Raw genomic sequence first — 65,767 nt, forward strand, 5'->3', positions numbered from 1 at the left:
CCAGCATGCTATTTCCCCAGACGTCCTCATGACTCCTCCTTCCTCTCCTCACATCTGTGCTTACACATCACCTTCCGGTGAGGCTTTTCCTGACCTTCCTCTTTAAAATTGCTGTGCCACCCGACACACTCCCTGCCCCCTCCCTCCTTTCCCCATAGCACTGCTCCTCTGACAGACGACAGTTTCACTTAGGCGTGTTGCTGGCCTGGCGTGCAACAGCAGCACCTCCAAGGGCAAGGTGTGGTGTGGCCCCACCGCCGTGCCCTCAGCGCCAGGTGCACAGAGCGCTCCAGACGCAGCTGTTGAATGAGTGAACGAGTGGACGACCTTTCCCAGCCCTGGGTTCAGACCTGTTCGCATTCTCGTCCTGTCACCCCAGGTCCCGCCCACCTCAGCTCAGACTCACATCCTGCCTTTGGCCACACCCCTTTCTACTCTGTGCCTCAATTTCCCTGAGTGTACAGAGGCACGTTTGGGACTTTTCTCCTAGGAGTCAGGCTAAGAGGCAGCCTGCTGTGACCGCGTTGAACGCCCCTCCGGTCCTGGGTGGTGGCAGCGGCCCCCAGCTTCGCTGTGCCACTCAGAGGCAGCAGATGTCGCTGCAACCAGCTAGGAAGAGAAACAAGCTCCCGGGAGGCCCGCCTGCAGCACTGCAGCTCTGGACCCGTCTGGCCGCTCGGCCTCTTTCGCACCTCCAACACTTTCCAGGAGACTTCGCTTGCTTCCCTGCCTGACCACGCCCGTGGTCCCTAAAGGCCCAGACTCAAAGTCACCTCCTCCGAGGAGCCTTCCCTGAGCTGGCCCAGGTGGAGTCCGGCACCTTCCCGGGACTCTTGCTCATGCGTCTATTTATAGCAGCGCACATGGCTGTCTGTCAGGCTCCCTCCTCAACGGGACGGCCCTGTCTGAGTCAGAGGGGCGCCTGGGAGGCTGGCATGGAACTAGAGTCACTCTGTCGATGTCTGTGGCATGCTTTCCATCCTCCCTTTGTTCATTCCTCAAGTATTTACCAGGCACCTCCTATGTGCCAGGTCTGGGCTGGCATCAGGGACGCAGCAGAGAAGGAGTGGGCCGGATTCCTGCCCCGAGGGGCCGCCGGTGTGGAGGGAGAGCTGGGGTAAAAGCAGAGTCCACAGGAAAGGCATTGGCGGATTTGGGGTATGACCGGGAGGGCCTCTTAGGGGAGTTCACTGAAGAGGAGGCCTGAGGATGGAAGGGAACCAGTCCCAGAAAGCACAGTGGTGGCAGGGGAAGGTGTTCCTGTCAGAGGGAACAGCAAGGGCAAAGGCCCTGAGGCAGGACCGGTTTGGTGAGTTCAACGGGCAGCACTAAGACCCTTGACTTGAACATGGCGAGGAGCACAGAGGGCAAGGGGGAGCGTGGGAGGAGCAGAAGTCCCAGAGGTTGGCAGGGGCCTGAACCCAGAAAACCCGCCCGACCAGGTTTACAGCCCTGGTAGGGAGGCAGCTACTGCGGGGTGCTCATTTTATACACAGATAGGCAGCAGGTCCCGAGGTGAAATGACTGGCCTAAGGTCACATGGCCCACTGGGGACAGAGTGCTCTGGGCGACTCCAGACACCCAGGATGGTAAGGCTGGGAGGGCTTCCTGTAGGAGGTGGCCGACAGTGTGTTTACAAACATTTCCTGGGCATCTAGTGAGCGCCAGGCCCTGAGCCAGCCACTTCCAACCCTGGGCTCATGAAGCAATTTCAGAGAGGCCTCATTGTCCCCATGGGCCGGGGGAGTGAAGCCAGGCAGGGAGGTGCTCAGTGACCTCTAGGAAGCGGCAGAGGTGGCACTGTAACCCATGCCCAGTCCACAGCTCACGACTTTTGGCCCACAGCCTGGAAAGGGGGAGCAGGGGCCTTGGGAAGAGAATAATGCTAATGACGGGTTTCCCCATCCCCTGCGGCCCTCCCTCACCGCTGGGCCCGGCGCGGTCACCCGTTTCACACCCGGCCCCCAGAGGCGGGCCCCTGCTCCGAGGGGTCTGCCGGTGGTGGACGACGCAGACCCCCGCCTGCACCCGCACCCTCGCCAGGAGCTTCCCGTCCTCACCAGCCCCTGGCTTTCCACCCGGGGCCCCCCGTCCCAGCGGCTCCTGACACCCCTCGAGGCTCCACGTGGGAGCGGAAGGGAGGCCTGGCCCGTCCGGCCGCCGTGTGGAAGAGGGGACTTCAGCCCCAGGCGGACAGGAGGAGAGAACCCAGGCCCGGGAGAGGCCAGGAGGAGGCCTCGGCCAAGGCTTGCCGAGCGGAGTCAAAGGCACTGAAACGCCATCTTAATCCCGCGGAGACTCAGTTTCCCCATGTGTAGAACGGAGGGCAGTGACGACACAACCACTAGAGCTCCATTTACTGACTTCTCAGCGGGTCCCCCAAGTTCACCACTGTACCCCACCCGCCGGCACGGCGCCGACACAGGCTGGGCGCCCGGCGGACGCTCGCTGAAGCCGGGGGCTGCGTTAAGCCCTTTAAGATATTCGGTCAACAAACGTTTACTGAGTGTCCGCGACAGAGGGTCCCCTTCTCACCGGCGGCGCCAGCGCCGTCGCGGTCAGTCTCACAGATGCGGAAGGAGGCTCAGGGGTCCCTGACTCGCGACGCTCTTGTAGCCTCTCTGGGCTGCGGCCCGGCTTCCCGGACGGCGCCCGGCGGGCGGGCAGGCGGCCCGGGCTTCGCGGGCGGCGGGGGGCGGGGTCTGGGCGCGTGGGGCGGGGCTCGCCCTTGACAGGCAGGCCATGGCGGCGTCTGATAGGCAGAGGCTCCGGGCGGCGGGCCAATCGGCGGCAGGGGCGGGGCCTGCGTCGGCGCCGTCCGGCGGCCCGCGGCGCTGCCCAGTCGCCCGGCGCCGCCCGTGGAGCGCGTCCCCGCCGCCTTCGCCGCCCGCGGCCATGAGCTCGCTCCGCCCGGGCCGAGCCCGCCGCCCTGTCGACTAGTGCCCGCCGCCCCGGACCCGCCTGCGCCATGGAGCCGCCCGCCTCGAGCCAGCCCGCCGGCCTGCCCTCGGCCAAAGGTAGGCGCGCCTTCCGGCCCGCGCCGCGGCCCCCGGCCCCCGCGGTCCCACCCCAGCCGTCCCGGACCCGGCGGCGGCTTCCGACTCGGGACTGCATCCCGGCCCGGAGCCAGGGGAAGGGCTAGGTCTGATCGCCCCGCTCCGGGTCGGCAGCCTCCCTCCGACCTGCTCCTTTAGGCAGTAGTTGCACCCTGGACAGGAGCTCTCCCAATCTGGGCCCCTCAGCTGGATCCAGGTGGGCTTCACGCCGATCCTGCCCCCGGCCCCCTTCACTTCTGGGTCGCAGGGCTGTGTCCGGGCTGAACTTCGCTGACTCCCCATCTGGGCTCCAGCGATGCTCCCTTGCTGGGGATCTCACTGGATCCTCCCCGGGCCCCCCCATGTGGTGCCCTGGCCACACTCCAGCTCAGAAATCCCTGTTCTTCCCCAGCTCTCTCCATCCTTGTAAGCCCCACATCGCCCCAATCCTGGCCGGCCTGCACCCCGTCTTGCAGCCCCCAGCAACCTCTTTTGGCTTCCCACCGTGCCCTAATGCACGGCCTCTCTCTGTCAGCTCTTTGTCTCCACTTGCAGGCTTCTCTGTGCACTTGGGGACCTCACCCTCTCCTGCGCCCCGATGTCTCCAGGGTTGACGGCTACCTGGCCTGTCTCTGCTATGGGTGGGTCCTGGGCGAGCTGCTAGGCCAGGGTGCTGGGCGTGCAATTTGGCTTGCTCTTGTCTCCTCCAAGCAGCCAGCTAGCTCCCTGACGTTTCTGTGAGGTGGTGGCTGTGGCAGCAGGATTTGTCGTGCTGGGGGGGACGGGGCTTGAGGGCCGAAGGGGGTTTTTGCAGGAGGCGGAAAGGACGTTTTTGGCTTGTCGGAGTCTCAGCAGGCTGGGTCATGGGAGAGACTTCCTAATTGGACGTAGCTGTAATGAGGGGGCTGCCTCCTGGCTCTCTAGACCTGCTCCTGCCTCCCACCAGCGACAGAGGTGCCTGAGGGCCTCGGTTTCCGTGTCTGTGAAGTGGGAGTGGACCCCCGGAGTATGACCTAAGGTAGTGAGTGCTAAGTTTGAAGCGAGCGAGGGCAGCGAGCTGAAGAGCTCAGCCTGGGCAGGGCGCGTGGTGGGTGCTGAGGCAGGGACGGCTGCTGTGCGTCTTGTTCCTGTTACCGTTTTTCTTACTGGAAGGGCCTCAGCCATGCAAGGTCAAGGCCTTGCCTCTGTTTGGGGTGCAGCTGCAGAGTGAGGGGGAGAAGGGTAACAGCTGGCACTTAGTGGGCCTCTAATCAGGGCTTGTCTCTACCTCTCTTTCCCTGGAGGGGCCCAGGTAGTGGGAGGGCATGTGGGGTCCTGGGGAGGCTGTGGGTTCTTCGCTGCCCCTGCTGCGGGCTGTGGGCCAGAGCCCAGCCGGCCGGCGGGTGGGCGGGATAATTACGTCTTACGTAAGTGGGAGGTCCGGGAGGCTGGATCCCTGACCATTGCCCAACGGCTGTGAGTAACGCGGGAGGCACTCGGGAGTGGGGAGGGAGGTGTCTGGGGAGGGACTTGTACTGTGCAGACCTCGTGGAGCCTGGGAACCGGGAAGTCAGAGGCTTCCCCCCGTGCAGAACCGCGAAATCAGACACTTCTCCTCTTCTCCAGCTCAGGGTCTAGGCCTGGCTTGGTCGGTGCTGTGGGACTTAGGGCAGGGCCGTCAGCCTCTCTGGGCCACAGTGTTTTCATGGGTAGAAGGAAGAGGTTGGAAGCAGTGTTTGTTTTTGAAGCCTCTTTCAGCTCTTCCAGACAGGGAATGTCTCATCAAAATAAGAGTTCAAGTTGCAGGGTTGTGAAGGGAGAGGAGGGATTATGGATGTGAAGGGAAAAAGCACTTTGGGGAGATACTGCTCAATCCCCATATGCTGTGTGACTTGAGTCCTGGGATTGCCCTCTCTGAGCCTCTGCAGAGAGAAGGCCAGGATGAATTTCCAGTTTGTGGCTTGAGGTAACAGATAATGTTGGGAGGGCTGGATGGAGGGTTAGGGGCCTCCATAAGACCTAGGAACCCTGTCAGCCTCTTTGGGGTCTGTGGAAAGAGGTGTGGGGAACCACAATGCCCCCCTCACCAAAAATCCCAAGAGCTCCCACTTATCAAGGTTTTTCCGTGTGCAACGTGCTCTCCCATTTATTCCTCACAGCCCTGTTTACAGAGGAGGAAACTGAGGCTCAGAGGCATTCAGTGCCTTGCCTGAGGTCACATGGCTGTGACAGATGGAGCTAGGGTTCCATCCAGGGCTGTGTGTCTCCACAGGTCCCCCCAGTGCTCCTCTGCGTCCCACTCCTGGGCTGGCCACTTGAGCTGAACTGGCGGGACATCTCCACCCCCCATCGCACCTCCGTCTAGGAGGCCGTCCTGGGCCGGAGGACGGACTGAGCCAGAGGTGATGCCTCTTGCGTGCACAGCCCTTCACACTTGGCACATTTCATGCTGCTTTAGTCTGACCCATTTGACAGATGTCAAGACTGAGGTCAGACAGAGGGAGTGGTGGGACGGAGTCTGCAGTGCTGAGGGCCCCTGTGCCCTCCCCATCCGGGCCCGGGCCCCAGCCTCATGCTCTTCTCCACCTTCTCAGAGGAATTTGGACAAGCAGGGCGTGGTCGGTGCTTGGCCTTGAGGAAGCTGTGCCTTTGCACCTCCTGCCTGCGCCGGGTGCCTGCCCGTCCGTCCTCCAGGCCTCAGGCCGGTGCAGTTTTCTGGGAGTGTGCAAGGCCCCAGGCCCTAGAACCCTGCTGGTTTTCCCTGGCCTCCTTGCCCACCTGCCATCTTTGGCTGGGGTCAGAGGCCAAGGGTAGCTGGCGCTGGGCCAGTGGGCAGGGGCACATTTGGTAGGCGCGTGTTTGGGTCTGCTGCCTTGAGCCCCGTCTGTCCTCAGGGGCGCCGTCCACGTGCTGTCACTGCCCCCGCAGGCTCTTCCTGGTTGGTCTTCATGTGGCTCCCGGCTGCCCAACAGGGACACTGAGGCTGCAGGGGGCAAGCACTGTCTGCATCCTGACCTTGCCTCCTGTGGCTGCTGCCCCCGCCCCCAGGTCCTGTCCCAAGCCGGCTGTCGGAAAGCCTGGAGGGTGGCACCTTGGGGACTTCCCCCACCCCTGGCGTGACGCACAGGAAACTATCAGCCAGCCTGTGGCGCAGGGCCTGAAGGGAGCAGAGTGCTCAGCGGCCCGTGTTGGGAGAGGGCCGGGCAGCGGGGGCTTCCGGCGGGTGAGTCAGCGGGCACTGGGTGCTGACTCACCTCCTGGGCATGCTGGCCGACTGGCTGCTACCTCGAGGGGCAAAGCCACAGCTGCTGGGTAGGCCTGGGCTGTGAGCCTTGGCCTTGCAGGTTGGCCTCTGGCCCTGAGCTGGACATGGGAGGCGACCCACTTCCTGGACCTGGGACTGGGCTGGGACCCCCGGCGGGCCTCCTGGGCCTGTGCCCGCCCCGCCCAGGAACTTCCTCTGTTAGGCAAGGGCCCTGCTTCCTGTCGCACTGGAGCAGGAGCAGGTGGCGGCGGCCGTTCACCCCCGGCCCGGCGCTCCTCAGGCTCGCATGCACTGCGGGCGCTCTGGGAGGCTGAGAGCAGGACTGGTGCGGGGTCAGCGTGAGCTCCCGGAGGACAGGCCTGGAGAGTGATGACCACGGGCCCAGCCCAGCCCAGCCCCTTCTGTGTGTGCTGTCGGACAGGCCTGGTCTGTCCAGGCGTCGCCCTCCGTAAACAACGGCAGAGCCCTGAGCACGGCCCACTCCAGGGGAGAGGCCCGGTCTGCTCCCCTGCGAGTGGGAGTGGGGCCCTGCCTGACTGTCCCGCTGGCAGCTACGAGGATGGATGGAGACTGCCTCATTCTGCTCTTGCTAAGTGTCAGGCCCTGGGCACAGCAAGACTGTCCTCTGTCCACAAAGGACCTTGACAAGACAGGAAGTGGGAGCAGAGCCTGGGCTTGCGGGCTGGTTGGGCCTGCGTTGGAATTCTGACTCGCTCCACTGCTTCCTGACTTCCTCATGTGCCCTCTCTGATCCTTGGTCTCCTCTTCTGTAAAGTGGGAGTAAACACCTCTTCCTTGCTTTGTGGTGGTGAAGACTGGAGATGGAGTTTGTCAAACATTTGGCGTCAGGGATTATTTTCTTGCTTTGGTCATGGCAGTTGTGCACTGGTGGATGGGGAGGCCGGTGATGGACTTACAAGCTCTCTGACATGAGGACGCTCTGGCTGCAGGTCCTGTAATGCCAGCCAGAATGGACCAGGCTCTTTCCCCACTGGTCCCCAGGCGGGAGCTGGGGGCTCCCTTGCCATTTGGGCCTTTTTGGGGAGGCCCGTGGGGCACAGAGAGGCCTGAGTGCCTGCCTCTTTCTGCAGGTGTTCCTCCCCCAACGTGTGGCCAGGGACTCAGGAGGATGCGCCTTCCTCGGCCAGCCCTCAGTGGGTGGAACTTCCTGGTGCCGGGCGCAGTGCTGGCTGTGGGGCCGGGGGAGCCAGGAGTGCCCCGACTGTCGAGGAGCTCTGCCTGGGGAGCAGAAGGGGGCCTTGGGAGCAGTGGTTCTGAGAGTCCAGATTGAAGGTCAGGTGTGTCGGTGGACAGTAGGGCCAAGCTGGGGGAGCAGCGGGGATGCAGGGCCTGGCTGGGAGCAGGCGGCCGTGGGGAGCGTTCTCAGTGTCTCAGGAGAGGTGCAGTGTGTCACTGTTGGGCCTCAGAGGAAGAATGCTGGGAGCAGCATGGAGGACACTGCACCAAGAGCCCCATGCCAGCTGGATGGGGCTGTGAGCAGGGCTGCCCTGAGCTCAGCTCCCACTGACGTTGGTGTTCGCAGCCCCAGCAATGGTCCATGCCTCCACCTCAGCTGGGCCTCTTGGCGTTGCCACGTGGTCAGGCCTGCCCAGCTGCTTCTGTGGGTGCCTCTCCCAGCAGTGACCATGGGACCCTGGAAAGCTTCGTGGAAAGGGCATGCAGAGCAGATGGGCTGGGCAGTGGGGTGGCAGCGTGGTGGGCCCCTCTGCAACTCCCAGACAGCAAGTCTGGGCCTGCGTGCGACCCCGAGAGGGCCACCAGGCTCCGCCCAGGGCTCCCCCCATCACAGGTCCCTGTCACCCTCCCCTGCCCTGAGGGTCCTCTCTGGGGTGTCATGGCTGAGCTGGCATTCCAGGGCCCACCTGGCTTCTCTGGGGAGGCCATGTGCAGCTGCCCCTCCCAGCTGGCGCCCTTTCCCCAGTGGCTCTGCACTGACCCTCCTGCCATGCCTGGGCCGGGCTGCGCCCTGCAGTGCTGACACCTCCTGGCCAGGCCCCAGCCGGCAGGTGTGGCCTTCTGTTCCTTTTTAAGTTTTTAATTGTGAATATATCATAGACATCAAAAGCATATGTAGAATGTACCTCTGTATTTTAAAAAATAAAAATAAAATGACTTCTGTGTACCCAATACCCAGATAAAAAAATTGAGGATTGCCGTGCCCTCAGTCCCCTCGGAATGGCATCTCCCTAACAGCTGTCCTGACTTTTGTATTAATCGTTTGTTTATTATTTTTTAATTGAGCTCTAACGCACATGTGGTGTATTTAAGCTCAGTGTCCTGCAGAATCCACTGTCGTCCGTGGGGCCAGCACTGCTGTGTGATGGTGGGGAGAGGCTTGAGCTGCTGCCAGGCTCAGGCCTGTCTCAGCTTCACTCACGAGCTGCGTGGCCTCCATTTCTTCATTGGCATCGTGGGGTTGATACTAGAAACTAAGTGGCAGGGTTGTTAGGAGGATTCAGTGTGTTGACAAGTGGAAGTGTGAGTGTGGGGGCTGGCTCAGAGTTAGTGTATATGAGTGTGTGCAGCTGCTGTTCTTGTTGCTTTAAGTGCATCTTAAATTCCTGGGCGCAAATTGTGCAGTGCCCGGCCTGTGCAGCTGTACTGACAGCCCTGATTTTTCTCATACGCATCACTGTGCTAACACTGTGCTACCAACTTGGAAGGTTTGTCTTAAGGATTGCCTGAGCCAGTGGGTGTGAAGTGACACATGAAGGGCCTTGGATGTCAGCAGAGGTGTTTGGGCACCATTGGGAGTAAATAGGGAGCTGAGGAGCATTGCTCTGCACCCAGTAAGTAAGCATTTTGTCAGTGGCTGCTGCGGTGTGGGCAGGAGGCCTGGGTGGGGGCTGGAGAATGTCCCTTACCTTCTTTGTCCTTCTGTGAGTCTGCGCCTTGGCCTTCTGGGCTACCCTGTGCCCTCTTGCTACTGGCACCGTTTGCCCCATCCCGGGTTGCCTGGGGCAGACGCAGGAAGGGGCAGTGAGAGCCTCCTGGGCCAGCCTGTAGGGACGGCCAGGTGGGAGGGGCTGGGTCTTGCCTGGCTCTTCCTGGACTCCCTTTGTGCCCCCACCCCCGTGCCTCCCTGTTCCCAGCCCCACAGAGAGAATGAGACTCCACCCCTCAGGCCCGCCAGGAGACTGTTGAGTCCACGGGCATTCTAGGTGCCCAGGCCATGCTGAATTTGCACCTGAGCTACGTGTTGGCGTTTCTACCTCCAAGAATGTCTTTTTAGCTATTTCTCCCTGTCGACCCCATGTTTATAAGATGTTGTTTGATACTAATGGTGATAAAGGCACGAACAGCGTTTGTTAAGGAAAGGTGCTTTTCCTGTCTTCACGAGCTGGAGCCGGGCTGTCCATGCTCCCGGTGGCCCGAGGGGAGCCTGTGGGAGCCTCGCCCCCGAGGCTCTGGGCAGGCCGACGACGTCGCTCAGGGAACACGCCTCCACTTGCAGCCTCTCGAAGCCTAGGGCTTGGGCTTTACAGTCTCGGGGCCCACACTGTGGTCTGGGGACCCACCTTGATGACTGGAGGCCTTTGGGCCAGGGCCAGGGCTGCCGCCAATCCGACCCGTTTTGTGCCCGCTCTCTTCTCGCCCCACGGGTCCCCAGCACTGTGGTGTGTTGTCACCACTCACGGCAGGGTACGTGGCCTAGAGTGGTGTTCCTTGCCTGAGGTCACATAGGTCTGTCCTGGGAGCTTAGCTTGTCAACTCTCTTGGAGGTCAAGGCCTTCGCACTCTGAATGTCAAGAGAGGAAACTGAGGCTCAGAGAGGAGGTGTGGCTTGCCTACAGTCACACAGCAGCTCAGGTCTCTTGATGCCATAGCTCCTCCTTCCCCACTCACTCAGTCTCTGTTGGCCTCTGCCAGCGTGGCTGGGGGCAGGCCGTCGTGGCCATGGCTGAGGTGTGGGGAGGCAGGATCTGGTGGCCCCAGGGAGAAGCACAGGCCCGGGAGCTCAAGTCCTGGCTCTGCTGCTGCCCTGGTGTGTGACCCTGGGTGAGTCCGTGGGCCTCTGGCCTTGCCTGTGCTGGACAGCCTCCTGGACACCGTCCAGTGCCAAGCGGGCCTGCTGCCGGGAGCCCAGCCGCCCCCTTTAGACGGAGGAGGACGCGAGGCCCAGGGCCACAGCAGCCTGGATGCGGCTTCGAGGAGGTTTCTTCCTTCCTGCTCTGTTCTGATAAATTCCTCACATTTGGTGGCTGGAACTGCCTGTCAGGAGGGTCTCAGAGGTACGGAAAGGTGGTTTCTTGCTTCCGCTTGGAGCCTCCCTTCCTCTCGGAGCCAGCGTTCCTCCCTCCGACCCCGCCGTGCGGCCTTGGCTTTCCCCGCCGTGGCCTCCGCGTCCTCCTCTGTGCAGCGGGTCCTGCTCGTCCCTGCCTCTGGGGTGCCAAGCCGCTCGAAGGAGCAGGGGGGCGCCTAGCACAGGCCCGGCTCGCCCATGTTGCCTCCCGCTCTTCTTTTCCTTCTGGGAGCTGGGTCTCAGGGCTGAGCTCCATGAGTGGACTTCTGGTCAGCTGGGCACGTGGACAGGGCCGAGTCACCCTCCAGGGCGCTGGCCCCGTGAGCTGCTCCCTGTGCCCCGCCGCTCGGCCTCCCTGCCTCGCTCCCTCGGCCCACGTCCTGTGCCTGCACCGGCCTGGCTCTCGCGGCTCCCGGCCGCCTCAGCAATGCCCCTCCCCAGCCTCCTCCTGCAGAGTGCTGAGCATGCGGGGACGCGTTGCAAGTCGCCTGCACTGGCTCCCATGGGTGCTCCCTTGCTCCTTTGTGGTCTTGTCTTTCCCCGTAGCCTGAGTCCAGCCCTGCACTGTGGCCGGTTTTAGCTGGGTCATTCTGGGTTGTGGGGCAGCGTCTCTGGACTCTACCCACTAGAGGCCAGTAGCACCCCCCAAGTTGTGACAGAATGTTTTCAGACATTGCCACAAGTCTGTGACCAGAGCGTCATTTCGGGAGGGCGGAGCCCTGTCTGCTCGCTGGGGAAGGGATGATGTTGAGTCCTTCCCGTGTGCTCTGCAGATGAGAAAGGCCCTGAGAGGCAGAGGGGCCAGGTGGCCACCCCGTGGCTGGGAGGAGAGAGGCCAGGCAGTGGGGTGGAGTGGCCTGCACGGCCCCGTCTGTTGCTTGCCTGTGGACTGGGGTCCAGACGGGACCGCAGCAGGGGCCAGGCTTGGCACGCAGAGGTGTTCAGTAAAAGAGAGAGCCCTCCCCTCGTCTGGGACCTGGGGAGAGGGCCCTGCCACACTGGGGGCCCAGCTGGCCCCTGCTTGCAGAGCCATGTCTGTCCCTGCTCCCTGCCTGTGCTTGGTTGTGGTGGCCCCTGAAAGCTCCTCAGAGAGACCGTGGGGAGGAGGATGCAGCCTCCGGCAGACATGGCTCTGAGGCCTGTCTTGGCTGTTCCTGCTTCATGCCTCTGCGCCTCAGTGCCCGTCCGTGAGCTGGGCGCTCTGAGTGCCCCCGCCGTGGAGCAGCAACGCTGCGCTGGTGTGACGACCTCAGCAAGCACGGATGCTGAGTGTCAGCTGCGGGGCACAGGCCTGGGCTTGTCAAGGCCACAGACAGCAGCTGTCAGGCAAATCTGCTGCCTGTCCCCTTCTCGGGGCCTCAGTTTACCACCTGTGTAGTGGGGGTGGGTTGGCCTCGATATCTCTCCAGGGGACCCCCCACAGGAAAGAGGTGATCAGCTGAGTGGGGCAGGTCTGGGAGGGGCCTGGGTGGCCTTGGGACATCTGGTCTCCTGTGTCTCTGCAGTGGCACATAGTCCCTCATCTCAGGGGCACGGACACTCAGGGCCCAGGACTTCTCTGGTGGGATTGGAAATCGCGAGAAGCTCCTGAAATACCCAAAAGTAGGGGGTGGGAATAATACATTGGGAAGCTGTGGGGTGTGGCTGAGTGTGTGGGGTGTGGAGTGGTCTGCCCCACACTGAGCAAGGCCGGCAGGGTCCCTGCTGAGGGCTGCTCGCCCCTGCCTCCCCATCCCTGGGGACGGGCCCCAAGAAGGAGGGCGTAGTCCAGTCTGGGTAGAACCTCCCTGGGCCTGGGGGTGGCGGCAGGGGAGGGCCTCTCTCAGGCCCTGTTGGTCATGAGGCCAGACAGACCTGTGTCACGCCCCCCACAGACTCCTCTGTGAGCGCAGGCAAGCCCCTCTCCTCTCTGACCACCTTGGCACAATGGACCCACAATCACACTGCCCTCTGGGGCTGCTGGGACTATTTGCAGTGGTTTCTGGGGCTGGGGGCCTGGCGCTATCTTGGGTACTGCACGTTTCCAGATGGCTCAGTCTAATCTTCCTTGGTCAGATACTGCTAAGGCATGCCACGGATAACCTCGCTGGACATGCCTGATGACCTGGGAGGTTGGTCTGTTATCCCCATTTCACAGTTGAAGCCATGATGCCCAGAGAGGTTAAGTCATTTCCCTGAGGGCACACAGCCAGGAAGTGGTAGAGTTGCAGTTTGCACTCAGTCTGCCTGGCTCCAGAGTCAGTGCTCATGAGCATTTTGCTAGCTCCCTCTGAGCAGTAACTACAGAATGGCGACTTGTGAGAAGTGACAGAGAGAAGCCAGCTGGGCACAGGGAGAGCCAGTGACGGGGGCTTAGCTGGATAATCAGGAAAGCCTCTCTGAAGAGGCGAAAGGTGAGGGTCATCAGCCGGGATGAGGCACAGGGAAGAGCATTCTGGGCAGAGAGAACAGAGTGTGTGAAGCCGTGAGGCGGGAAAGCAGGTGGTTTACTCCAGGAATGGCGAGGGCTGGTGAGGTGGCGGGGGGTGGGCTGCACTGTCTGTGTCCCTCGGGGCAGTGGCTGGACTCATGTTCCCTGCCTGTGGTGCTGCTGGGAGAAGGGGCCCACTGAGGACACGCCGATGCTGGTGTGGTGCCCGTCTGGGGCCCTGCAGGCTGAGGCTGGCGGGCTTGCTGTGGTTTGCCGGTGGTGGCCCGCGATCCTCCATTTGTTGTGGGGATGGGTGCCTCCATGGGCCTGCACCTCGTCAGCCCTAGGCTGCCTGGCCATCTGGGCCCCGCGCTGACGTCTTCAGTGGACGGTGGCAGCAGCTGGTGGCCTGCGGCCTGTTTCTGGGCCATCTCCATGGTGACCTCAAGCACGGCCTCTGACAGCTGGCCTGGTTGCCCCGTGGAGTCCGTGTCACTCCAGACGCAGGTCTGGTGACCCTGATGGGCAGGTGGGCAAGAAGGCTGGACCGCACTCCCTAGCCCGCCCAGCCCCCGTGCTCACCGCAGCCTCTGGCCCTCCCCAGGCCTGGCAGAGGGGTGGCTGGGAGCCCACCTCTACTGTGAGCCGCGCTCCTCCTCACGTGGTCCTCACCCGCCTGGCACGGAAAGTCCCTTGGCAGATGGGGAAACTAAGGCTTGGTGAGGGGGAGCACGTCTTACGACGTTCCCAAATTCCCAGGCGGGAGCTGGGTATGAGGCCCGAGCCAGAGGACGGTGCACCTGGGCTGAGCGTAGGGAGCCCGAGCAGGTGCTGACCTCTCACAGAAGGTGTTTTCCTTTCTGCTTACAAAAGCATCGAGTCAAGAGTAAAAGCTGCCCGTCACCCCCGCTACCTAGGATGGACCCTCTTACTGCTGCGGAGAGGCAACAGTGACCCTGGCGGCCGTTCATGGGCCAGGATAGGGCCGCCTACCGTGTGCCGCAGCCCGCGCCTCGTGCCGGCAGAGGAGACTCCTGCCCGGCGGGCGGGCCTTTCTCCGTGCCCCACGTCACAGATGTGGGACCTGAGGGGCGGAGAGGAGCGTCCGCCGGGCCTCAGCGTGGGCAGAACTGGTGCTCTGTGGCCAGCGGCCTGCACCAGTCTCGGCCGTCAGAGGTTGGCGGTGGCTCCTCAGCCAGGGAGAGCCCAGAAGTGGCCTCGCTTTTCTCAGTGTCCCTCCTTCTGGGGGACATGCTGGCCCCGAGAGCCAGGGAGCGGGGTTCTGTGCCGCCCGAGGCGCCCAGCGTGGCCCGTCGGGGAGAGCACAGGCCTGGCTGGTCTGCGGGTGCTGCTGGCCACTGGCTCTCTGAGTCTGCAGGTCCAGGAGGGACCCAGCTGGCCCCTGGCTCCCTGTGCTGCGACTTCCCCTCGGAGCCTCAGTCTCCCCAGGCAGGGAGAGGCTGAGAGCTCTGCCGCTGCGTCGGAGTGTGTCGCTTTGGTGGGTGAAGGAGCTTCTGGGGAGCCCCGGCCCTGAGGCCTGGCCGCAGGCGTCCCTGTGAAGTGGGCGGAGGCGCAGCGGCGGGGCGTCGTCAGGCAGCTGGGACTCTCCCTGGGCGGGATCGCTGGGCGGCCTGTGCTGCAGCTGCTGCTGTCGTCTGTCTGTGGAAAGTCGTTCCCTGAGGCCTCCAGGTCGGCTGGCGCTGTGCTCCTGCTTTCACAAGGGCTCCACTGCGGGTGCTCTTTCCAGCCCCATTGTAGAGAGGAGGGTACTGAGGCTCAGAAAGGCGTCCAGACTTGCCCAAAGTCACCCAGCCTGTAAGGGGCAAAGGTGGGATTTGAACATGGGGAGAGAGAGCCCATGCTTTTGCCTGTAGAGTTGTACCAAGAGGCTGGTGTGGAGACAGTGGACCCCCCTGGCTCTGGGTTGTGGAATGTGCCATTGGGCACTGACTTGGTATCGGGCATGGGGGCCGCCTGGGTCAGGGCTACTGGCTGCTAGAGCACAAATGAATGCACCTTGGGGCCTGGCATCTGGCGGTCCCTGGAGTGCCTTCTGTGCGAGGCTGCAGGTGTGTGCCTGCAGCACCCCTGCGCTCTGCCCCACCCCAGCGCAGGCGCGGGGACCCATCCCTGCCACGGTCGTTCCGTTTCCTGGCTGTTCGTGCAGTTCCAAGCATAGCTGGGCCTGGGCCTCATCTTCCCAGCAGCAATGACAGCCTCTTCCCTCACTCCACAGCGGTGCCGGCCTGCGTGTGTGGGCCGTGCCAGGCTCACAGTGCGGCACTGAGGCCGCTCAGCAGGGCCAGGCAGCCACTGACCGGTTCCGAGCCGGTTCAGAGGTGGCTGCAGGGCCTGTGGCCTCCCAGTGCTTGGTGCACGCCACTGCGAGCGGAGCAGGGGGTGGGCTGGCCGGGAGGTGGGAGGGACGCCCAGCAGGAGCAGGTGTGTGGGCGGCACCTTTCTGACGGGGTGGTTCCAGGGAGCCATGGTCTGGTCCCAGCTTGGCCACCCGCATGCTTGGTGACTGGGCAAGTCCCTTTCTTCCTCTGGAAAATGGAGCCCCTTGCCAGGTGCCTGGGAGTGGGGGCTCCAGACTCAGCCCGCCCTGCTCCTCGCCACCAGGCTTCATGGTGCCTCCGAACCGTGCACCGTCCAGCACCTGTGCGCTGACCCCCTTCAGCCAGCTGCATGCAGGCGCCTGGCCACGCTCTCAGCCAGCCCAAGAGTGTGCACAGTGTGGCTTGGGGAGGTGATCCCCCTGGCCTGTCCTCAGGGGTCAGGGTGAGGGAGGTGCTACCTCAGGGCTCAGGCTGCCCACTGCCCTGGAGAAGGGAGCATCTTCTTGGGGTGCCCTCAGAGAGGGCAGCCAAGGCAGGAACTTTTCAGGATGGGAAAGAAATGGGCACCAGGCTTTGGCCAGAGGCTCCTCAGCCTGCGTCCACTCCAAGCCTCCCAGCCGCCCCTGAGGTGAGCATCCGGTCCAGGGTGACAGATGGGGAAATCAAGGCTCAGAGGAGGGGTGGGCAGCAGAGCTGGGACCTGAGTGGAGCTCTGTGTACCTTAGATGCTCCTCCGCCACGGTGAGCACCACAGCAGGGGACAGAGGCCGTAACAGTTTCCTGGGGCCGCCAGGACAAAGCACCGCAGACCAGACCTGGGGCTGAAAAGACAGAAGCTTCCTGTCTCCAGCTCTGGGGGCCGGAAGTCCAAGATCAAGGTGTGGGCGGGGCCGGGAGGGAGGAAGTTGCACGCCGCCGTCTTCTCCCTGTGACTTCACGTCGTCTTCCCTCTGTGCATGTCCTTCTCTGTGCCCAGATTTCCCCTTTTTATAAGGACACTGGTCATGTTGCTTAGGCCTGCCCTAATGACCTCACTATGACCTGGTCATCTCTGTAGCGACCCCATCTCCATTAGGGTCACACTTTGAGGTGCTAGGGCTCAGGACTTCAACAGATGAATCTTCAGGGGGCACACTTCAGCTCTTAACAGAAACTTGGGACGTAGGCCTTCTGCCTGGGGTGGGAGAGCAGGGGCCTGGCAAGAGGCTGCTCAGACGTGGCCCCGTCCCCTGGGGTGGGGCTCAGCAGCAGCTTGGCGGCACCCTGTGGGGGCAGGTCTGCCACGAGCCGTCTCCTTGGGAGTGTGCACCTGAGGTGTTGTCTTCCCGGAGGTGCGTATTGGGTGGCGGCCTGCAGCCGGCTCCCGGCAGCACTGGCAGTGCTTGGGCCTGTCCAGCATGGGCTGGTCATGTCCTCTGGGCACCCAGAGGCTCCGGGACCCCATCCCAGCGCTGACCACACTGACCCTCAGCCTGTCTCTGCACTGGGGCCTCTGGAGGGCAGGGGGCCTGGGTCATCTCTGTCCCCAGCTTTGTCCAACCCAGGGTCCCCCAGGACGTGGATTGACTGAGCATTGACCTGAACCCATGCCTTCACTCTCTTCTAGGAAAATCCAAGAGGAAGAGGGATTTACGGATAACCTGCGTGTCCAAGCCTCCTGTGCCCAACCCCACGTGAGTTGGCCTCAGTTTCTCCCCCAGCTCAGCCTGGAGAGGCCTCCTGAGGGGCAGGTGGAGGGAGCCAGCAGCGGCGCCTCCTGCGAGCTGGGCCTGCTGGGTGGCCATGGGGCTCGCAGGCCCTGCGGTCGGCCCCGTGCCCTTCTCGCCGTCGCAGAGGCGGAAGGCGAGGCCCCGCCGTGTCCGTGTGACCGCATGGGTGCTCCGCAGTGGCGGAGATGGGGTGCCTTGGGGTGGGCCTCTGCCCCTGCTGGCGGGGGTCCTGGTCCGGGGAGGCTGCGGCTCTCTTGGAGGCTCACGGGGCCTGCTCTCTCCCTGCAGACCGCCCCGGAACCTGGACTCCCGGACCTTCATCACCATTGGAGACAGGGTTGGTGTGGGCTGCTCGTCTGGGCTGAGGCCTGCGTGTCTTCGAGCCTCAGTGTCTTCGTCTGACCCCCTTGGGGCCCCTGGGACGGCTGTGGGGGGTGGACAGAGCTGGGCTTTGGCGAGGAGCCTGCTCCCTGGGTGCCGGCCGTGTGGCCCTGGTACCCACTCTCCAGCCCTCCTGTCGGGAACGGGGCTGCCCCAGGGTCCTGCGAACCAGAGCTGGTCTGAAGTTTCTTGACCTCAGAGTTTGGGTCATGGGCCACGTGTGCCCACGTCACCCGTGGGAACAGCGTGTTGAACATGCACTCCTGGCTGTACCCTCAGGTATGCCGCTGCCTGGGACCCTGCATTTCACATGCACCTCCTGATGGCTTGGGCACCGGTGATGGAGATGCTGGCTCAGGGACTGTGCGTCCCCCACAGGACATGCCGAGGGTCTCCAGGCAGAGACTCCGCTCTGGGGGCCTCTCCTTGGCTGACAGCCCTTCCGAGGCTTATTTCCCCCCATGTTCGTCACTGTTTGCTGTCCTGTTCATCTACTTGCTTGTTCCTTATTATCTGTCTTTCACAAGAGAGAGTAGGTGGCCCACACTGCCCATCTGAGAGCAAGACCTTTGTTTTGTCATCTCTGCGTCCCCAGTGCCTGAAACAGGGACTCGCATGTGGCTGGTGCTCCATAAAGATTGGTGGAATGAATGACTGATTCTCAGCACCGCAGTGGGGTGGGCGAGGGGGTTCTCCCTGGGGCTCCTGCGCCACTGGGAACGTGCACAGGCCGTCTGATTTATGCCTCGCCACAGCCTTTGGGCATTTTTGATGGGAGGCTCAGAAAGGTGAAGTGACTTGCCCCAGGCCACACAGCAGAAAGTGGTTGGTATAAGACTTGGGGACAGATCTGACTGACTGGCCATCTTCTCTTTCTGCTGCCCCAGCTGTTTCCACTGGGCCAGGTGTGAGGACTGGCTCCCAGCTTGGCCACCACCAACCCTCTCTCTTTTCTGTCCTCTAAGAACTTTGAGGTGGAGGCTGATGACCTGGTGACCATCTCGGAGCTGGGCCGAGGGGCCTATGGGGTGGTGGAGAAGGTGCGACATGCCCAGAGTGGCACCATCATGGCTGTGAAGGTGAGCAGAGCCCCCGCCCCAGCCCAACCCTGCCAAGGCACCTGGAGGCTGCCCGGAGGAGGCCTAGGGGCTGAGCCTGCCTGTGGGTACCCCTCAGAGCTCCTGGCCCTCAGAGAAGGGACAGGGAGGTGCTCACCCCTGTCGTGTGGCCCCTGAAGCACCGTCCTCTCCCCTACAGCGGATCCGGGACACCGTGAACTCGCAGGAGCAGAAGCGTCTGCTCATGGACTTGGATGTCAATATGCGCACGGTCGACTGCTTCTACACCGTCACCTTCTATGGGGCCCTTTTCAGAGAGGTGTGGTCCTGGTGGGAGGGTGGGAGGTGGGTGCTGGGCAGGGGACTGGCAGCTCAGGCTGCCCTCCACCTGCCTTCCATGCTCACACCTGCCCCGTCGGTCCAACCTGCAGCCCGGCATCACTCCCAGACCCTTGCTGAGTGCTCCCATGTGCCAGTGCTCACAGGTGTGAGTGACACCGAGGCCCTGCCTGCTTGTCACACCGCAGAGCCAGGTTCTGGAGAGCTCGGGCCAGGTGCCGGACCACTGGGCTCCCTTGCTTCCTGGCTGTCAGGACCCCGCTCTGTGCCATAGTTTCCTTGTTTGTGAGATGAGGCTAGTGATTGTACCTATTTCACAAAGTTGTCATGATGATGAAATGACGTGGCCCGGGGCCTGACACTCTAGAGTGTGCTGCACGGCTCTGCCTGTGTGACCATGTGCTTCGCCGGCGTCCAGGCCAGTGGGGTGGGGCTCTGACCAGGGGCTGCCGTGAAGGTGGGTGGGGGTCCGATTCTGGTCTACTGGAAATACTGGATGTGGGGTGAGAGAGGGATTGAGAGCTAGGCCAGGGAGGGTGAAGGGTGGGCTTCTGCCGAGGACAGCGTGAAGGGCTGGGGTGGGGTGCCCACAGGGACCAGGAGTCTGGATTGGGTGCGCTGAGCTTGCGCTGGTGAGTCACTACCTAGAGTTCGGGGGTGAGCTCAGGGCTCCCCATGCCCGGCCTTGCTCCTCGAGCACCTGCGGGTCTCTGCGCTTGCTGGCTGCACTAGACCCAGTGGTGGGTCAGCACTTCATCATCCAGTCATCCGATTGGCTAAGCACCCGCATTGTGCTGGGCGCAGGATGTCTGTCCCTGTGCCACTGGGGGACAGACGCACGCCCAGGCCTCACCACATGCCAGCTCAGAGCTGCCAGAGATGCCCAGGGGCCTGCGGGTACCCCAAGATCGTGAGATGCTGCGCCCAGCCTTTTCGGAAGGTCTCCTGAAGGATGCGCAGGAGATGCTGGGGCGCTGGGGCGGTGGTGAGGGTTAGGGCACTGCAAGTGGAGGAGGGAACCATCTGCCAAGGTCAGATTTGGGACAAGCCATGTGTGCTGGGGGCTGTGGGGACTGAGGCAAGGAGGGGTCTGCAGGGCTGGGTCATGGAGCTCAGCTGGCGCGCCTGGTCCCTGAAGCCCCTGTTGGAGTGACACAATCAGGCTTGTTTTAGTCACTTCTCCCTAGAAACTTCACTGGAGTTAGGGACCAGCTGCAGGGGACTGGGGGAGACCAGAGGCGACAGAGCTGGGGGAGGCTGGCGTGTGGACCTGGCAGCACAGGCAGACCTGGCGGGTGGAGCAGCAGGCAGGTGGAGAGACTTTGGGAGGCAGAGTGGAGGAGTTGGCAGCTGAGTAAGTGCCTGCGGGCTGAGGGGGGCGGGCTGGCGCTGGCACAGGGCAGACTGTCCCGTCACAGGAGTAGCCCTGGCGGGCCCGGGCTGACCTCCAGTGTTCACCCCAGGGAGATGTGTGGATCTGCATGGAGCTCATGGACACGTCCCTGGACAAGTTCTACCGGAAGGTGCTCGAAAAGAACATGACGATTCCAGAGGACATTCTGGGGGAGATCGCCGTGTCTGTGAGTGGCCTCAGGCCCCCGCGGGGTTGGGGGTTCAACATACACAGCCAGAGGCCCCGGCCCTGTTGCGGCAGGCGCAGAGCCTGGCTGGGCGGTGTGTCTTGGGTGGAGAGCTGTGGCCCTGAGCCTGCACCTGCCCCCTGGAGGCCCAGCTCCCACCCGGGACCGCAGCCTTCTTGCTGCGGAGACCCCGTAGCCTGGGGCTCCCAGAGCCGCTCAGATTTAGCAATTCCCAGAGCTCCAGGTCTGTGTGTGTAAGTCCTGAGCTTCTGAGGCCATTTTGAAAAGGGACTTAGCATTTCCAACTTCCTCCTACTGAAACGCCCTGAGGAGCTCACCGAGGTGCAAGCTAAGTCGGGAGAAAGAGAGGTCCGTCCAAATATTTGCCTTTTGAGGTTGAATGTTCCTAGAAGAGGGCAGCAACCCTGGGCTTGAGCATCCCGGCAGTCAAAGGAAAAAGGGAAACGGAATCAGCCGTACTGGGGTTCCCAGTCCTTACTGCCCTGGGGGCGCTTCACACATCCTCCACCTGGGTAGTGAGTCAGACTCTGTGGGGTAGTTCCTGAGGGGAATGGCTCCAAGCACGTAGGCCACTGGCCCTGCTGAGGCAGAGGAGAGGAGGCAGGGAGCCTGCAGAGGGCTGGGTTCTACACAGAGCCCAGCAGGGGGTGGGGACGGCTGCCCAGGGGGTCACAGGTCTCCATTCTGCAGGGTGTCGGGTAGCTCATTTCTCTAGTAAAGGCTCGGCCCGAGACCCTGGCCGCTCAGAGCGGAGCAGGAGGCCGGTGGTCTGTACCCAGAATGCCAGGACAGCGGGGCCAGTGTTGGGGTGCGCACAGGAGCCTGGGGTAGTGAGGGGCTGGGCGTGGATGTGGGAGAGGGGACAGACGGGCTCGGGGGTAGGCTTATGGCTGTCATCGTTGACGCAGCCGGAGTCACGTCAGTCCTGTCTCTCCCTTGTCCCTCTCCCGAATGCCAGATCGTGAGGGCGCTGGAGCACCTGCACAGCAAGCTGTCCGTGATCCACAGAGGTCAGTACCCGGCTGCCGGCCAGGGAGAGCGGCCCGCAGGCTCCTCACAGACACGGTTTCGCCCAGGCCTGCGAGGCACGTGGGCCTCTCCCTGTTTCCAGGAGGAGCCAGCTGAGGCTTGAGGGGTGATGGATGCTGATGTGCCTGTTGGGGTTGGGAGCCGAGCCTGCTTCCCAGTCCAGGCCGCTCTCCAGTTCTCCAAGCCATTTTCCTCAGCCCGCCACCTCCCTTAGAGTTGCTGGTACTCAGAGCAAGGACCACACGGACCTTGCTCTGGGGAGGCTGGCTGGTTTTGCTTTGACCTGTTGTCTGTGGGTCGTGAAGCATCCACACCGGAGTTAGCACTCACTGGGTCTGACCGGAGTTCACACTGGGCAGCTCCCGCTGTGTCGAGATGCAGCGTTTCCCCCTCCACCCCATCCCAGAATATTCTTTCAGCCCTTCCTGGTCAGTCCCTGCCCTCACATCCCCCACACCCCGGCCCAGCCCCACCCGCAGGTCATCACTGTTGGGATTTGAGCATGGAACATTCCAGTGCTGTTTCTGCATATGTCTGTCCTCATGCGCGTCTCCGTAGCCCATAGGTGGGGTGATGTGTTGTGGGTGTGCCATTGCTGGAGGAACCCAGCCGTTCACCTGAGCCGCTCCATGTTGACCCGAGTCGTGAGGCGGCTCATCACGCAGGCCGGCCTCCTGTGTCCGAGCTGCTGCCCTGAGCCACCTGGCCGACCTGCCGACCTTGGCGTGGACGTTTGCCTGGTTTCTTGGTTCTCACCCCGTCAGTGTCCCTCTGGCCCAGGAGGACCCCAGAGCCAGAGGTGGTGCGGGGAAGCAGAGGCCAAGGCCTGGCTGTGAGGCTGCGTGGCTGGGGCGAGGCTCTGCCTCCTGACTGCGTGTCCGGAGTACTGACACAGAGGTGGGGCGCGTCCTGGCTGCGCCACCAGCTGTGTGACCCTGGGCTGGGGCAGTGCCTCTCGGAGCTTCAGTCCTTCATCTGCTGCCTGGGCCCCAGCAGCATCTTCTCCAGGGCGGCTGGGGCATAGAACGAGCCTCCAGTCGAGCACCACAACCCGGAGCTGAGAAAGGTGTCTTCTGTCCCTGGCAGACGTGAAGCCATCCAACGTCCTCATCAACAAGGAGGGCCACGTCAAGATGTGTGACTTTGGGATCAGTGGCTACTTGGTGGATTCTGTGGCCAAGACAATGGATGCCGGCTGCAAGCCCTACATGGCTGTGAGTGGTCCCTGCGCCACCCTGAGTCCTGGGCCGTGGCTGAGGTTCAGGAGAGGACACACCTGGGAGAAAACTGCCAGGTGTCACCCTCTCTGGCCACGTCCTCTGTCCATCGCCTCCCCTAGGCTCCGTATTTCCTGCCACAGAGGAGGCAACCTGCCACCCAGCCTGCCCAGGCAGCTCCTTTCTACCCCTGGTATTAACTGTGCCCCCCAAGTGCCCATTTTGGATGATAAGTTTCGCAGACACCCACATAGAGGCAGCTCGTGGGGTCTGTGCAGTCCTGCCCCTCCCCCAGTGTCCTGAATGTGGGACACCCCCCTCCCCCGGGGGTAGCTGGGAGGCAAGACTTGGGCCTTCACTGCAAGACCCTGGCCCTCACTGGCCTTGGTTTTCTCCTCTTTTGCTTGGGGAGCTGAGACAGGATGAGCACTGACCCCTCAATTTGGGATGGGAGGTTAACTTAGCTGAGGGAGCCTTGGGCGGCCCCCAGGCTAGCCCCTGCCCCTGGGCTGGGAGCTCACACCTCACTGGCCCTCTTGCAGCCCGAGAGAATCAACCCGGAGCTAAACCAGAAGGGCTACAATGTCAAGTCGGACGTCTGGAGCCTCGGCATCACCATGGTACCGTGTGGCTTGCCCGGCGGGCAGGGGCGGGCGTGGGCGCGGGCCAGGGTTGTGCCCAGTCTGAGCTTTTGGGAGGCCCGTGACATAGTTCAGGCCTTGGACAAAAGCATCAGCTTCAAAGCCCGAGAAGGAATTGTGCCATCAAAGGCGACACTGTCCTTAGGGAGTGTCTGCAGGCAGCATGCCCTCCCTGGCAGTGAGGTGTGCCCTTCACCAGAGTTCTTGATGTCGGGGGTAACTTGTCCATTGCACTTTCCCCGGAGCTCCTGGTATGCATGTCGTTTCAAAAGCAAAATGGTAAAAATCTTTAAAGAATCGTTTCTCTGTGAGGAGTATGTTGCCTGTGGGGTCCTGGTGTGTTTCCATGGGCGTGGTAGGATGGGTGGGGTGGGTGGGCTCTCAGTCCTGGCCTGTGGGGCTTGGGTCGGGTGGGGCGGATGCCCAGCCCTCAGCTGGGCTGGGGGCTGCATCTGAGGTCCAGGGGCAGGCCTGGGCCCATGCACCTCGTGTTCTTTCTAGAGCTGCCCGGGAGAACCCCCGCCCTGCCCGAGTCAGGGCTCAGCTCAGGTGTGGGTCGAGGGTAAGTTAGTTATTTAGAAAGGCCGTTCTGGCATCCACAAAGAGAACGGGCTGGGAGGACAGCAACGATGACGGTGTGAAGCCCCCGCCAGTGCTAGGGGGCTTGGCCTGAGACCTGGATGCACAGAGAAACGGGGCCAGCCTGAGTGTCGTCGTCCCCCCGCCCCCATCCCAGCCTCCAGGGTTCCCTGGAGTGTCCAGGTGTGAGTTTGTCCCTGACGTTTCCTGGTGTCAGCACGCTCCCTGCCCCATCCCTCTGGCTTCCTCGTGTTGGGGCAGGGAGTGGTCAGTCACCAAACCAGTCAGTGAAGTGTGTGAGGTGGAGCGCTGTGGAGAGGAGCAGGGGGGCTGGGACTCTGGGGTGGTGGGGACAGCACTGCGAGCTCTGAGGAGGCAAGGGGGCACGAGGGTGTGGGGCGAGGCCCTGAGGCGGGCTGGGGTGGGTCCAGGGGAGGTCAGGGAATGGGTGGCAGTGGGAGTTCAGGGTCGACGTGAGAGTTCTGGGTGTACTGATATTGTGATTATTATTATCGTGGTCCTGTCACCGTCATATGACCAACTTGGTGAGCTGTGTCTGTACACAGAGATGGGGAAGGGACAGAATCACAAGCATTTTGTAGGAGACGTGGAATTGGGTGATACCGTCCATTTTCCTTAATACTGCCGACAGCGGGGCCAGCCCGTGCGCAGCGGTTAAGTTCGCACGTTCCGCTTTGGTGGCCCGAGGTTCACAAGTTCGTATCCCAGGTGTGGACCTATGCACCGCTCGTCAAGCCATGCTGTGGCAGGCGTCCCACATATAAAGTAGAGGAAGATAGGCACAGATGTTAGCTCAGGGCCAGTCTTCCTCAGCAAAAAGAGGAGGATTGGCAGCAGATGTTAGTTCAGGGCTAATCTTCCTCAAAAAAAAAAAATACTGCCGACACGTTATTTTCAATTAAAGTTTTTTTCTTTAAAGTGGAGAGGAATATCCAAAGTCTAAAGGTGGATACTATCCCTGCAGATAAGAGTTTTCCAACTCCTGAGTTAAAAAATAACAAGAGCAAGTGCTTGCTGTATTTACAGACTCTCCAGAGCTGGTGGGTGCCAGAGACCATGCTCACGACCACCCCACACATACGCTGCCCCTTCTCCCGCCTCTGTCTGTTCATCCGTCCTCATTCCTGGGGACCTTCTGCTGTCTCCAGTGGAAGGTGGACAAGTGTGTGCTCAGTGCACCTTTCAGTTGCCATGTGCTGTGTGACAGATGGCTCCAGAACCTAGGACTGAAACCAAAGACTGTATTATTTCTCACGTTTCTGCCTTCTGGGCTGGCTTCCACAAGGGGAGTGCTCTTGAGTGCTCGCTCGGGAGTGGCCCCGCCCCTCTTCTGCCTCATTGTGTTGGTCAAAGCAAGTCACAGGCCCACCCAGGTTCCAGGGGAGATAGACTGTGCAGTGGGCGGGGCCTGGCAGGCGCCCTGGGGGATCAGCTGCTTGGGGCAGGTTAGGTTTTCCCCACAAGTTGGACAAGTAACAGAAACACTCCGGGAACCCACAGAGGAGACATCAGAGGGAGCAACAGCTCACGCGGCTGTGCACACACAGGCACACAGCCCTTCCCGCGTCGTCAGCTGCCACCGTTAGGTGTTTCCTTCTAGATGTTTGGGCTCTTTTCAAAAAACATACAGAGTTTTTATTTTGCTTTTTCCTCCTAGCATCATGGCATTCCTCTTTCTCTGGGCTGTTGTAAAGCCCTGCAGGCCTTTCTTCCTAAGACTCCACAGCCAGTGCCACCAGCCCTGGATACAGCAGGCCACCAGCTGCCCATGTGTTCTGTCCTTTGGAGATTGCAGTCATCCTGGGGACGACCAGTGAGGTGCTGTGTGCCAGGCACGCCCTTGGTGGTCTCCCTCCGGTCCTCATGGAGCCCACCCTGAGGTGCTCTGGGGGTACCCGAGTGCAGCCACTGGCTGGAAAGTGGAAAGGGCCTCAGTGGAGACACGGGTGGTGCCTGGAAGGCTCTGCCCTCACGTGGCCTCAAGGCTACGGCCACGCCCGCTGCTCTGTGGCAGGCTGGCCCCTGGTACCGGACACTTAGGCTGCTTCTCACATCTGCTGTCACAGGTGACACCACATTGTGCAGCTTCGTGCTCAGATGCTTTTTTTGTTTTTTTCATTTTTTGAGCTTTTTAGAAAAAATTACCAGGAAAGGGATTCCTCTGTCAGGGTTTGGAGACTTTTTTGTTTTCCTGATCATAAACTCAGGCAGGCCGCTGGGGCACTCCCTTCTGCTTGTTGGCATCAGTGAAAATTCTCAGAGGAAGCCTGGGCCTGTCCCGTGAAGGGACACAGACAAGGCCCCGTCCTGCGTGGTGTCCTCTGTCTGGGGCTTGCGCCTCGCTGGAGAGGCGCCTTCAGCTGTGTGGGAAGGCCCTTCCTGGCGTGGTGCTTAGTGATCTGTTCAGGTGCCACTTGCCCACATGAAGTGCTTGTTTGAGTCGAGGCCTCCATGGTGCCCATGGCCGGCAGCGAGGAGCCTCTGCGCTGTTCCAGGCAGGGCCCAGGCAGACCTCATGTGTCCTTTCACCTCGGCGTCAGCTGCTCCGACAAATGGCAGCAGACACCAGGACACTCCGGAGATGCCGGGCACAGCGGGGCTGTGCTAAATAGCGGCCTGCTGCCCATCCAGGTCCTTGCTGCTGCCTTGCGGGAAGGGGCCCAGGGTTGCCAGCTCTGATTTTTCCAGATTAGCTGGAACCTGGGTTTCTATGTAAAATCTTCCAAATTCAGATTGTTTGAAAACCTGACCATGGCAGGTCTTTCTGCCAGCTGGGTCAGAGGAACTAACTGCTTGTGTTCCGCTGGCTTTCATCTTTGGTCTGATGTCACCTGTCAGCCCTTTGACCTGCCTCACTGCTCAGCCCCTGGCATCTGACCAGTGCCACTGTCCCCACTGCAGATCGAGATGGCCATTCTACGTTTTCCTTATGAGTCCTGGGGGACCCCCTTCCAGCAGCTGAAGCAGGTGGTGGAGGAGCCGTCCCCCCAGCTCCCAGCTGACCGTTTCTCCCCCGAGTTTGTGGACTTCACTGCACAGTGGTGAGTCTCCAGCCCTCCCCGAGCCCCAGTCAGCACTCCCTCCTGCCCCGGCCAGATCCCCCGTCTGCCCTGGGGCTGGTCCCCTTCTCCTTTAGCAAATAAACCCAAACAGCATAGCATCACAATATGCACGGCAGAAATAGAGCACAAGGAGAACTGACAAACTGTGGTCCTTGGGGAGGTTTTAATATAGTCTTTCTCGAAATGGACAGAGCAGGTGGACTGAAAAAGAAAACAAAAAGAGGATTTGAATAGCATAAACAAATTTGCTTTTATTGATGTTTAGAACTTTGTGCCAAATTAAAGAATGCTCACGGGAGCCTTATGAAAATTGTGTTTGAGATTACAAAGCAAATAGGGAAAAAGGAAAAAAGGCAAAGTCATGTTCTCTGTGCATAATTAAATAAAACAAGAAGTCTGTGACCAAAGAGGGAAAAGCTTCATGGAAATTCATAGTAAATTCTTCTAAATAACTTGTGGGTTATGGGAAAGATTTGAAATATAACATTACAATCTATTTAGCAGTGAAAATGAGAACAGAACATATCGACATCTCTGTTGTGGGCAAAGAGGTACTCAGAGGAAAATTTGTAGCCTTTGTTTTTTTTACTGGAAGATAAGAAAGACTGAAAACAGATGAGCCTGGCAAACAGGGTCATTGGTCCCCTCGACCCCTTCGGCTGGGGCCTCCCTCCCCCGAGCAGTTGCCCCTTTGGTGTGACTGGTGACTGCAGTGTTTGGTGTCATTTGGTATTGGGATCTTTGGGAGTTCCCCCAATCATGACAGAGATTAGAGAGCCTACAACCCGAGAGCAAAGCAGCTTGGCCCAGGCCTCTGTCGTGTGCACCCACAGACCCACTCCACCCTCGGGAGCTCCCCAGAACAGTCCCGCCCTTCTTCCCTGAGCCCCAGGAGCACTTAGTCCCCTCACTGCCCAGTCAGGGGTGAGGGCTGGACTCACCTCCTCGGTGCCGGCCCGGCCCACCTGCCCTGTTCTCTCCTAGCCTGAGGAAGAACCCCGCAGAGCGCATGAGCTACCTGGAGCTAATGGTGAGTGTGGGCGGGAACAGAGGCTGGGTGGGGCTCTCCGGGAGGGGGCTGCATCCCCTTGCACAGAGGTGGGCAGCACCTCTGGCCGGCCCCTGCATTAGTCAGTCTTGGAGCTAGGGCAGGCGTTCATCCAGGCCAGGCCCTGTGGAGTGGGGCTCAGGCAGTGCTGGGGTGGGTGGTGCAGAGGGTGGGAGTGGCGAGAAGGTGCACCATTTTATCCAAAGACATCAGGGAAGGCTTCACAGAGGAGGTGCCATTTGAGCGGAGCCTGGAAGGATGAATAAGGATTTACCCGCTGATGGAGAGGGTGGGGAAGGCATTCCAAGCAGAAGGCCCATCGTGGTCAGAGGCCTGGCATGTGTGGGGAAAAGTGAGTTTAGCGTGGCCAGAAGATGGTTGGAGGAGGGCTGAGGAGGAAGCCATCAGCGCTGTCCCTAGCAGGGAGGACTTCCTGGGGGCAGAGCTCCTAGAGGGATGAGTAGGAGTTCGCCAGGCAGGAGGAGCATGCAGGGGCTGGGGCTAATTTGAGGGTGTGGGGGCACTTCTGCCTCACTCTTCTCCTGTCCCCTACTAGGAGCACCCTTTCTTCACCTTGCACAAAACCAAGAAGACGGACATTGCTGCGTTTGTGAAGGAGATCCTGGGGGAGGACTCGTAGGGCCGGCGCCTCTGGGGGAGCAGCGCTGGTCCGCACCCATAAGCTGCTGCCGTCCTGGCCGGGGCGCTCCAGGGGGCACGGAGGGGCTGCTCCCACTGGGCTTGGCAACAGGCCATTGGTCCCAAGTGCCAAAGAACGCGGCCACTGGGGTCCCCAGGTGGGCCCCACCAGTGCCTCTGCCTGTGCTGCTCCAAGGACCCCAAGTCTCCAGCCCCCAAGACCCTGGACTTGGAGGGGCCTGGATGCCCCCCGCCAGATGCTGCTGCCCCTCAGAGAGAAGGCAGCTGTGCCTGTGTGCAGGCCGCTGCCCCAGCCCAGGCCTGGATGCCACCCAAGTTGTATATTTTTTTATCTCTTGACTGAATGGACTTTGCACACTCTGGCCCAGGGTGGCCACACCTCGGTCCCAGCATCAGTGGGGGGGACGCACAGGTGGATGAGCCACGTGAATCCCTCTGAGCCCCCACAGGGAGATGCCAGAGCCTCCTGAGGCCCCCCCCAGCACTGGCAGACGGGGCCCTAAGGCCACTTGGGTCGCCTCCCCGGGCCTGCCACCTCCAGGGTGTCGTTTCACTTTTTTTTAATTTATCCTCTTGAGTTTTTCTCCTGCTTTGTGGGTTTGACTTGTGTTCCTCGCATGGTGTGGAGCCGATCCCTGTTCTGCCACCCCCTGGGGACCAGCAGGCCGAGACCCGCCCTCTGCTCTGGCTGTGGTCTCGGGACGGGCCCAAGTCCCTGCTCAGAGAGGTGCTAGAGGAACCATCCAGCTCATTCTTGGGGACCGGCTCCACAGGGGCTGTGGATTTGCTTTCGGTGTTGTTTAAAAAAAAAAAAAAGAAAATATATTTTTTTGAAGAAAGGTCTGCCCATCCTGGGTCCTATCCCTAATGGCTTAGGGCAGTTATCTGATTGCTGTTTTAATTAAAAACAAAACAAAACAAAGTGGCACAAAAGGTTCTGTGAGACTGTGTATCATGAGGGCAAGCCCCACTCCTCGGGGAAGGTCTGTGGCCCTAGAAGGACCCCTGTCCCAGGGCCAGGGCAGTGTGGTAGGGAGAGCAGGGGCCTGCCCACTAAGCCTTCATCCATGAGGACACCAGAGTTCCCAGGGGGCTGTGAGCAGGCCCCAGGCCCTGTGCCAGGTGCTGGACAGAGCAGCAGGCCCAGGCTGCTGGCAGGGCTGCTGTCCCACTGTCATTGAGGATTCACTGCCAGATGCACAGGGCGCCGAGCACATGCCAGGTGCTGCACCCAGGGCTGGCACTGTCACCTCGTTGAGAAGACAGGCCCAGAGAGCTGAAGTCACTTGTCCAGAGACACAAAACTTGTACGATGGAGAAACTGAGGCTTGGGACGGGGAGCAGCCTCCTGCGAGAGGGCTCTGAGGGGCGGGAGAGCAGCTAGAGGAAGGCCTGCGTGCCAGCATCCAGTGTGGATCTGTGATCCTTGAGGCCTGGGCTGCGGCAGCAACCTTCCTCCGTCAGAACGGAGTTTATAGTGTTTGCTCCCGTGAGCAGAACTCTACTGCTTCAGGCATAGCTGCATCCAGGGCCCCGGTTAATATCCCAAAGCACCTGAGCTCAGTTTCCCACTTCCTTCCTGACGAGGCAGGAGCCAGTAACGCCTGCAAACTCAGCCGCCCCAGTCCTAGGGCTCTTATTGGCTGGGGAGGAGTCACGTGCTCATCCGCAAGCCAATCACAGGCCAGGAGGGGTAAACCTGGGCTAGGGGCGGCACAGGCCCGACGGTCTGGGAGCGGCCCGAGTCCTCGAGCGGAGCCGGGCGTGTTCCCCGGCGGCCGCCGCCCCCCGCAGCCCGAGGGCTGGACAGGCCTCGGCCGTCCGCGTCCCTGGCGCAGCGCTCGGCCCGCCGCGCTCCCACGTGGGGGCCGCGCTCGCCTGCGGCCTTTGCTTGACCGTGCCCTCCGCCGGAGCCCCCGCCGCAGGCCTGCGCTCCTTGCCGCCCGCGGGGCCCGCCAGCGCGCCACCTTCATCTGGGCGCACGCGACGAGCCGCTGTCGCGTCCCCGGTGCCGACACCACGGACGCTCGGCTAACCTGGGTCGAACGGACGCGCGAGTCCCGCAGCCCTGAGTGCGCGTGCGCGCACGGCCCCCCGCGCGCAGGGCCGGCGGACCGAGTCCCGGGGCGCGGCCGCGGTCCTTCCCGCTGCGGCCGCCAGGAGGCGGCGGAGCCCTGACTGCGGCCCCGAGTCTCGGGAGCCCGGCCTCGCCGCGCTCGCCGTCCTGGGCGGGGCGGGGCCTCGGGGCGCCCGCCGCCTGCGCCCCGGCTCCGCCCCTGCGCCTGCCGCCGCCCGCCCGCCGCTGTGCGCCCACCCCGCCCTCCGCGCGGTGGCCGGCCGGGAGCCCTGGGGCGGAGGGAGGGCGGCCCCGCGGGAGGCCTGACTCATCCACGGGTTCTCCGGTGTGCAGCCTGTCTGCGCTGGCAAAGCACTCTACAGTTTACAAAGGACTTTGTAGTGTGCAAAGCTTGGTGTTGTTTACAAAACAGTTTACAAAGGAATTTACAGCTTGCAAAGCCTATAGGACTACAAAGCACTTTATAGTTTACCAAGTAGTTGACAGTTGCCAAGCACTGGCCAGATTAGAACGCACTTTACAGTCTGCAGGTTCGTCTACAATTAGTGCCGACATCATTCTTTCCAGCTTCGGCTGCTATTTATGAGACCCGTCAGCGTTTACAAAGCGTGTCCGGGCATCCAGCGGGGGGAGCCAGTGTACGGATGGATCACTTTGACATTTACAAAGTACATGCGCAGTGCCCAGGCCCTGGACAGTTTCTATAGCCCAGGACCTCAGGGAAGGCTCCCCACCCCGAGTGGCAGGGCCCCTCTTCCCTGTCCCCTGCGAGGCTGTAAGGCACAGGCACTGGACCCGGCCCCTTTGCTGGGGCTGGTTGTTTCCGGTTCCCTGCAGGCAGCAGGGTCTGGGCAGGCCCCTATCCCAGGCCTGGGGCCAGCCAGGCAGCATCACAGACGCGGCCTTCCGGCCTAGTGAGAGCGGGAAGCAGCCACGGAGGGAGGAGCTGGGGGCAAATTCCCTTCTGGAGGCCAGGGAAGGCTGCCTCCCTTGTTAAATAGCAGCTCAGTCTCCTCTCCTCAGAAGCCTGCTGTGGCTCCCACTTACCCTAGTCCAAGCCTCTCAGTGTCGCACAGTACCCTCCTAGCCTTCGTCTGCCACTACTCTCCCACTTGCTCCCTGAGCTTCAGCCACACGGTGCTCAAAGACACCAAGCCCGGACCCCCTCAGGGCCTTTGCAGTGGCTGTCTTCTCTGCCCAGAATGCTCTCCAAGACGTCCTCCTGGCTGGCTCAGGTGTCTCTGCTTGGATGCCACCTCCTCACAGAGACGACCCTGACCACCCTGTCGCTCCAGCCCTCACCCTGCCGCGTTTTCTTCATTTTTATTTATATTCTTATCCACTGACTGCATCCCCCACCAGACTGGGAGCTCTTCCAGGGCCGGGATGGGTCTGTCTTGCTCAGAGCTTGGCACTGGGGGGTCTGACAATGACAGAGGAAATGGCAGGTGCAGGGAAGCTGCCCCCCAGCCCGAAGGCTGGCCCAGAACCAAGGCAGTGGGGCCTAGGGAGCCGGGCCCTGCCACAACTGTGCCCAGGTTTGGGCCGAGGGAGGGGAGGAGCTGTAGTTCTATTTACTCTGGGGCATCTGTCCTGGGAGGCTTCCTAGGGGCAAAGCACCCCCTCATTGTACTGACTGGGGACTCTGTGCCTCAGAGAAGGAAAGCAATGAGCTCCCGGCCACACAGCAAGCAGCACTGAAGCTGGGGGCTGAATGCCCACCTTGGGGTCTCCCCGACGTCAGCCGCCTCACTCCGCGTCTGAGGACAGGGCTCGCGGTGTTGCTGTGGACCTGAGCACAGCAGCCCCAGGAGCTGCCATGAAGGTCGATGTCCCCTGCGGCCAGTGTGTGTTAAGCCCGGCCGGGTAACCCTGGCCCTGGGAAGGGGGAAGGGACCAGCAAGTGGCTCCCACCATCGCTTTATTTTGGGTTGTGTCCCTGGCTGCTCCGAGGGCAGGGGTGGTGACTGAGCAGCCCGGCTGGCGTCTCCTCTCCCAGCAGGGGTTTAACAGCATCCGGCCCAGATCCGGCCCAGCCTCACCCCCTGGGGCCGTGGCCTCTGTTTGCACCCGCCCCTATGGGGAGCTCGTGCCTGTTCAGACGTGCTTCCTGGAGGGGCCAGAGGTTCCCCTGGCCCCGTTCCGCTCTCGAGGTCTGTGCCGTGAGGGCCTCGCGTATACACGCTGGCCCTCTCTGAACGCTCGCTTCTCTGCCTCTGTGGGAGCCTGTGCACATCCTCTGGGAGCGAGGCGGGAGGGTCTATATATACACCAGCTGTGCTATGTTTATCTTCTCGGCGTTCGTCCTCACACCCAGCCGGGCACTTCTCCTGGAGGCCGTAAAGATTCGGCTAGGGTCCCACCCTCCCCAAGGCCCCCAGACACTGAGCCCAGAGACCCAGGAGTCCTGCCTGCCCTCTACCCCTGGCCCTAGCTCCGCCCCACCCTGAGGGAGCTACCTGCCTCGCCAGGTTGGGCTGCTCTGCTGCTGTCCTGGGCTGGCCTCTTGGTGGGACTCATGGGAGGAGGCTTGGAGGCAGAGCTGTGATCTCCGGGTGGGAATGCACCAGCTCAGGAAGTTCTTCCCTTCCTGGCTCCCAAACCTTCTATGGCTCCCACTGTCCAGGGATCCAGGGAAAGGAGGCCCAATGTGGGTTCTCCGTAGCAGAGCGTTGTCTGGATTGCTCTCTGCAGGGCTGGGCCCATGGAAGGTGTTACCTGAGCACCTACTGTGTGCCAGGCAGCACTCTAGAAAGGGAGCTTCAGCAGGACAGAGACAGAGCTGGCTGGCCCCAGCATGCTTGGCGAGGGTGGTGGGGACCGGGCTGAGCGCGGCCTAGCCACGTCCCCCACGACTGCTCCCTCAGGAGAGACCGCGAGTCAGATCCCAGTTGACTAAGTCATGTAAATTAATTAAACTTAATTGCAATTAAGTAATTAAATTTGATTAAGTGAACTACTTAAATTTATTTTCTCCCCACTGAGAGAAACAATACTAAGGAATAAGATTTTGTCACGTAGGGCCACAAATGATTGTAACTCCTAAGTTTTTTCTCTCTCTCAAGAACCAGCTTTAGCCTCGCTTGAAAATGTGTGACTGACAGGGTTGTAACCTGTGCTCAGGGGGCACTTGAGAGGGGGCCCCTTACTGAGTGGGTCATGGCAGACAGCCCACACCCTTAGAAGACTCCATGTAAGGGGAGCAGAGGGGGGCGGGGGGTGGGTGGGTGAGGAGTGGAGAGAGCCTGCCAGAAACAGCCTGTGCAAAGGCCCTGAGGTGGGAGAGCACTTAGTGCCACTGAAAAGACTCAGGGCTGGAAGTGTGCCACGTGGGCCCTGCAGCTGTGGCAGAGACTCTAGACTTTATGAGGGCAGCCCCCGGAGGACCTAAGCAGGGGACAGATGGGTCGGGCTCACATGAGGAACAATAGGAACGATGGGGCTGACTTGCCGACACGTCCTTGTCTCTGCCCACCCCATGGCTTTTTGCCTTTGCAGCCCTGCTCCAGGCGCCACTCGTATAAAGGTTTATCCACACCGTACCCCCAGCTCATGGGACAGACAGCCCTGACTTGACTCTGTCACTCTGGGCTGTGTGATCTGAAGATGTCCCAGCACCTCTCTGAGACTCAGTTTCCTCATTTGCAGACTGGTAGGACTAACACTGATCTTGGAGGATGGCCGGTGGTTCCAATGAAGCCCCGGGGGGCACAAAGGCGTGGCACAGGCCTGGCACCCAGTGGGTGCTCAGTTAACAAGCCTGCGCCTCTGCTTCCTGCCTCCACTGGCCCCTCTCGGGCTTCTCCAGGCCCTCAGGGTGAGTGATGCGCACCAGGCACTGTGTCCCTCTGCTCCAAGTGCCTCCCTCTGGTCTCCTCAGGACCCGCGCGGGGTGGCGAGATGAAACAGTCTCAGCGTCCGTCCTGGGACTGAGACATTCCACAGGCTGCGGTGGCAGGTGAGGACAGACCTGCCCATCCTGGACGTCGGGACTCTGACTGCAGCAAAGGCAGGGCCTGGCCCGGTCCGACCGTCTGCGGGAGCCCGCGTGACCGGCTACGGCGCAGTTTCGGAGCGGAGCGGAGCGGAGCGCACTGCCGCCCGGTGCCCTGTCCGCACGTGGGGCGGGGCGGGGCCTGGGGGTGATGAGCGGGCGCTGGCTGCCTCCCCCTCCTGCTCCTTCTGGCCCCTGCCAGAAATTTCCAACAGAATTTTGGGTTGCAAGCGACAGAGAGGTGACTCTGTCTACCCTGGGTAACGGGAGTCCTTGGCTCAATCCTAGGACTCATGGAGTGGACGGGGCACTTCCAGGGCTAGTGGCGGCAGGGGCCTGGGCGCGACCACACTGCCCAGGACTCGGCTGCGGCCCCTGCCCCAGACGCTGGATTCAGAGTCCCAGGCAGGAGCGGCCTGTTGACCCAACCGAAGTCTGGCGCTTTCAGCTTCTGCCCTGGGCAAGAGGACACTGCCCGCCGGGACTCCGCGCCGGCCTCCCTCCCGCGCAGGAGGCGGTCTGGATGCGGGACAGCTCACTGCGCCTCCCTTTCCTGCCTGTGAACCCCTGCTCAGCCCTCAGCTGGCTCTGCCTTGTGGGGCTCGCTGTATTAGTCACTCCCTCTTCGGGGTTCCCACAGCCCTGGCTTCCCTCTGCAGCCGCATCACACCCGTGGCCCTGTGCGTGTCCCAGGCTGCTTCTCCACCCGACTGCGCACGCCGCGTCTATTAGGCGCTGCCGTGTGGGAGGCGCTGCTCCGCGCACTTTGCTGGGTTATTGGCACTGAGCTTCCACAACAGTCCGAGGAGGCAGGTCCTGTTGTCTTTCCCACTTTACAGATGATGAACTCGACGCACAGAGATGCTGGGCAATTTGCCCAAGATCACACAGCTGGTGAGGCGCAGACCTGGCTCCGAGGGCTAGTGCGGGAGGAGGTGCGCAGCCCCGGCCGTCTCCATCGGGGCCGGGGTCGGGACCTTACAAGGTCTTCTCTCTCAGGCGGCTGAAGACAGGCCCTTCCTCCGCCAAGAGTGGGTGACTGGAGCGGGGTAAATAAAATGCCAGTGTCTGAAGGGAAAGCTCTGGGTCATTCGAATACTGAAGTTGTTAAAAATAAAGCAAGCACACAGGTCTCAAAACACTGGCAAATGCTATTTGGGAACTGAAGGAAGGAGGGGCGGGAGAGCGAGCAGAGCCCGCGCCCCCGGTCCACGGCCTGCGAGGCCCCACTTTGCAGGCGTGCCGGCGGCTTCTCGCCTCCTGGGGGAGGGAGCGGCCCCGCAGCAGGTGCCGCCGCCCCGCGCCCCGGGGGGCTGCGTCGAGAACACCCCTTAGGGGCTCCTTGCCGCCCGTCTCACTTCCCCGTGGGGGGTTCCCAGGATTTCCTTGCACCCAAATCCTTGTCTCAGGGCCTGCGACTGGGAGAGCCTCAGGAGAGGGCGCCCCCAGGAGCCGGCGGGGCCCGGACGTGCAGCCCCGGACGGCTCAGCACACGCGGCCTGAAGTGCGGCGCCCTCCCCGTCCCACGGCCGCCAGCTCCCACCAGCTCTCCTGGCTCCCCGCAGAGTCGCGGGTCTACCTCTCCCAGGTTCTGGCACAGCCTGAGGCTTTTCTGTAACATTGCTTCTCTCCCCGCCCACCCACCTCAGTCCCTCCACTTTAGCTGGTGGTCTTGGGCAGGTTGCTACACTTCTCTGATTCTTCACACTCTCAGCCCCATGTGCTGGGACCCGTTGCCTTCTCAGGGCAAATGCCAGCGTGGTTTACCAGGCAACCGAATCCCAGGCCCCATGGCACCTGCCAGCACTCTTGGCTAAGGCTCCTAGGGGAGTGTCTTTGGGACTGTCGTTATTTACCTCATCTGGGGCCACTGTGAGGAGGGTGGGCGGAGGCTGCTGCAAGAGGTTGACAGGATGGGAGGCACAAGGGCCCTAAAGGCTCCCCAGCCCGTGTGGGGAGCGCTGTTGGCGCCTTGCCCGGAGTGCGCTGACCTCCTCATGGGGGCCTCATACTTCACCCCCCCTGCTCTGTGCTCTCCAGCTGACCTCTCACATCTTTGTCCTGATTCAGAGAATCGTGCTGGGGCCTGCTTCCCCTCGTACTGCAGAGGTGGAGGGTCTGGGAGACACCACCACAGCCCTGGGCACCCCCAGCCGCCCGTTGCCTCTTGCTTTCAGCCTGCACAGGCTCAGCCACAGTGTACACTGCAGGGCTGCCGGAGCAGCCACCAGGAGGAAGTGCCCCTCATTTGGCTTCTGCTCTCTCCTGTCTCCCTCGCTCCCTTGCTGGTTTCTGCGGGGAGAACTTCCTTCATGAAGCACTGGCAGCTGAATCCTTACCTCAGGCTCTGCTTCTGGGGGATGCTGGCACGAGACAGCTTGCTGGCACTGGGTGCCATGGGTGCGTCTTAGAGCAAGTGTATGGGCTAGGATCTAGGTTTGGCTTCTTATTAAGAAGAACAACAAAGCCACATTGAGGCTGGTGTAAACGAGACAGGCGATTCTTTTTCTCTCTCCTGTAACAGTTTGAGGGTCAGTGGTCTGCAGCAACAATATGGCCTCACGCTGCCAGGGCCCGGGTTCCTTCCCTCTTGTGGCTCTGCCATTCCTAGAGGGTTTGACACCTTCCTCCACATGACCTGGGATGGTTCCCCAGTACCAAGCCCACATTCTGGGTGACAGGATGGGGGAGGAGGGGAAGAGGTGGCACATCCCATCCCTTGAAGGGCAAAACCCAGAAGTGGGACCTTATTGGTTGGCATCCAATTGACCGTGCTTCAGTCACGTGGTCACCCATAGCTGCAAGGGAGGCTGGGAAACGTAGTCTTTATACAGGCAGCCAGGCACCTTTCTACATGGGGGGGCTCCATGGCTGTAGGACGAGGGGGAGGAGAAATCTGTCAATTCTCACCACAAATAAGGAGGACAGACTACTACTTTAAAGCTGGAACAGAATTCTTTCAGAGAGAACGATCTTTGTTTAAGAAAATACACTGAGGGCCCTGTGGGTGTGTAACGGGGTGCCTGGCGGTGAGGCCAGGCAGCACAGGGGCTGGGGGACGCCGCTGCATTTCTGGGGCGTTTGGTTGCTTCAGGGCACCCTGGAGCGAGGCATCCGGAGGGTGGGCCGGGGGGCTGGGGCGGAGCTGCCTGTGGTGAGGACACCCTCGCTGAAACCCGGCCTTCCACGCATTCTGTTCCAGTGGGGCGCGCAGGGCCTGGGGCACACCGTGGGAGCCCCGGCGCCCTGGGAAACCCGGTTTCCTCCACGTGGGCAGGGCATTTTACCTTGAAATACTGATGGAGCGTCCCAGGAGGCTGAAAACTGGGTCCCCTTTGTTTTTCATCTACGTCTTCAAGACCGGAACCGCGCCAGCCGTGCGCAGGCGCGTCCTCGCCAGCTCCAGGGGGAGCGGCTGCGAGGCGGGCGCGTTCGCCGTCCTGCCCCCTGAGCCCCGGTGCGGGGAGGGGGCCTCTGACTCCGAGCCTGCACTCCGGGCACCAACCCGGGTGGACGTCCTGGAGCAGGCAGCTCGGGCGTTTCCGATTGTGCATAACCTCCCTGGGCACGACGCCCCGAGGAGAGGCGGGGCCCAGGGCAGCACCTTTGCCTGGAAGGGCCACGGTTTGCGCCGCCAAATGGCTTCCGGGCCCGGTTGTGCCAAGTTTCCCGTCCACCTGCAGAACCAGAGAGAACCCTTCATTCCGCGGCAAGGGAGGGCTATTTGGCCTAATCTTTCTTTCCCAGATCTTTAAAGGGCTGTGTGTTCATTAGAAATTTTAGAAGATATTGAGTAATTTAAAAGGAAAACCTACCTATAATCTCACCTGCCAGAATTACTTATGGCATAGTTTAGAATGTATTTTTACTGAGATGTGATTGACGTAGAACATTGTGTAAGTTTAAGGTGTCCAGCTAGCATTTTGATTTATATCTTTCCAGCCCTTTTTTCTATTTATAAATTTTTTATTGTGCAAAATTTACACACCTAAGCCTTTTATTATGAAAGGTCCAAACATGCAAATTTAGAGCAAGTGGTGAGGTTTCAGGTACCCAGCACCCAGGTGCAAAAGTGTTGAGCCGGCGCCAGGCTCGTCTGGTCCTCCCCTCGCCCACTTTCCCTCCCAAATTATTGGAACATTCATCCCAGACATCATATAGTTTCATCCACAAATATTCAGAAAGATTAGGACTTCAAAAGCAATGACAAGATCATTATTTAATACATCACATGTAACAATAATTTCTTAATATTGACAACTATCCAGTCTCTCTTCAAATTTAGAATTGTCTCATAAATGTTAAAATGAACAAAAAAGGGTTTGAGTCATGCTCTGAGTAAGGGTCCCAGGCCACCCGGCTGACGTATCTCCTAAATATCTTTCATCTCCAGGTTGCCCCTCCACACGGTCTGCCTCGTAAGTCATGTGTTGAGGAAACTGGGTTGTCAGACCTGTAGAGTTGCCCACAGTTTCTGTATTTCTGTAAACTGGGAGCTGGGTCTAGAGACTTAATCAGATTCAGGTTGGATTTTCTTTTTGGCAAGAACATTTGGAAGAGAGTTCTGTGTTCCCCGAGTGGGAGGCGCAGGGTCCGGCCGTCTCTGCGGTGTCGGCTGCTGCCGCTGCTCAGCACCTGGATCCACTGATTTATTTGTGGTTGCAAACTGGCGGTACCCCAGCTCTATCATCCCGCTTCATTCGCTAGCTGAGATGTTTCCACGGAGAGAAACGGCCCCTCCTCTACGACTGGCCGCTGTGGTCCGGTTTGTCGAGGAAAGGCAGCATACGGGCTCGCCTTGGCGCCTCCAACAGCTCTCTGAGTTCAACTGGTCTTCCACTGATGATCAAGTAGGGATGGAAACAAATGATCCCAGAATCAAAGATATCTTACGTGTTTCCATCGATTGTGGTAATTACCCTTATTAAGGTCTCTCCATTGTATGTAGCCATTAAAAATATGTACGGTTTATCTTTGGCGGCAGTTGTAAAACATGGTGCAAGTTCTTGGACGTTCCTGCCATTGAGAACTGTCGTCTCTGTCCCTCCCCTCGACACTGGGGGACTTGTGACTGCTTCAGCCACCAGCAGAAGCACTGCTCAGGGACTTCTGGGCCAGGTTGTCCAACGCCAGAGCCTCCAGCTGCTGGCCCGGCCGCTGTGCTTGGGGCCCTGACTCCTCGGAGGCCCCCCAGGAGGGGCCCCACAGCTCCTGTGAAGCCCACCCCCCCAGCCCCAGTCATGTGAGGGGAGCCAGCCTGGGTCTGTCAGACCAGCCCAGCTCCGCCTGGAGGCCGTGGAGTGTGGAAAGGAAAAACCCACCCAGCCGGCCGCCTGAATTCCCCACCCACAGAGTCAGTCCTGTCCTGAAGAGCCTGGCTGCTCCTCAGAGCACGCTTCCCCTTGTCTCCTGGAGGAAGCGCCCCTGCCCTGGGCAGCCCCCTCCCCTGCTTCCCCGGCCGGGCACCGCGCCAGAGAGCCTGAGAGCAGGCGTGGCGCTTCCCGGCTTAGCCGACCTGGAAATCTGCTTTCTATTAATAGGCGGGTCAAGGCCACGTCATCGAGGTGCGTAGCCTCAGCTCTGTCATAGTGTTTCTGCCACATTTATGCCTGTGAAAGTCTTTTACCCGAATCTCTTCCAGGATGGTTCCCGCTGTCTCTCTTTGACTGTCTCTTCGCTGCTCAGGCAAGGTTCATATTTCTGCCCACTCACGTCTGTGCGCAGAGCTTCCCGCCCGCCCTCCCGGCTGTCGACTCTCCTGGGGCTGCCCCGGCCTCGCCGCTGCCGCCTCCTCCCACAGCCTCACACGTGACGAAGAGCCTTTTGCTCCCGGACGTGAACTGAAGGCGATCAGCAAGCGCGCTCTGTTTGTACGCGCTCTTCCCGCTTCTGTTTCGCTGCTGTTCCATCTGAGCGGCACGGTAACTGTGCTCTCTGTCGCCGCTCGCATCAGCCCTCACGTTTGTGCGTCTCTCGTCATTTTGGTCGTCTGGCTTGTCTTCAGATGGGGTCCTCAGAAGGCCCTCACAGGAACGCGAGTTTTAGGGTTCTTGCATGTTGATAACAGTTTGTTTATGACCTTTACACTTGGCTCACACTGTGCCCCTTAAAATTGTAAACGTGCGTTCTGTGCTTCTGGAAGGAAGGGCTGGTGTCCGTTAGTCTGATGACAACCTGACTTTCCCAATCAGGGACTTCATCCTTTTCGCCTGGATTCGCAAAGGCGTCCACAGGACATGTGGGAGAATGTGTCTCTGTGGATATTCTGGGTCAGTGTTTCCAGGCACCCGATGTCGTTTCAAGGTGTTTATTTCTGGAAAGTGCCTTCTGAGTCGCGGTGCCCAGCCTCTGTTGGCGTCCCCGGCCGCGGCCTCCTTCTGGGGTGACTTCTGTTCTGCGTGCGTCAGACCTCGCCGCTCGCGTGGTCGCTTTCTCTTGAGTCTCACTGATCTCCTCCTTTTCGCTTGTTTGTTTAAACGTCCCCCACCAGGTCATCTCCCGACTGTCCCGGGCGTCTGCTGTCTTCATTTGCTCTGTGTTCTTCATTTTTCAGTGAGTTTGTTCTTTTATTTCTAATTCTTTCCTCAGTTCCAGTACATCTTTTCTGAAGTCTCATTTTGTTTTATTATTTTGCATCTTTTATTACTTTCTTCATTTCTCTTGACTCATTTTAAAGTATTCAGAGGCAGTTTCCACGTTTTGGGTGTGTGTTCTGTGGGCATGCATTTCTGGCATGCCCTCGTTGTCTATAGGGACGTTGCTCATAATCCTCATCTTTCTTATAATCACCTTGTGTAGGATTTAACTACGATCTTCTTCTGCTGCTCGTTTTTATACGGAATGAGTTTCTGAATTCTCAAGGTGGGGATTGGGTGAGCGCCTCTTCTTAGGTTTCATTGCTCTCGTGTTCCCTCTTCTGTTTTTACAAAATGTCAAAGAAGCGGTCCTGACTCTCCTCTTCTCTTTCACCTCGACCTTCTCTTCCTTTCCTTCTTTCTCTCCCTCTCTCTCTCTTTCCTTTCTCTCTTTCTTTGGTTTCTATTTTTTGGTCCCTATTGTCTCTGTTCTGCCCAGTTTGGATTCTCCTCTCAGAGAATCCTTTCCAGTGTGAGGCGCTGGCCTGGAAGGGAGTTCTGGTTGATTGGCTCTGCAAGTTCCTGAGGCTGCGCTGCTCCAGCCCTCGGGGCCTCTGTGGACCCCTGGCGGCCACCCACACCTGGCAGCGCGGCAGCTCCTTCCAGGTTCCCCGTGCGTGCCACTTCCAGGCGGAGGCAGCTGGGACCGAGCGCTCCGCCTCCTCTGTCTCACTCACTGCTGCAGCCGTCTTGAGAGACAGCACCGCAGCTAAGAAGGAGGGGCCCGGACCCCGGAGTCCTGCATCCTTCATCAGTCCATATCAGGCCGTGTGTGAGCAAACAGTACACTTTTATAGTGGTGAGCCATTGAACTTTTGGGGCTTGTTAACACAGCCTGTCCTATTCTGACTCATACAGAAATTTATATGAAAGGGAAATGCTGCCATTACAAGCCCTGAGACAGGGGGCACTGGCTTAGCAGTGTAGGGGGAGATGGCAGGGGACTGATCTCAGAGCCTGGCAAGATGAGACCCATGTTGCACAGAGGAAGCCGCTTCACAACCTGCCTCCTAGGACGCTGGGAGGGCACAGCAAGTGACTCCTGAATTTATAGTTCTCCGGAAAGAGGTTAGAAAACAGGATGAGAATTATTGCTTGTAAAGAAGTTTGGGTCCAGTAACTGGCACATAGAGCAGACCTGAGCCGGATGCATCTGATGCCTGCTAGTCTTTAAAGGGAATGTCATGGCCGAGAAATCCCGTGCCTCATCCTCAAAAGACTTCGGGTGGGATCGAATGATGTTCGGGCCTTCGCCCTTCTAGGGGACAGGCAGTGGGCCAAGAAAGTGAGAAAGCTCACTCCAGATACGGCCGAGAAGGACAGTGAGACGGGGAAGAAGAACACCCCTGAAGGCCGAGTGAGGGGCCATGGACGACACTGGACTGGGAGCTTCTCCCGGGAGGACTCAGAGCCTAATTCAAGAACCTTCTCACCCCCAAGGTGGGGGCGGCACAAAGTGTGCCAGTGGGTCCTCAAGATTGCTGTGAATCCTGATATGCTAGATGAATTTTGAAATGCCTTCATGGGCTCCAAATGAGCACGTCTGTGGTGGCTGTCTCACCCCGTCCACTGTGGCACATTGGGTGTGTGTGGAAAGGGGTCAATAACTCGTGGTTTCAGGTCAGAAGGCTCTGGACTAAGAGGAGCTGCCCTGGACGAGGAGCAGTGCACGTGGCGCGGGGCTCCCGCGCTCTCAGGGTTCCTCTTTGGTGCTGAGGAGCACCCCACAGTGTGGACACCTCCCCTTTGGTTACCAGCCCACCAGCTGATGGACACGTGGATTATTTCTGGTTTGTGACTATTGTGAATAAAGCTGCTGTGGACATTTGTATCCAAGTTTTGTGTGGTCATGTTTTCATTTCATTTCTCTTGGGTCAGTAGGTAAGAGCAGAATTCCTGGGTTGTGTGGGAAATGTGCATTTGATTTTAGAAGGAACTGCCAAACTGTTCCAACCTGGCCACACCATTTTGTATTCCAATCAACCACCTATTGGAGTATAACATGCCTTCTAGTCTGGCTGGTACATCGTCCTCATTTCTCTGCTTAAGTAAACAGTTTTCTGAAACATGGATTCAGTGGTTTTGATCATTCAAACCGTCTCCTGGTCACGTGCGTCTCTCCTGGTTATGGATGTGGCTGTGAAGGGCGGCTCACGCAGGAATTGAGATGCACATCTCTGGTTATTTTCTACGACAAACTCCCTAAAAGTGGGACTACTCCTTTAAAGGGCACGTGCCTTTGTTTAGACTTTTGAGACGTGTGTGTGTGTGATTAAAGCTGTCTCAGACCGCCACGCCGGCTTGTGCTGGGATCCGCCGTGTGGGGCTGATGAGCCCTTTCCTTCTGGGCTGTGGAGACCCTGTGGTGGGGACAGCAGTCTCTTCTGTGTCTTACCTGTTGTTAATACTTATCACAGTTTTTGTTTTGCCTTTTTAACTCTCCTCAGGGCACTTTTTGTCCACAGACATTTTAAACGGTTTTGTCATCCAACACGTCAACCTGTTCTTTGGTGACTTCTTTCTTTGATGTTTTACTTGGAAAGGCCTTCCTCATCTGAAGATTATAAAAATAGTCCCCTAGGTTTCTTTACTTTTTTAAGAACTTCCGTCTTTACATTTCGCACTCGATGTATTTATTTTTTAGCTGTGAAATTTATGAGACGTGCAGTCTGTGACACGTGTGCAAGTTTAACAAATAAATAATAAAAATACTCAGCCCGAAATAATCAGGGAGAAAAGAAGTCACAGAAGAGAGAGAGCGTTTGTTTCCGTATTTCGTTTATGTGGAGGTTAAGGCTGGGCAAAACTGGACCAGATGCTGGTTAAGAATACACCCGGCAAAACTGTAAAGGGAAGCAAACGCCCGTTCCAGGCACCGGCAGGGCCGGGCAGGGGCGCTAAGGCCCCTCAGACCGGGCGGCTGCAGCCACCTTGTCACTCAAGTTTAAACTGGCCACAGGCATTTTCTATACTCCTTTGTGTATATGTATATATTCTGCACAGAATTTTAAAAATTTTTAATTGTGGTAAAATACACAACATAAAATTTACCTTCTTTACCATTTTTAGGTGTGCAGTTCAGTCTTATCACCTGTATTCCCGTTGTTGTGCAGCCGTCTCCAGAACTCTTTTCATCTTGCAAAACTGAAACTCTGGGCCCGTTAGACAGCAGCTCCCCAGACCCCAGCCCCCAGCCCCCGGCCCCCACCACTCCACTCTCTGTCTCGGTGAATTTGACGGCTCCAGGTGCCTCCCGTGAATGCAATCACATCATATTTGTCCTTTTGTGACTGGCTTATCTCATTGAGCATAATGTCCTCTGGGTTCACCTACGTTGTAATGTGTGTCAGAATTTGCTTCCTCTTTAAGGCTGAATAATAGTCTATTGTATGCATACACCACATTTTGTTCATCCATTCATCCGTCGATGGACTACACAGAGAATTTTAAAGAAAAGAATAAAACGTCAGCTCTGCTTCTGCATTCAACTGTGCGGTTTGCTAGGAATGAGTCAGGTGTGTGGCAGTGGGCAGGGGCCGGCAACCTGCTTTAAATTTCTCCACTTCTGAGAACGGTGAGAAATTCAGTCCTTCGTGTCACAAGCTTTAGCGGAAACTTACACCGTGTGCAGGACATGGAGGGGATGCTGAAATAAAGTATCTCCAGTTGTCTTTTATTCACCAAATATGAACGGAATGCCTTCTACTTGCCAGGCACTGTTGTGGGCCCTGGGATGCCAGCTCCATGGCGATGAATGCCGACCCTGCCTGCGCTGTGCCGGTGACTGGGGCCGGCTGGAAGGCAGGGACCAGGTCGGGATTGCAGGGGGGAGTGGTCACTTCCAGCCTTGAGGGGTGTTAAGAGAATGCCTCTAAGAGAAGGTAGCCTTGATCTGGGCCCTAAAATATGAATGGAATCTGGAAAGAGATGAGAAGAGAGACATTTTACTTAGAGGGAACAACTTGCTCAGAGGCCTGAAAGTTGAACGTAGGTATCATTTCATAGTTTATCAGTTAAAAAGCATTCAGCATTCCTGATGACAGGAATCCCCAACTACAATGGCTTGAATAATAAAGACACTGAATTATCTCATGTAAAGGAAAGTTCAGAGGCAGGTAGTTTCACAGCCCAGTGGAGCCCCAGGCTCCTTTCATCATTCTGTTTTATACCCTGCAGTGTATCAGCTTTTGTTCTTAGGCTTATTGCCTCATAGCTGCAAGATGGCTGCCTCAGCTCCAGCCATCATGTCCTTTCATTATGGCGTTCAAAGGCTGGAGGCAAGGGGGATAGCCAATGTGTAAAGAGTCTGCTCCTCCCACATCTGTCTCTTTGTACCAGACAATCATCTTCCCAGTCTTCCCTTGTGTCTCACTGTTCAGAAGACGTCACATGACAACCACAGACCTGCCACTGGCAATGGAAAATGGGATGCCATGACTGGTTTCGACCAATCAGGATTTATCCTCTGGAGCTGAGCTGGCTAAGAGAACTTTCTGCAGTGATGGCAACGTTCCAGATCTGTGCTGTCCAATATGGCAGCACCAGCCACATGTAGTTATTGAGCCCTTGAACTGTGTGTAGACAGTGAGATGGAGGAACTGAACTTTTATTAAATTTCATTGTAATTAATTTACGTTTAAACAACTACATGTGGCCAGAGACTACAGGAATGGACAGTGCAGCTCTAGAAGCTGGGCCCTCTGCCTTTGGCTGAGTAAAGTCTGAGTTTGGTTATCCGGGGAGAAGGGTGACGGCTGTTGGGAGGGTAACCAAGGGGTCTGCTCGGTGCAGCACCTGCATGCAGACGAGGGGCCAGCCATGTGTAGGGGAGGATGGGCGTGGGAAAGAGGCATTCACAGAGGCCTGTGTGGCCTCCATCCTTCCAGTTCTTTCTCCAGGAGGGGAGTTGGCGAGAGCTCACTCCATGAATCAGCTGGTGCTCTGGGTTCGCCCCTTCCAAGGCCTTCAGCCCCGTCCTGAGCACAGCTTCCTCTCCGGCATCTCCAAGGACCCTCTGGCTTGGATTTCTTGCCTCTGCTAAGTGTCCCGACCCCTCTTCAGGTCTCTCCAGCTGAGGGCCCTGCCCCGGAGCTGGGAGGAACTGACACAGCGGCACAGTTCCAAATGTCCTCTCCCCTCTCCTGAATCACACGCTGAAGCGGCCCTCACCCCAGGCCGGGAGTGTCAGGACTGGAGGAGCCGATCACGGATGCTCTCGGGGAAACGCGAACACCAGCCCACAGCGCCGGGCACGCGAGCCCACGTCAAAGGTGAGAAGGTGAGTTGTCCCTCTGGGCTGGAAGGTGGGATGTGCCCCTGCTCTGGCTCACCCCAAGCGCTCAGCCCCCTGGGAGGCCTCTGGAGGGAGGGCTGGAGCAGCTGCCGTGCAGCCCGTAGCTCGGGGAAAGGCGATGGGAGCAAAGCCGCAGCTCAGGTTTAACCTGGCTGCTGGGAGCTGAGACCACGGCCTGCTCTGTGCGTCAGGCAGGGTGATGGGTCAGGCGGTGGGCAGAGGCTTCTGGCTGACCAGGCCTGCCGAGGGAGTCCGGGTAGGGCAATGAGCCGTGACTTGAGGGTGGGAAACTGAGGCTCAGAGGGTGGTGACGTGGCCAAGGTCACACTGCGTGGGAGGGGGAGGGAGCCCAGAGCTGGGAGTTAAAGAATCACCTCACTCCGGGGGTCCCTTGCCTTGGTGGGGGACATGCTCGGGCTCTGCAGCGAGGACCTAGCTGAGCCTAGCTCCACCTCTGACCGGCGGTGTGACCTTCAGCCTGCTGCTGCACCTCTCTGTGCCTCAGTTTCCTCACCTGCAAAATGGTGTCACAGTGCGACCTCAGGGCTGAGCCTGGGCCCGAGACTGCCTACAGCAAATGTTCAGAGACAATTCCTGCCATCTGTGTCGCCAGCTCTGTTCCAAGTGCTTCCACAGTCGCCCTCAGGGCCCCCATGGAGCTCGCTGTCACCGAGCGGGCAGTGGGCATGGGTGCTCCCAGGCTGGAGTGGGCAGCTGGGAGCTGAGCCTGGCGGCCTTGCGTCCGGCTGGTGCTCCTAACCGTCACCCCTCGGGGGAGTCCCGGCAGTGCTGTTTTCCTCACCCGGGTGCTGGCTCGTCCATGGCGCCCATCTCTTGGGGCCCAGCGCCCACCCTCATCGTGTGGGTCGCTGCCTCTGCTCCTTGGAGACCTCCTTCCTGCTGTGGTCTCGGGGGCTCTGAGTTGGGCCACTCATTCACTTCTTCATCTACTCATCCAGCAAGTATCCACTGGCACCACTATGTGCAACTCTGCCCGGGGATGATGCACTTACCACGACTGCCCCCGTGGAGCCCAGTCTGATGGGGCTGACGGACATCAAAGAAACAATCATAATTGTGGTCATAAGAGGCACTCATGGAGAAGAGTGAGGGCAAGGGCTGCTTTTCCAGCGTTTGGCTAGCAGTCTGGGAAGCCTCTCAGACGAGGTGACACAAAGTCAAGACTTGAATAATGAGAAGGAGCCAGCCATGCAAGGAGCTGAGGGACAGTGATCCTGGCAGGGGCATGTGCAAAGGGCCTGTGGTAAGGTACAAGCAAGGTCTATTGGAAGAAAGGAGAGGGACCAGTGTGTCTGGAGAGAGCAGGCCACTGGGATGCCCAGGCTAGCAGGCCCTCTGGGCTGGCTGTGGGCTGGGGGAGCAGTAGCAGGGCCTGGAGGGGCCACCGGAGAAACCCTGGTGCCCTTTCCAAGTGCTGCCTCAGCCTGACCTGGCCTTGTGCAGTCTCTGGGATTCGAGGGAGGCCTGGGCTTCTGTGGACACCCAGCTAGAGCATCACAGGCCACTCACCCTCATGGCCCTGAGACTGGGCCCCGTCCCGTGGTTCAGTCACCGTGGAGCCCGGGCAGTGACTGAGCGTGCCCAAGGCCAGATGGCCTGTAAGGGGCCAGGCCAGGCCTGAGCCGGGGTCGGAAAGTCCCTGAGGCCGGAGCCTCCTCAACCCCAGTGGTTGTTAAATGAACTCATTTTGTCAACCTTTTCCCCAGACTTAGCTCACATAGAGCACACACCGAAACACAGCAGAGGGCGGCCAGCCCAGCACCCCCACAGGCAGCGCCACTCTGACCGTTGTCCCTGAGAATCGTCTGGCCTGTCCTTGGCTTCATGTCAGTGCGGTCGTCCCCCTGGGGCTGTGCTGCGTCTGGCTTCCGTCACCGAGAGTAACACCCGCACGGTTCGTCCACGTCGTTGCTGTGACCGCGGCTTGTTCTCCTCGGCTGTGCTGTGCTCCATGGTGCGAACATGCACGATGCGCTTCCTCTTCCTCTCTTGGTGGGCTGCTTCCACTCTAGGGCCACCTCGAGCAAGGTGGCGAGGACGCTGTGGCGCACGTCTTCTGGTGGACGCGGGTCTCCGTTTCCTTTGGGTTCACACCCGAGGGTGGACCTGCTGCATCGCGGGCTGCGCGGATCTCCAGCCTTGGCAGACACTGTCAGACTGCTTTCCAAAGCGCTTGTCCCTCCCACGCTGCATGGCAGCTAAACAAACCCCTCAGGAAGCAAGAACTTGCCCGCGAACCCTGATCCGTGAAACAGGTTGGAGGCAGGCCAGCTGCCAGGTCCGGGCAGGTGGGAAGCTGTGCCCCTGCCAGTCCCAGGCTGCTCTGGAACCTAGTTTGAAAAGCCCTGTTCCAGCCCAGCCATTGCCAACCCTGGCCATGGGTAGGAGTCGTGGGCACGGTCAGAGAGAGCAAGACTCATTAAAATACAAATTCCAGAGTCTCGTCCCCGAAGGGTTGATCAGTGCTCTGAGCTGGGGCCCCACGACCCATATGCTTCTACAGCCTCCCCATCCCTGGACGGACCCCCCAGTGACTCAGACCCACTACTGGGATTGAGAGGCCGGATGGCTGCATTGCCTCAGAAATGCATTCTCCTGGAGGAGAGCGGTCCGGTCCGGAGAGGCCTGAGTTTACTCCCCCTCACTGACTTCAGTTCAGGTCAAGGGGAATGCAGACATCGTAAAGGACTTGCTGGGACCCAGCCTTGCACGGGGCTCGAGGACAGGGCGTAGAGAGCACAGCTCCTGCTCTCGAGAGCTTCCCACACTGACAGGACAGATGCTGCTGGACTGATCATTTTAGCTCATGACCGGGAGCCAGGGGCCCGCCGAGAGACAGATCCCACCTGGACTCAGGCGACAGTGAGCAGAACCAAGAAGGAAGTGCAACTGGGCTGCTCAAGAGTTGGACATGGTCCAGTGAGGACATGGGGAAGGGTGCGCTGGGGAGGGGGGGCAGTAGTGGCAGAGGTACAGCATGCACTGAAAATGCCAAGCGGCCCTGTGTGTCTGGGGTTGCAGGTGCACAGGGGGTGCCCCCGCCGGCCAGCGGGGCCCTGCTGGCACTGAGTGCCCCTGCTGTCCTCTTTGCCACCGTCCAGAGCACAGCCGACTTTCCAGATGGAGGGGAAGGCCCCCACTCTTCGCCCCAAAGCCGGTAGGGAGGAGGCTGATGCTGGCCTTGTGCTCTCTGGCGGGGGCTGGGCTGCCCACTCGATCAGTGAGCAGCCAGTGCAACAATGCCAGGAGCAATTAGAAGGCACCTTTGGCATGAGCTTTATCTTGATTAATCATGCAGCCAAAACTGCTGGTAGACACTCTCCTGGCCACCCATCCCCAGGGCGTGTGCTTTTCATTTACTGCTGCTGTAGCCTGTGACTTCCTCTTCATGGGAGAGTGGGTAGAACGCCCCTTGGCAGGTAGAGATGAGGCCTTGAGCTTTGGCCCATGAAACCTCACTCTCCTCACTTGTAAAATGGGGATACGGTGTGCATCAATTAGCTACTGCAGCGTAACAAACATCCCCTAAATTCAGCAGTACAAAACAAACTCAATTTTATTTAGCTCCCAGTTCTTTGGGTTGGGCTTAGCAAGGATTTGAAGCATGGACCTTCCCCAAAGGGAAAGATGGCCTCATTGGGCTCTTGGAGCCCAGCTGCCCAGGCAGCGGCGGGCCCCGGGCCCTGGAGCTGATCGGGGCTGACTGCTGGCTCTGCCGCTTGGCAGCCATGTGACCACGGGCAAGTTGCTGCCCTTCTCTGTGCCCCAGATTCCCCATCCTGGAGCTGAGCTGCCTGCTAGGAACATTCCACGTTCCAGGGTCTCCTCTGACCTGGCCGGAGGGACGAGAAGAGAGCCTCCAAGGGGGTTCTGGTGGATGGGAGGCTGTGGGGAAGAGGGCTGGGAAGCCTCACCCAGCCCCATAGCCATCTGCTTGGAGGGCCACCGGCGCTCTAGCTGCTGGGGTCCCTGGCTGCTAGAGGCACCCCTTCCTCTAGTCAGTGTCAGGGCGGGAGGGGTCTTAGGGACTCCTCGCTTTACGGCAGCAGCAGCAACGGTCACAAAAGCACGACCCATTTCCCTGAGCACCAGGGCTGTGCTGAGAGCCTCGTGCGCTTGGCCTCATTGCGTCCTGCGAGCAGCAGCCGTCACGGCTCCCACTTCACAGAGGAGAAGACAGAAGCACACAGAGGGTTGAGGACTCGCCTCCCCCGCTAGCAAGGGAAGGCGCCAGGACCAGACTCGGATCTTGCTCTCGTCACTTCAGACCCATCGCTGCTGGGGAAACAGGCCTGGGGGAGAGATGAGGTCTCATCCTGGTCTTCCAGCAATTAAATGCAAGAGCCAGGATCCCAATGCTGGTGTCAGTGGTGATGGAGGGATGACGATGAGGGCCACGTCATGGGCAGGTCCCTTCACCTCCCTGGGCCTCAGTTTCCCCATCTGTAAAATGGGGTGCTAACGGCAGCTGCCTCAGAGGAGCGCTCTGAAGATGGAGTCAGCACACACAGAGCACTGAGAACAGGCCTGCCTGGCACACGGCAACACTGGGTGAAGCCGGCCCCCAGGGTTATGTTAACAAGTGGCCTGGATGTGGTTCTGGCCGTAGTAACTCTCACCACAACCCCATGGGGTGGCTGGTCCGCTTTCTCAGATTACAGACCAGCTCACAGAGGTGTGGGGTTAAGGAGATGGTCTGAGGTCCCCAAGCTTGGAACATGGGCTGTGGGTGCAGGCGGTGGTGCCCTGCAGAGCCCTGTGTGGACACGGCCCCGTCACCCTCAGCCCTGCCAGAGGAGCAGCAGAGCTGACGGCCTCACCGGCCAGGGCCAGTGCTCGTGTCTGGGTGTCCCCTCACCGCACTCCCTGGCCTCAGCCAGGGCTGGCTGGCCTGGTGGGGACTGGAAGCATGCCTTAGACACTTTGGGGTGCCCCCCTGGTGGCGAGTGGGCACTGCCCAGCAGTGACTTCCTCTGATTATGGATGAGGGGCCCCCTCCATGTTTCACTGACCCAGACTCCACGACAGTGGAGACAAAGGCTCACGGGGCCCTTCCGTTGCGCCAGGCTCCCCTCCAGGCCGTACGCATTCGTCTAGTCCTCTCCCGGCCACGGCCGGCCTGTTCGGGGATGGGAAAACTGAGCTGGAGCGGCAGGGTGGGGCCCAGAGCCGCCACCTGAGCCCCAGCCCTGGGGGGTGGGTACTTTCATTATTCTATTATGTGTTTATTATTGGGGAACCTGAGGCACAGAAAGGTTTATTTTCTACGTGTGTGTGTCTTGCCCAAGGCCGCCCAGCTGGGAAGGGGTGGGGCTGACGTTTGAACCCGGGCTTTCCAGCCGCACTGGCTGTGGAAGCCGCTGTGACACCATCAGCCTCACTGTGGCCACCCCGAGCCGCCTGCCCACACCCCACTGGACCCCACTCCCTGGGCCCAGCCAGCCCCTCTCTGATTGGCCCCCTCATCCTTCCCCATCAGCTTGACTGGGCTGAGCTGGCATGTGTGACCTTTGGTGGAGGGTGACCTCCCCAGGCCTCAGTGTGCCCATTTGAGAAATGGCCTCGCAGCCCCTACCTCGTGGGCCTCACGAGGGCTGGGGGAGAATGGAGTCTCCGGGTGGGCTGTGGCGTCCTCCTGGGCTCAGTCTTGGAAGCCTTCATGGGGCTGCAGGGGCTCCGTGGGGACCCCTGTGCAGCCTCCCCCGCTGGGCTGGCAAATTCGCCTGGCCCTTGTGGGACACAGGGGAGGCCCTTTCTATCCTCCCACAGCCTCCTCGCAGCCCTTGCCCTCCGTCTGCCGCATCTCAGGAACCGAGATGGGGTTCGGGGTGCGTCTCGCCCTCCCCAGGCCCTTCTCTCCCCTGTGAACTGCCTGTCTTGCTGCAGAGGAAAGCTATTCATAGCCAGATGATGCAAAATTTATAACGTGTGCCTGGTACAGCTGAATTGGACCTGGTGCAGGCCACATGCTCCCCACTCCCCACTCCTCACTCTGGGGGGCTCTTCCTGCGGGTGTGCGTCTGTGTGTGTGTGTGTGTGTGAGAGAGAGAGAGAGATGGGGAGATGGGGAGAGGGCCTCCTTCCTGACCTCCCCTCTTCCCGCCCCGCCAGCCTGAGCTTCCACTGCTAGGGGTCTAGTTAGGATGGAGGGGCGCAGCCCCTTTCGCCTTCCAGCCAGCTCCACTCACGACCTTCTGTTTCTTCGCCTCAAGAGTGGGTTGTTGTAAGAGTCAGATACAAGAAGCCACACGAGGAGGGCCTGGCTCTGCCCTGAGGGGCTCACTCAATCCTCCTAATACTCTACAAAGTGGTTGCACTTATTTTCCTCATTTTACAGATGGAGAGGCTGAGGCAGGGAGAGGCCCAAGGGTGGGGGGGCTGGGAAATGGTGGAGCTGGGATTCGAACACTCGCCTGTCGCTTCATCAGCGCTGCTGACCCGGTGCACGGCCCTGCCTCCCTGTCCATCATGCTGATTGGCCGGCTTCTCTGGAGATCCCGGAGCAGAAAGGCTCTGGGCCAGGAGCTTCGTGGACTACTGGGGTCTATCCCCTTCCCAGGTGGGTGGGCGAGGCCCAGGGAGGAGACGGGAGCTGACCAAGGACACAGAGAGGCCGCCACTCCTGCTCAGCTCTCGGCCACTGTCGGGGGCATGGCCCAGACGTGGTCTGGGACAGCCCAGGACACCCCCACGCCGCAGCCAGGCTTGCCTCTTAGAGCCCTGCCGGTGCTCGGTCCCTGCAGATGGCTGCTCTGGGTTCTCTGGGGAAGCAGAACGACCGCGTACAGGGTGCAGTAGCCTCCCTTCCCCCAGCCCAGCGCTCTCAGCTGCCACCCTGGCCTGCCATCCCAGCGGCACACTCCTCACCCGCTGCAGGATGGAGAGACGTGGGCCCAAGGCCACACAGCCTTGGGGCCCAAGGAGTCCTTTGGGCCGCTGGCGGTCTGGGTCTGGCTCACCATGTCAGTGGCTGTTTCTGCTCTGGTCCTGCTCTGTTCCTGGTGGTTTCTCCTCCTTATTGAGATAAAATCCACATAACACAAAATTTCCCATTTGGAAGTGTAAATTCAGTGGCATCGACTACATTTGCAGCCTTGTGCTAACATTGCCACTCTTTAGTTCCAGAACACTTCCATCACCCCAGAGAACGCCTTGTGCCCCTTGGCAGTCACTGCCCACGCCCTCCCCCGGCCCCTGGCAACCTCTCGTCTGCTTTCTGTCTCCAGGAATTTGCCTATTCTGGGTTTTTCATTTAAGTGGAATCACACAGTATTTGGCTTTTTGTGTCTGGCTTGTCTCACCTGGCATGATGTCCTCAAGCTTCATCCACACTGTAGCGAGTGTCACAACTTCATTCCTTTTTATGGCGAATGAGCCTCCACTGTGGGACAGCCCGCACTGTGCGCCCGTCCGCCTGCTGTGGGACAGCCCGCACTGTGCGCCTGTCCGCCTGCTGACGGACCCTGGGCCCTCGTCTGCCTTTCGGCTGTTGTGAGCTGTCTAGTCGTCCGCGTTCACGAGCCGGTTTCTGTGCACAGCGGTTTCAGTTCTTCTGGGCAGAGAGCTCGGAAGGGAGTGACTGGGTCACAGTCCCTGGTGTTGTCAGGATGCATCTTCTTGCTGGCCTTGACAGCAGTCCTCGTGACGAATGCCCCCGCTTTGCTCAGCTGGAAGCCCTCCAGCCCGGCTCCCCTTGCTGATCCGGCACTGCGCACGCTCCCGTCTGCCCCCTCAAGGCTGTGCTTTGCTCCCTCCCTTCCTGATTTCCGGGGACTCCAGCCAGGGGCCCAGGTCTGAGGAAAGCAAGGCCCACGGAGAAGGGGTCTGGCTGGAAGGAGCTGAGCTGGGATTTGGCCTGAGGGCCATGGGACCTCCAAGTCCTGGTTCTTTGCGTTGTCACTGCATGTCTCAGATGGGCTCATTGTCCCTGGAGAAGGACAAGCCAGAGGGCACGCCCACCCATCTTCTTGGGGCACTGGCTTTCCTCGAAGATCTGGGGTAGGACCTGACACACTCATGTGAAAGCAATCCTCATATGGATTCTGCAGTGGAATGCCAACCTCACGTGAACTTTCCCTCCTCAATCAGAGGCGTCTAAGAAATGTCCTGGCTTAGATGGGCCCAGACTTGCCCGGGACCCACCCCCGCAGCCCCACTGCTCCCTAGGGGGACGTGACTGAGATTCCCAGAAAACCTCCTTGGGGGTGCGTTTGGGAGGGGTCTTTGCCGTCCCCTTTGTTCCCTAAAGAGAGGCAGACAGCTCCTGCCGCTGTCCGGCTGCCACATGCTGGCCTGTGCCTCTCTGAAGCCCCCAGGCTGCAGGCCGTGCCCTGGCCCTCCACCCGGCTCTGGCATCCTTGAGGCTGGGACATTTCCTCTTCCTCCTCCAGGGGCCCCGGCTGCACTCAGCCTGCAGCCCGTCCCGGCCCTTCTGGGCAGCTGTGGCTGCTCCACAGATACTGAGCCCCTCGATAGGTCTGTCCCACGGGCCTGGCTGAGGCCACTGGCCATGGTGGCCATCTCACGCCCCCAGGCTGCCCCTGAGACGGTGATATTTGCTACCTCCCTCACGGTACAGGTGTGGAAACCGAGGCCTCTAGTGGGGTCGGGCTTTTCCAGAGTTCCCACTGAGCTCATGAGGTTGGGGACGGTGGGAACCCACTCATCGGACCCCTGCCCCAGGTGTAAGTTGGCTTCCTTTCAGGCCCAGTGCCACCACATTCCCTAGTCCTGGATCCTTTTGATGTCCCCTTGGCCCTGAACATGGGCCCCTGCGTCTGTGCCCCACAAACATCTCAGGATCCTGGGGAAGGTACGAGCCACCCATTCAACAGATGCTGCCTGTGTCCACCTGAGGCCAGGTAGCCCTCGTGTATCCAGAGATGCCTGAGACAAGGCTCCTGACCTCGTGGAGCCAATGTTCTCACTGGGGAGATGGACATACCAACATGCCCGGTGGAGACAGTGCCATGAAGAAAAATAATGCAGGGAAATGGGAAGGCAAAGCTCAGGGGAGGCCTCTTGGAGGAGGTAACATTTGAGCAGAGACCTGAACAAAGTGAGAAGTAAGCCATGAGCTATCTGGAGGAGGAGCTTTCCAGGCAGGGGAGCAGCAGGTGCAAAGGCCCTGAGGTCGGTACATGCTTGGCACGTTGGGGGAAGTGGCCTAAGAATGGGCAGAGGCCACGGGCCTGTCCAGCCTGCAGACACTTTCAGTTTGCCCTTCAGAGTGTTAGCTGTCATGATGGTTTCACAGTTTTGAATGAGTGGCTAACATTTTTAAAATCTGAGATTTTTTTTCCTATGAGAAATCCAGATTTCCAGCCTCTCTTAAGAAATTAAACTCTGACACCGCTGAGCCCCTGTTCTCAGGAATCTGCTGAGCTCAGGCTGTGTCCGTCCCTTTGCCTCTTGTTTCCTCACCCTTGCGGCATCCTCACACGCTCTCTTGCCTGAGCCCAGTAGGATCCGCGTCTGTGGCTCCTGGAGGACGGGGCACAGGGCCTTAGACACCATCGCGGGCTCCTGCTTCTCTCTGCTCCGTCTGGGGGAGGACTTGTCCATGGAAGCTTCGCGGCACTGCTGCCGCCGCACGAGGCAGGATGGGGAGGGGCCCCGGCGGGGTTTTTGCGGTTCTCTCCGCCTCCCTCCACAAGGCTGCCACCTCTGCAGAGCGGGGCGCTGCGCCAGGCGGGACAGCACAGGCAGGTCACCTCGGCAAGCACGGCATGCAGGCGTTACTCCACTTCTTTGCCTGGTTTCCTCTCTGAAAGTGGGGCGACACAGACACTGCCCTGCCCAGCTCAGGACAGAAACGGGAGCCGTCAGGGTCTTGACGCTTTGGAGCTAAAAATTTCATTTTTTCTCAATTTAGGGTCAAAGAGAGAAGATCTGGTGACACACCAGCCTTGGGGTTTGAGCCAAACCCGTCCTGGCATTTGGAGCCTGGGCTGGCTCTGGGGTCAAATGCACCTATCTGCCCCTTCCCTCCCCGTTCCTCCTGGGCCTGCCTCTGCCACTCACTGCTGGCAGCTTCTCTGAGCGCCTGCGAGCCAGCCCTGGGGCTGGGGCCCTGCTGGAAGGCTCCCGGCCCGCAGGGGCATGGGGGGTGGATGAGGGTACCTCGCCCCCCTGCCTTGGGAGGTTCTTCCCTGGCTCCAGCTCCCACCAGATGCCCCCACCGAGGCCCCGGCTCCCCACCATGAACCCGCCCTGGGGTCTGGCTACCCCCTCTCTCCTCTGTGTCCCAGGCTGCTAAGGCCTGGGTTCCCGCCATGCCCTGCTTTTCCTCTCAGACCTCCCTCACCATGTAACCCGTCCCTGGGACGCACATCCCCGGGAGAGACCTGGAGGGCTTCTGTTTCCTGGCTGGATCCTGCCTGCTTCCCCTGGCCCAGGGCCTGGCTGCGCAGACGGGGTCCTCCTTCGTCCAAATCCTGAGCGTCCTGAGTCCAAGGACCATCTGCTTCCTTCCTGGGTCGGCAGAGTCCAGGGACGACATAGAGTGACAATTAATGAATGTTGGTCATTTCCATCTCACAATTACCCCTTGAGTCAGGCACTCTATAAGCCTTGCTGCATTTTAATAGTAGGTAAACTGAGGCACGGGGAGGAGAAACCATTTACCAGTGGCTGCACGGCTGCTAGTGGTCCCATGGGACCTGGCAGCCCGGCTGCCACACCTGCACTGTCAGCCTGGGCTCGCTGTGATGGCTGCACAGCTGGGCGTGGAGGCGGCGCTGGCACAGGCTTTCTTGCAGGACGGATGAACGAATGAATGGGCAAAGCAGGGCTCCGTGAATGTCTGGAGGATGGGAGCCAGGCCTGAGGCCCAGGCTTGCTAGGGACGTGCCCACCATTGTCCGACTCCTGACCCTCAGGGAGAGCCCCTGCATGCTATGTTCAGCCAGAGTCTTATGGGCTCGAGGCAGCTGGGGCCCAGAGACGGGCATGAGCAAGGCCCATAGTGAGATGGGGACAGGCCTCAGGGCTGGGCCGAGGGCCCGGCTCTCCTCTTCCTGGTCCGGCCACCTGCTCTCCACACACCCGCTCTCCACCCACCCCCTGGAAAGGGCTTGTCCCTGTCTCAGGGATAAAGGATCCTTCCGTCAGACTGCCGACCTCTGCCACCTCCCCGACCTGAATCCCTGTGGCCTTGCTCCTTCGCTGCCTTCCCCCCTCGGGGCGCCCCAGCCTCCTCCCAGCCCTGGCTCCTCCCCCAGCTGGGGACACTCCTCTCCCAACCCTGCTCAAGCTTCAGTTTTCAGGAAAGATGTGACCCCCTCGGGGAAGCCCTCCCCAATCCCCCAGGGTGCTTTGGGCTCTCACATTTGGGGGCTCACCAGTGGCGTTCTCGTCACTGAACGTGGTTATACCCCTGCACCCCCTGCGCCCAAGGCAGGGGCCAACTCAGCCCATTCACCACAGGCCCTGCCGCGGGGCCTAGCACACAGCAGGTGCTCAGCAGGTGTCTCAGAGGGAGCGAAGCCCACTGGGCACCGGGCGCTGGCACGGGCAGCTCTAGGTTCTGTAATTAACCCCATCTTACGGAGGAGACGGCTGAGGTTCAGGGAGGTGAAGCGGCCTGCCCAAGGACACACAGCTGGGCAGTGGCAGAGGTCAAGGGTGGGGGCTGCATGTGGCCATGACAACACGCCAGTGGCCATCGACAGGGCAGGGTGAGAATGAGGACTCCATGGTGGTTTTGGGCCCAACTTCCAAGTCTTAGAGGCTGGGTTTCTTTCCCTGGTGCACCCAGGGCCCCAGGCTCACCCTAGTGGTCCTGCCTTTCACGGGGTGGCCCCTCTCCCTTAGAGCGGGGAGAATCCAGGTTCTGGGAAGACATGCAACTCTCCCAAGGGCCACCAAACAAGGAGGTCAGGGCTGCACATGACAGACGCCAGCTGTCAGGGCTTGGCTTCCAGGAGACCTCTGAGGACATCGCATCCGAGGTTATCGCTTCCAGAGTGGGTGGAGCCAGCGCAGGTTGGGCAAGGGGGCTCAAAGACATCGTAAAGAGCCAGTTCCCCTCCCCCTGGCCTGAGCCAGGCCCCTGGAGGCCCCTCAGTGGCACCTCGTGTGTGCAGCGTGCATCCTGCCCAAGGAGACAGGGCTCCCTGTTCCACAGTCCCCACAGATGTCCCCTTAGGTCCTGGGGTTGGGACTGGGGCACGTGCCCACCTAGCAGCAGGGGAGGCTGGGAGGGAGCCCCCGCCCTTCCAGTCTCCAGGACAGAGAGGACTGGACAGCCAGCAGGGCCTGGCTCGACCTTTCTAGGGCTCCCTCAGAAGCTGGAGTCCTCTGCACCCCTGTTCCCACAGATCGGAGCCCTCAGAGCGCTCTGGCCTGACTGACCCCTGAGCCCAGCCTGTTCCTCGGGCCAGGTGTGTGGGGGGCTCAGCGTGTCATCCTGTAGGCTCAACTCTGCATCCCAGGGCCTGTGGTTCAGCCCAGCCCGCCGGGCAGGATCTTCTTAGGCCGGCTGCCCTTGGAATCTCGACAGGGCCTGGCCTGTGGGCTTACGGGGTCCTGCGATACACTCTGAGAAGGCTGGTCCAGAGAGGCAGAGTCACTTGCCTGTGGTCACACAGCACCCACCCTTGCTGTGCTGCATTTCCAGTCCCTCCTGCGCCCTCACTTCTTCCTCCTCTGCCTCTTTTCTCAGAGGCTCGGAAAGGGGGAGCCAACTGGGGCCTAAGGGCTCAAATTGAATGTGCCCATGGTCACACAAGACCTTGCCTGAGGTCACACAGTGGAAAGCAGCAGGAGGGAGCCCAGGCCAGTGTGATCCGCTGCCTCTGCTGGCCTGGTCCTCAGAGGCACCAGCTAGGGCCCCGTCTGTGGAATGAGGAGGCACAGTGCAGTTTGTGGGGTGACTAGTCTTCCAAAGCTCCTCGAGATCCCCTGGTTCTGTCCTCCTGCTTGTTTCTTGGTGTGGGTGTGAGACTTGGGTGGTGTCGGGCACGCGTCTCCCTGGGTCAGACAGTCAGTTTTGTCATGTAGGGGGGAGGAAGGGAGGGCGACCCCTGCCTCCAAGCCCAGAGAGGGGCCAGCTCCAGGGATGGCAGCCTGCAGGGTGGCTGGGACAGCGATGATCAGGGGCGGCCTCGTCCTGGAGGAGTGGCAAGGAAGACATGCCCACGGGGGTACCCACAGGACAGCACACAGACCCTGCTCACCACGGCCCACGTAGCCCGGGCTGCGTCGAGCGAGCTTCGGGTGCGGGGGCGCCCGCCTCAGCCTGGGGGCAGCGGCCCAGGGCAGGCCTTCTCAGCCCTGGCAGTGCACGTCCTCAACAACACGGGGAGCGCAGGAGGAGGGGCCAGCACCCTGGCCAGGAGGAGCTCTGCTAACGCCCGGGCAGCCGCCCTGCAGACAGGCTCTGCGCAGCAGACACACTGCCATCCTCCGCGGCACTGCTGCCCACGCTCCCACCCGCCAGCTGCGCGGGTGCCTTTCTGCACCTTCACGTCCTTCCAAGTGGACGGTTGTTGTGGCTGCCTCGGACCCCACTGTGTACCTGCTGGACACTGTCGCTTCCCGCTGGACATCAGGCCCTTTCCACTGCTTGGGCGTTGGAATGACACTAATGCCGCACCCTGAGAGTCCCGTGGGTCCTAGTCACCTCCGGAGTGCTGGACGGGTCCGTGATCAGCAGGTCTTGTTTTTAAATTGAATTTGTAATGGACTCTGCACTCAGCGTTGGAGTGGAGTGTGGGTCTCTGCCTTGTCCCACAGCCTCTCACCTCTCCTCTCTGGAGGCAGCACTGGATTTCTGAGTGTCCTTCCAGAGGCTTCCACGCGTACGCAGCATTAATATGAAATCTTTTTTGTGGTTCTTGTTTTAAACAGAAAGGGTGGCGTGTGTGAGTGCTAGCGTGTGCCTTGCTTCTTTTTTAACTTGATATATCTTGGCAGTGCCTCACATCAGGAGCCAAAGATCCACCTCGCTCTTTTTCTTGGCTCTGTGATGTTCCGCGGTTTGATGCCACTGCTCTTCATTGCCCGTGTGGGCATCCTGGCGTCTGACCTTTGCTCTTGCAAACAGGCACAGTGAGCACCCTTGCACGCATGCGAGAGCATATCCGCCAGCTAAAGTCTTTAGTGGGCCTGGGGGTCAGTAATTTCTGGCCCCGTGGCCCTCCCGGGCGGCCGTCCAGCCAGCCATGAATGTGGTGCCTCCTCCCCATGCCTTGCTGGGGTCTTTGACAATCTGGTGGTGAAAATGGCACCTCTGGGTAGATTAAATTTGGTTTGCCTGTTTTAGAGCTGGCAGAGTGGGGTGGGGCGATGGGGTGGAGGGCAGGACCCCGGGGCCAGGCTGTCAACCGTCACATGGGTGGGACAGCACTAGCCATGCTCTGGGGGTGAGGGGCCCCACGTGTCCCAGGTGCCTGTGGAGGGCACACAAAGCTTCCTGAAGGACTGGCATCAGCGGGGCCTTGAGAGGGGGTGTGCTCCTCTGGTGGGTGAGGCCGGGGCAGAGGCTGGGAGGGTGGAGATCAGGGTGGGGTTAGGGAGCAGCGAGGGGTGCTGTCCCTGGGAGGGGACAAGGACAGGCCATCTCACCAAGAGCCTCAGTTTGTGCTCTGGGCACTGGGGAATCAAGTCAGGAGAAGCAGAAGAGGGGACCCGGGGAGCAGGCGAGCAGGGGTGACCCTAGCAAACGAGGCCTGTCCCCTGGGCAAAGAACGAGCCCCGAGTGGGGCGCAGGCCGATGTTTTATTCTTGGCCGGGCAGAGCCATCGATTACCGGCTCCGCCACCCAGCCCGGCACCGCCTCCATCATCCTGCCATCCCAGGCTATTTTGGGCTTGCGCTTGGCATTGCCTCCCCCATCATCCAGGCTCCTCTCCTGCCTGGGGTGGGGGCTGCTCGTCTTGGTTGGGGGGCGACAGGCCAGAGCTGTAGGTCCATTCCCGCTGAGCATTTGGGGAAACTGAGGCTCAGAGAGGTGCAGTGTGTGATCAGGTGCCCACCGCTGAGGAGGACCAGGGCCTTCACCTCCCGTGCAGCCCCTGAGGCCAGCCGGGGGTGATTATTCTCATTTGACAGAAGGGAAATGGGGGACCATGTGACAGCCAGATCACACAGCAAGTCAGGACCAACCCAAAGCTGGAGCCGGTCCGACCTGCCATGGCTTTTCCCAGGCTCTTTGCGCCCACCAAGCTGCCTCTGGGAAATGGGCTTCTTGGCACCCCTGCCCCCCACTGTCCAGTGCTGCTCCCTCATTAGCTCCACACCCCCTCCCCACCAAGGTCTCCTCTATGCCAGCCCCGTGCCGGCCACTGGGGCCACTGCCGGGGCCTGAGAACATCCCACCCCTTTCCTCTCTGCTCACCAGTCACTGCAGCACGGCCCCTGCAGGGAGGGGTGAGCAGCCGGGAAATCCCGGAGCCTCAGGGACCCTGGCAGAGCTCCCCCCAAGGACCAACTAGAAGCCCCAGGCTCAGAGAGGGAGGAATCCACCCAAGGTCACACAGCATGACCCTGCCGGGGAGGGGGAGGGCAGAGGGAAGGAGCCCATTATTATCACTCTGCCCGTGGCGCTGGGGCTGCGTGACTCGCTGCACAGGCCTTGTGCAGACCACTGCGCGAGGCCTTGGGGATGAGCCTGAGCCACCCCTGGAGCCGTGACCCACCCAGAGTTCCTTCCCCAAGACCAGGGCAACCCGGCCCCCAAGGCTGCGTTAGGGGAGCCAGAAACAATGAGACAAGTGCAGTGCCACTCGATGCCAAATGTTCCTCCTGTCACCTGGAGGTGACGTGAGTGGAAGGAGCAGCAGGAGCCCATGGAGCCACCGTGTCACTGGGGCCTGCAGGCTTCTTCAAGCGGGGTTCCCCAGGGCTCGGGGGTGGCAGGAGCACTTACTCTGCACCTAGCCCGCCTGGGCCCAGCACGTTCCCGTGTCCCCAAGGCAAAGCCAGAGGCTCGAGTCTTGTGGCTCCGTGGGGAGCCCCCGGCATGACTTCACTGACACCCAGGCTGCCCCTGAGATGCCTCCTCGGCCCAGGAGCTGTGCCCTGTCTGGTGCTCCAGGAGGAGTAGAGTGGAACGGGTGTTAGGGCTGGGAGGTGGCCAGAAGACTCGGGGCCAGGTCATGAGGGTCTTGTCACCAGATCGTCCCTTGCACAGAATCTCCTATGTGAGCCCAGGCACACGTCCAGCAGGGTCCAGCTGGCACTGAGCTTGCTCCTGGGTGGACAGCACTGACTCCCCCTGTGGGTCCCACGGGGCCACCTCTGCTGCTGGGTGCTCCTGCCTTCAGGCCCTGGCACCTTGCAGGAGCCTCAGGGTAGGCGTGGGAGGATGGGGGGCCACTTCCTCCTTGCTCCAGTCGTGAAGGTGCTCCCTAAAGGGCTGAGGGAGGCCCCGGGGGCTGCGCCTGCCTCCAGGCCCCCCATCAAAGCCCTCTTCTGCCTCCGGCACCCGCTCTCACGCCATGTACCACTAGCCCAAGGTGACTCCCGCGCTGTCCTGCTTCTGACCCGCCTTCAGAGGCTGGGGGCAGAGGAGGGGCAGTCCTGTCTGCTGGCCCTGTGTCCTGTTCTGGGATGACCTAGAGGTTGCCAGGGCAGGCTGGGAGGCCGGAGGTCTGCGCCCAGCCTGGGGCCCTGCCCTGAGAAGCTTCAAAGCTCCGGGCGAGCAGCGTCCCCTCTGAGCCTCAGTCTTTCCGTCTGTGAGTGGAGCATGCTGCCCTAGCTGGTGTGGTGAGCGTGCCAGGCCAGGCGGCCACCGGCACCCCGCGCCCTGCCTCTCCTGCCCGACTCCGACCACTGCCCAGGTCGTCCCTTTTTCCATGGATGCACTGGCACGTGCATCACTGGTCTTCCCTGCTGGAATGTTGCCTCCCGGAGGACAGGGACGTGGTCTGACTGGCTCCCCCTCCCAGTGCCCAGAACAGCACCCGACACATGGAGGTGCTTGGTAAGCATTGTCGAACGAGCAAAGTGATGAGTGATTGACTGTCAGCTCCCCGCCCGCTGACTTCCGGCCCCCAAACCCAGCCCCTGTTAGTCTTCCCTGTCCTGTGACACCTACTGTGCAACAGGTCCTGTGCAAGGGGCCAGGGGCCCAGTGGAGACGGAACCACAGCCCTGCCCTCAGGGAGTTGACATTTGAGTTGTGGGCTGGAAAACATCAGGTGGCGATGGAGTCCTGGAAAAATCAGGCCAGAGAGAGGGACCCACCCTGCTGGGGTGGGCGGGGCTGCCATTTTAGATCGAGTGGCCCGGACAGGCCTCCCTGAGAAGGTGACAGCTGGGCAAAGACTGAAGCAGGTGAAGAAGTGAGCGAGAACCCCCTGGGGAAGGGTGTCCTGGCCCTGAGGTGGGGTGTCCCAGCATCTTCGCCTCGGGAAGGGGCAGCTCCTCACCTTGCCCCGCTGGCACATGCAGCATCGGGAAGCCCCGCAGCTCCCTCTGCTGAAGCCCAGCCCGCCCCCTCCCCCCCATTGCCACCAGCCTCGCTCACTGGACCAGTGCAGGCGCTGCCTCCCCGAGCTGTGCTGGCGCCAGCCTCCTCTTCGCACAGCAGGCAGGGGCTAGTTTAAGGCACGACAGAGGCCACCCTGCGGCCCCTGTGCAGGAGCGTGGTGCTTGCGCACAGTCCCCCTGTGACCCAGCAGCTCCACCTCTCGGAGCACATCCAAGAGAACCCAAGTCCGCTCGCAGCCCGGCGCAGGGATGCAGCGCCCACAGGGCCGCTCACACCGCCGACGGCAGAGCAGCCAGGGGCCACCAACGCTGCACGGACCAGCAAAACAGGGTCCCTCTGCATGGCAGGGTCTCATTCAGCCATAAACAGGTGTGAAGTGCTGACACGCGTGACCACGTGGATGGACCTGAAGACGTCACGCTAAGTGAGAAAGACCCCAAAGACTACATATCATAGGTTCCATTGGTCAGAGGCAGACAGGGAGGAGGGGTGGGGAGGGCCGTTCACTGGGTGTGGGGCCTCCTCCTGGGTGATGAAAGCGTGTGAGAACTAGAGAGAGGTGGTGGTTGTGCGACACTGTGAATGTGCTAAATGCCACTGAACTGCGCACTTCAAAATGGCTAATTGTGTGTTATGTGGATTTTACCCCAGCCCGAAAGAAAAGAGAAACAAAGACCACCCTACTCCTGTTCAAAACCCTTCAGCTGCTCCCCAAGGCACAAGAAGTGAAACCCTGGCTTGCTCCTCGCTGGGGCCTGGCAGCCGGCCCGTGGCTGCGCTCCTGCCCCCAGGCCTCTGCCTCACCTTCCGGGAGCATCTTCCTTCCACTCACCAGCTTTCACGTCTCCCCTCGGGACGTCGGGAGCTGGTGAGTGTCAGAGAGCCCGGCAAGGCCCTCTCTGGCCTCCCCGCCCCGCCCCGCAGCCCTGCCTCAGACGCCTCCCTGTGTCCCACTCGCTTCTTTGTGCGGGCTGCTTCCTGCACTGGAGCATCAGCTGCACAAGGCCAAGGAGTCTGTCCCTTTGGTCACCGTTATGTCCCGGTGCCGAGGACAGGGCCTGGCATGGCAGGCGCTAACTCGGGAATGAACGAGGACAAAGGGACACTGTCTTCCACCTTTGTGAAGGCACCGCCTCCCACCTCCAAGTGAGCCGCCTGCTGTGTCCCCCTGGCCCTCTCCTCCCAGTGACCCCTGCCCCGCCCCGGCGCCGGGAGCCCCGTGCTCTGCCCTCACCCCTCACGGCGCCCTGTGCCCTGACTGAAGTCTGTACCATTTGGCTTGGCACTCGAGGCCTTTCCCAGGCTCCAGCAGGTCCGTCTCTCTGCTCTCACCACCCTCAACCCCTTCCCCACCCCCACACTCACCACAAACAGGTCGCACCTCCACTGGGCTGCTGAGGGCAGCAGCTGAGACTGACATCAGACCTGTTCGATCCCGGCCTCTCCCACAGACCCTGTTGCCCAGATTTCACGGGAGCCAAGAAGCCAGCCTTGGGGACATGATGATGACAATTACGAATGTTTCCATGAGCACCCTGACCTCTATTAATCATGATCCCCCCTGGCCCTCTGGGTTCAACGATGATTAACTCACCTGATTATTTTCCAGGGAATTGATGGGATCTCAGAGAGGTGAAGGAAGTCCTCCAAGGTCATGGAGTGGGGGAGGGGCA

At 60.1% G+C, this 65,767-nt stretch overlaps 1 protein-coding gene and 1 long non-coding RNA gene across 2 annotated transcripts; one reads left to right on the plus strand and one right to left on the minus strand.

The window, feature by feature from the left end:
• The first annotated feature begins 2,782 nt into the window (after window positions 1–2,782).
• On the plus strand, window positions 2,783–29,570 carry MAP2K3 (mitogen-activated protein kinase kinase 3). The gene is made up of 12 exons (XM_070563742.1): window positions 2,783–3,017; window positions 16,899–16,965; window positions 17,290–17,338; window positions 18,348–18,461; window positions 18,640–18,759; window positions 20,243–20,359; window positions 21,339–21,390; window positions 22,496–22,623; window positions 23,169–23,246; window positions 26,769–26,908; window positions 27,914–27,959; window positions 28,534–29,570. The coding sequence occupies exons 1-12, from the start codon at window positions 2,969–2,971 to the stop codon at window positions 28,615–28,617; spliced, it is 1,044 nt and encodes a 347-aa protein (XP_070419843.1). The 5' UTR covers window positions 2,783–2,968; the 3' UTR covers window positions 28,618–29,570.
• Window positions 29,571–44,345: 14,775 nt separating this feature from the next.
• LOC139073978 (uncharacterized) lies at window positions 44,346–54,382 on the minus strand. The gene is made up of 3 exons (XR_011523224.1): window positions 53,959–54,382; window positions 53,525–53,671; window positions 44,346–45,260 (listed from the first exon to the last, which is right to left on the minus strand). It is a non-coding gene; the product is annotated as an uncharacterized lncRNA (long non-coding RNA).
• Window positions 54,383–65,767: the final 11,385 nt, after the last annotated feature.

Source organism: Equus przewalskii, chromosome 10 (assembly GCF_037783145.1).
Source record: "Equus przewalskii isolate Varuska chromosome 10, EquPr2, whole genome shotgun sequence".
NCBI lineage: Eukaryota > Metazoa > Chordata > Mammalia > Perissodactyla > Equidae > Equus > Equus przewalskii.

Excerpts from the sequence above, each read along its gene's own strand:
- MAP2K3 (XM_070563742.1), top strand. The coding sequence starts at position 2,969 with ATGGAGCCGCCCGCCTCGAGCCAGCCCGCCGGCCTGCCCTCGGCCAAA. Across the intron at positions 3,018-16,898 it reads CGGCCTGCCCTCGGCCAAAG|GAAAATCCAAGAGGAAGAGG; the intron begins GTAGGCGCGCCT and ends ACTCTCTTCTAG. Across the intron at positions 17,339-18,347 it reads TCATCACCATTGGAGACAGG|AACTTTGAGGTGGAGGCTGA; the intron begins GTTGGTGTGGGC and ends CTGTCCTCTAAG.